This window comes from Ovis aries, chromosome 1, assembly GCF_016772045.2.
Source record: "Ovis aries strain OAR_USU_Benz2616 breed Rambouillet chromosome 1, ARS-UI_Ramb_v3.0, whole genome shotgun sequence".
In the NCBI taxonomy this organism is placed as follows: Eukaryota; Metazoa; Chordata; class Mammalia; order Artiodactyla; family Bovidae; genus Ovis; species Ovis aries.
In genome coordinates, this window is record NC_056054.1 from 109,717,038 (window position 1) to 109,789,126 (window position 72,089).

At 40.1% G+C, this 72,089-nt stretch overlaps 5 protein-coding genes across 5 annotated transcripts; 1 reads left to right on the forward strand and 4 right to left on the reverse strand.

Annotated features, from left to right (window-relative positions):
• Positions 1–482: 482 nt before the first annotated feature.
• Positions 483–1,442, forward strand: LOC101120294 (olfactory receptor 6K6). The gene has a single exon (XM_012184070.4). It carries the CDS (start codon positions 495–497, stop codon positions 1,440–1,442), a length of 948 nt encoding a protein of 315 aa, XP_012039460.3. The 5' UTR covers positions 483–494.
• A 4,278-nt stretch (positions 1,443–5,720) lies between these two features.
• On the reverse strand, positions 5,721–10,769 carry LOC105612644 (olfactory receptor 6N1). The gene has a single exon (XM_060397889.1). The coding sequence runs from the start codon at positions 9,740–9,742 to the stop codon at positions 8,804–8,806; it is 939 nt and encodes a 312-aa protein (XP_060253872.1). The 5' UTR covers positions 9,743–10,769; the 3' UTR covers positions 5,721–8,803.
• A 15,149-nt stretch (positions 10,770–25,918) lies between these two features.
• LOC105612643 (olfactory receptor 6N2) lies at positions 25,919–26,872 on the reverse strand. Its single transcript, XM_015091802.4, has one exon. It carries the CDS (start codon positions 26,870–26,872, stop codon positions 25,919–25,921), a length of 954 nt encoding a protein of 317 aa, XP_014947288.1.
• Positions 26,873–47,716: 20,844 nt separating this feature from the next.
• Positions 47,717–48,661, reverse strand: LOC101121060 (olfactory receptor 6N1-like). Its single transcript, XM_015091714.3, has one exon. The coding sequence runs from the start codon at positions 48,659–48,661 to the stop codon at positions 47,717–47,719; it is 945 nt and encodes a 314-aa protein (XP_014947200.3).
• A 17,875-nt stretch (positions 48,662–66,536) lies between these two features.
• On the reverse strand, positions 66,537–67,481 carry LOC101121310 (olfactory receptor 6N1-like). The gene has a single exon (XM_012107594.1). The coding sequence runs from the start codon at positions 67,479–67,481 to the stop codon at positions 66,537–66,539; it is 945 nt and encodes a 314-aa protein (XP_011962984.1).
• Positions 67,482–72,089: the final 4,608 nt, after the last annotated feature.

Genomic DNA, 72,089 nt, shown 5'->3' on the forward strand with positions numbered 1-72,089 from the left:
AACCAACAGAAAAGAGACAGAGGGATAAAGGTGGCCAATCTAAGATTAGATAGCAGAGCTAGAAAATATGAGTGAGCAACTGAAGACTTACTGAGTGGAGTGTTTTTGATGGTGTTTTATATTTTTTAATTGCTTTTCTAAAAACAGGAATTGAGAATAATCAAAAAGAAAGGTATGTGTTTTAAAGCTAAACACAGAGTGGGACAAAAAACTCAGAAATTAAAAAATTGACTGCACCTCCAGAAAATAATTCAAGAGAATTAAGATTGTGTGCTGCTTTGTGTTTTCTTCATATCATTTGAAGATGTTTACAAAAAGATTCATTTAGGGATTCAAAAGCAAGCATTTCAGATGTTCCTGCATAGAGGTGCAACTGGAGCGATTTCTAACTGGCCTGTTTAGGGCCCCAGCATCAGGTTAAGTAACTAAGTAATTGTCATCCCAATTTTAGGAGTTTTTGGTCTCCTTTCTTCCCTTCCCAGGTGACACAGGTGATGACCGGTGAGAACCAGACAAGGGTGACTGAGTTCCTCTTCTCTATGTTCCCACATTTACATGAAGGTGGCCTCTTGTTCTTTATTCTCTTGCTTCTCATCTATGGATTTATCATAACTGGAAACCTAATGATATTCATTGTCACCCAGCTGGATGTGGCCTTGCACACTCCCATGTATTTCTTCATCCGTGTCCTCTCTTTCCTGGAGATCTGGTATACCACGACCACCATCCCCAAGATGCTCTCCTGCCTAGTCAGTGAGCAGAAGACCATCTCTCTTGCTGGCTGCCTTCTGCAGATGTACTTCTTCCACTCACTTGGCATCACAGAAGGTTGTGTCCTCACAGCAATGGCCATCGACAGGTACATAGCTATCTGCAACCCCCTCCATTACACAACCATTATGACTTCCAAACTCTGTATCCATCTGACAGCTGGATCCTGCCTCTGTGGCTTCCTCCTGGTGCTCCCTGAAATTGCATGGATTGGCACCCTGCCTTTCTGTGGCTCCAATCAGATCCAGCAGATCTTCTGTGACTTCACCCCTGTGCTGAGTTTGGCCTGCACAGATACATCCCTGGTGGTCATTGTGGATGCCATCCACGCAGTGGAGATCCTGGCCTCCTTCCTGGTCATCGCCCTATCCTACCTCCAGATCATTGTGGTGATTCTGCAAATGCCCTCGGCTGAAGGCCGCCACAAAGCTTTCTCTACCTGTGCTGCCCATCTTGCTGTGTTCTTGCTGTTTTTTGGCAGTGTGGCTGTCATGTACTTACGATTCTCAGCCACCTACTCTGTGTTTTGGGACACAGCAATTGCTGTCATTTTTGTTATCCTCGCTCCCTTCCTCAACCCCATTATCTACAGCCTGAGAAATAAGGACATGAAAGATGCAATTGGGAGGCTCTTTGGCTATCAGAAGAGGGCTGGTGGGATTGAGAGATAGATCTAGATCTCTCTAGACTCTAAAAAAAAACTCTTGGAAGTTCAGCTTTGCACTGTCCCTTGTCTTGTTCATGATTATGCTCTTTCTCCATTGTCACAGCTACTTGTTCTAATATTATAAACAAGGATGGAAAACTGCTGCATCCAAGTCACTGGTAGTGGTTGCAGAGCTTATTTACATTGATGTAGTTGTGGTAGCTGAAAGGAGTATACATGGGTTTTCCTGCTTAATGGTGCAGGCAGGCTTCTTCCTCACACTCTATTAGCAAGACTCCTGCCCTTGTCTACTGTGGTCCCAAGTGCTGGTGAGGCCAGAGAGCAGGACTGAAGAAGCATAAAAGACATCATGGACATTGCTGTTAGCTTTTCCCCAATCCTCTTTCCAATGATGAACCCCATGCAGTTCCACATTCCACATCAATAAATAATTTCCTGAAACTACAGAGAAAACATCTTAACTTTTAGCTTATTTAATGCACAAATTTAACTCAGTGGCCATGTTCTGATCTTGTATACCATCTGTATAGAATTTTAGCACAATAGAGTGGCATAGTAATTAATAATAGTCCACTATTTCCTCTAGTAATTTACTATTTTAAATATTTTCACATATATGAATCCTCTTGACTTGAAAAAAAAAGCAATAAGGTCAGATATCACCATATTAAATGTAGGAACAAAGGTTCAAAGAAGTTTAATGATTTGCCTAAAGTCATATAGATCATTAGTGACAGAGCTGGGACTTAACTTCAGGATTCTACTTCATGGTCTGCCCCCAATAAATACATATGTTCATTTAATATATTCTGTGTTGAAGAAAATAAATTATACACATTTCTTTTCCTCAAAGTTTCATGAAACCTTACCAGTCTTTAATGAGTACTAGGAGTCATGGGGTTCTTTCCTTTGTGAATTTCCTAGTCCTCAGGTGATTGTTGAAAGACTATTGAACTATAGGGTTCAAGGACAAAATGTTCTGTCTTTTTCTGCCACTAAGGTATGTCATTTCCTTGTCTTTAAAACTACATGGTTCCTGGAACTGATTGATTATCAGAACATATGACTGAGAAAATCTGAAAAAGAAAACCATTCTTGTGCATTTCTGAGAAGTTTCCAAGAATATTCAATTACTAAGCCTAATCTTCCAAAGGAAATATGATATTCAGTAAATATGATAACTATTAAACAAAAAGTGATGAAACAGTTTGCTCCTCGAGACTTCAAGATTTATTAAAAAAAAAAAAGTTTGAGTAGCAATTCTGTTAGGTACTCTGTTAAGTCCAGAGGATTTAATTAGTGGTTATAATATTAGTGTTTTTGATCTTTGGAGCCCTCAGAGTCTGATAAATAATTATTGTTGCTATTTTAATGAGTGTTGTTATTCATTGAATTCACATTTTTTTAACATAAAATGTAATGGTCCTTATAGACTCTGTATTTCCAGCTTTAGGCTATTTTAATTCATCTAAATCTTCTAAACATTTAGTATTTGTTCTTCAAGCCTCTTTGAATATGTATAATTTTTTCATCCTTTCTTCTCTCTTTCAATCTAGCATATTGATTCTTTTCACAAGGATAACCTTAACTTTTGTCATTGAAGCTCAGAAATTATTGTTTTTACTATTATTTTCCTCCACTTCTCAATATTAACTGCAAGCTTCAAGAAATATTCTTCATATTCAAGTATGATATTCTGGGTACTGACATCAGGACCAATATAGGCCCTTGTTTTGATGTGACTTATTTCCTATCTTTTTGTTTGTCTTGCTGTTTCTTGCTTGCTCCACATCTCCGATTGGACTAAGGATCCACAGGGATAAGGTTTCCTCATCCTCTGAATGTTATACCATTCAGCATAGCATCTGTTGACTATTCAAGGTTTGCTGTTGGCTGAATGACTGACTGCTTGAGAAGCTGGGCTGACTAACAAAGGTGGATCAATACCTGTGAGAACAAATGAAGGAGAGAGAAAAGTTGATCTTGGTAAAAACCAAGTATCCATATCAGCCTCAGTTCAGTTCAGTCGCTCAGTCGTGTCCAACTCTTTGTGACCCCATGAATTGCCACACGCCACGCCTCCCTGTCCATCACCAACTCCCGGAGTTCACTCAGACGCATGTCCATCAAGTCAGTGATGCCATCCAGCCATCTCATCCTCTGTCGTCCCCTTCTCCTCCTGCTCCCAATCCCTCCCAGCATCAGAGTCTTTTCCAATGAGTCAACTCTTCACATGAGGTGGCCAAAGCACTGGAGTTTCAGCTTTAGCATCATTCCTTCCAAAGAACACCCAGGGCTGATCTCCTTGAGAATGGACTGGTTGGATCTCCTTGCAGTCCAAGGGACTCAAGAGTCTTCTCCAACACCACAGTTCAAAAGCATCAATCCTTCGGCACTCAGCCTTCCTCACAGTCCAACTCTCACATCCATACATGACTACTGGGAAAACCATAGCCTTGACTAGATGGACCCTAGTCGGCAAAGAAATGTCTCTGCTTTTGAATATAGTATCTAGGTTGGTCATAACTTTTCTTCCAAGGAGTAAGCGTCTTTTAATTTCATGGCTGCAGTCACCATCTGCAGTGATTTTGGAGCCCCCAAAAATAACGTCTGACACTATTTCCACTTTTTCCCCATCTATTTCCCATGAAGTGATGGGACCGGATGCTATGATCTTCATTTTCTGAATGTTGAGCTTTAAGCCAACTTTTTCACTCTCCTCTTTCACTTTCACCAAAAGACTTTTTAGTTTCTCTTCGCTTTCTGCCATAAGGGTGGTGTCATCTGCATATCTGAGGTTATTGATCCTTCTCCCAGCAATCTTGATTCCAGCTTGTGCTTCTTCCAGTCCAGCATTTCTCATGATGTACTCTGCATAGAAGTTAAATAAGCAGGGTGACAATATACAGCCTTGATGTACTCTTTTTCTTATTTGGAACCAGTCTGTTGTTCCATGTCCAGTTCTAACTGTTGCTTCCTGACCTGCATACAGATTTCTCAAGAGGCAGGTCAGGTGGTCTGGTATTCCCATCTGTCTCAGAATTTTCCACAGTTTATTGTGATGCACACAGTCAAAAGCTTTGGCATAGTCAATAATGCAGAAATCCCAGTAGCAGATGCTGAGTACCCAAAGTTCATAACATGAGTTACCCAAGGCCAAGCACTGAAATTGTTGTATGAACTTTTGGCACAAACTAAAGGACACCTTGCCATTGTACACATAGATTACAGAGTCCTGGCTAAGATGTGATCATGTCTCCCCATGTTGGAAATTTACTGTCTTTCAGAAGACATAATTCTTTACATTTTGGAACTGATAAATGATCAGAGCTATAGCCAAACCCTTTAGCAAAATGGTCAGTACCATCAGAGCATGGAATTAAACACTACTTCTCTAAAACTGTGATTGGAGAACCTTATTCTCTGCATTTACATTTCATTGCTCCAGGGAACAAAGCACCAGGTTGGCATAAAGCTGGTTGGTTGTGCAAAACCCTGGTTTAAATCAGTTTAGCCAGTGATGTTCCTGAATTCAATACTTATTTTTCCTTTAAAAATAAACTTTTTATTATTCATTTTGCTACACTGCATCCCATCCCATATATCTTATATCTTTGGACTAATCAACTTCCATGTAGGGTAAAGTAAAAAAGATCCAAGAGATGACATTTACTGTTGATAATATTATCTCCTTTCAATAATCTCTTCCCAATCCATCCCTCCCATCCACTTAAAATCACTATGTTCAGAGAAATTAATCAGTAAAATATCTATATTTTGAAATAGAATTTGTTTATAAGACTTTGTTTTCATATGCAGAGTCCCTGATTCTGACTTGCTCTATAGTTTTGGCAGGTGTTTTATCTAAGTCTAAATTTCCAATTCTGTAAAATAGAAATAATTATTGCAATTATTGCTCTCATAAATATGTCCAATTGTGATTTATCCTTCAGTTTTCATGTTTAATGTAGCTTATTTGAGTAGAGATTGCATGTGTGCATGCTAAGTCACTTTAGTCATGTCCAACTCTTTGAGACCCTGTGGACTGTAGCCTGACAGGCTCCTCTGTAGATGGGATTCTCCAGGCAGGTGTACTGGAGAGGGTTGCTATGCCCTCTTCCAGGGGATCTTCCAAACACAGGAATCAAACCCATGTCTCTTATATCTTCTGTATTGACAGACAGTTTCTTTACCAGTAGCATCACTTGGGAAGAGAGTGGCAATTACTAATTGTGGCAATTACTAATTGCCACAACTTAAATAAATTAATTGTAACTAATTGTAAATTGAGCACAAATTTAATGTCTAGAATCTTCAACTCTTTGAAAACAATTCTAAGAACAAGAACTTAGAGAAAAACAGAGTAACATCTACTTTGTACATCATCATTTTATGTAAAGTTTAACACAGCATTTGATATACACTAATAGCTAAATAAATATGTGCTGAATTAACAGATGGAAGATTGCATAAATACAGACACTTTTGCTCTTTATTTTGTCGATCCATGTAATTCTACACAGAATTAAATATTTTCTTACAATCAACATTTGATAATCTACCAACAGTAGATAGCCAATATATAAATAATCCCTAACTCCAAATAATAATTAAAGACTTGAATTTCTCAGATGCTAAACCATAGGATTATTTTTCATATATTAAGGGAAGTAATTAGCTTGAAATGAAATAAAGTAGTCCAATATAAAAAGTCATCCTGTTTCCTGCCACAGAGTCCTTCATTTTCACACTTTTTACTGGGAACAGATATTAAGACCACTGAGATAAACACATCTCACAAATTCTCCTTTTGGCTAGTTTAACCCTATTTTCCTTTTAAGAAAAATATCTGGGAAATATTTTTGCTTAATTATGTTTTCCTGGATATTGTTCTAACAGAGTAATGATGAGAAGTCTGGGCAGAGTTAAAGACATAAAATAAATGTAACTTTTTTTTTATCGGTTTATACCAGACATTTTGTACTGTGGTTTACAGACCTTATCAGCAATCCTCAAAACAACCTTCAAAAATAACAAAAGATGAAATTGACTCATCTATTAAGAAAGTTTGAGTTATAGAAGTTGTGTGTTTAATAACTGATTAAATGAACTAGAATTTAAACCTAGACATATGTGATGTTGAAAGAAAGCTTTTCTCTACTACATCAGTGTTTTTCATTTTAATACATAGATGTTCAATAAACATGAAATGATTGTAAATGATACATCAAATACCTTTTTTTCCCTAAGCTGCATTTTCATTTCAGTTCAGTTGCTCAGTCGGGTCCGACTCTTTGTGACTCCATGAATTGCAGTATGCCAGGCCTCCCTGTCCATCACCAGCTACCGGAGTTCACTCAGACTCGCATCCATAGAGTCAGTGATGCCATCCAGCCATCTCATCCTCTGTCGACCCCTTCTCCTCCTGCTCCCAATCCATCCCAGCATCAGAGTCTTTTCCAGTGAGTCAACTCTTCACATGAGGTGGCCAAAGTACTGGAGTTTCAGCTTTAGCATCATTCCTTCCAAAAGAACACCCAGGGCTGATCTCCTTCAGAAAGGACTGGTTGGACCTCCTTGCAGTCCAAGGGACTCTCAAGAGTCTTCTCCAACACCACAGTTCAAAGCATCAATTCTTTGGCACTCAGCCTTGTTCACAGTACAACTCTCACATCCATACATGACTACTGGAAAAACCATGGCCTTGACTAGATGGACATTTGTTGACAAAGTAATGTCTCTGCTTTTGAATATGCTATCTAGGTTGGTCAAAAACTTTTCTTCCAAGGAGTAAGCATCTTTTTATTTCATGGCTGCAATCACCATCTGCAGTGATTTTGGAGCCCAAAAAAATGAAGTCTGACACTGTTTCCACTGTTTTCCCCATCTATTTGCCATGAAGTGATGGCACCGGATACCATGATCTCCGTTTTCTGAATGTTGAGCTTTAAGGCAACATTTTCACTCTCCTCTTTCACTTTCATCAAGAGGCTCTTTAGTTCTTCTTCACTTTCTGCCATAAGGGTGATGTCATCTGCATATCTGAGGTTATTGATATTTCTCCTAGCAATCTTGATTCCAGCTTGTGTTTCTTCCAGCCCAGCATTTCTCATGATGTACTCTGCATATAAGTTAAATAAACAGGGTGACAACATACAACCTTGACGTACCCCTTTTCCTATTTGAAACCAGTCTGTTGTTCCATGTCCAGTTACAACTGTTGCTTCCTGACCTGCATACAGATTTCTCAAGAGGCAGGTCAGGTGGTCTGGTATTCCCATCTGTCTCAGAATTTTTCACAGTTTATTGTGATGCATACAGTCAAAGGTTTTGGCATAGTCAATAAAGCAGAAATAGATATTTTTCTGGAACTCTCTTGCTTTTTCCATGATCCAGCTGATGTTGGCAATTTGATCTCTGGTTCCTCTGCCTTTTCTAAAACCAGCTTGAACACGAGGAAGTTCATGGTTCACGTATTGCTGAAACCTGGCTTGGAAAATTTTCAGCATTACTTTACTAGCATGTGCGATGAGGGCAATTGTGCAGTAGTTTGAGCATTCTTTTGCATTGCCTTTCTTTGGGATTGGAAAGAACACTGACCTTTTCCAGTCCTGTGGCCGCTGCTGAGTTTTCCAAATTTGCTGGCATATTGAGGTCAGCACTTTCACAGCATCATCTTTCAGGATTTGAAAGAGCTCAACTGGAATTCCATCACCTCCACTAGCTTTGTTCGTAGTGATGTTTTCTAAGGCCCACTTGACTTCACATTCCAGGATGTCTGGCTCTAGATGAGTGATCACACCATCATGATTATCTGGGTTGTGAAGATCTTTATTGTACAGTTCTTCTGTGTATTCTTGCCCCTTCTTCTTAATATCTTCTGCTTCTGTTAGGTCCATTCCACTTCTGTCCTTTATTGAGCCCATCTTTGCATGAAATGTTCCCTTGGTATCTCTAATTTTCTTGAAGAGATCTCTAGTCTTTCCCATTCTGTATTTACAAATTTTATTTTTTATCATCTGATGAAATGTATTTACATTAAGTCGAGTAAATCTGAAAGACTTATATATAAGGAAGACATAGATTTGACCAACATCCAAAGTATGGTGTGCAAACATCCAGGATTTGAAAATCACAGCACTGAATCATATTTCTAGAGAGGATTGCCAGTCTCTGATCCCAAGTCATATGTGGTTGCAGCAGACATTATAAGAGCTGTACTATTACTGAAAACTAGGCAGCATTTGCCCCAGTTCAGTAGCCCATGTAGAAAATCCTTGAACAGTTTGTATTTCATCTATGACTACTGAGGACCCCCAAGGTCACCATATCCTCAGCTTCACACTTGGCCTGCTTCCTCCAGCTTCACTTCAGTATCCCCATCTTCTTTAACTGCCTTCTCACAGCCTCCTTGATCTCCTTGTTGCGCAAGCTATAGATAAAGGGGTTGAGGAAGGGTGTGAGCACCGAGTAGACCACAGCCAGGGCCCTGTCATAGTCCAGGGAGTAGCTCTTCTTCAGCCGCACATACATGAAGAGGATGCTCCCATAGAAGATGAGGACCACAGTGAGGTGGGAGGCACATGTGGAGAAGGCCTTCCTCTTGCCTGCAACTGAAGGAATGCTGAGCACTGTGCAGATGATCTGCACATAGGAGCTGAGGATTAACAGAAAGGTGGCCAGGATCTTGCAAGAATTGACAACAAAGTCCACTAGGACATTGATTGATGTGTCAGTACAAGCCAAGCTCAGAACAGGGGGGAAATCACAAAAGATGTGCTGAATATGATTGGGACCACAAAAAGGGAGGTGAGAGACCAAGGAAATTTCAGCCACTGGCCCAGCCAATCCTCCCAACCAACAACCAACAGCAATCTTGACACAGAGTGCTGGGGTCATGCGAGTAGGGTAGTGCAGGGGCTGACAGATGGCTAAGTATCTGTCATAAGCCATAGCTGTGAGAAGATAGCATTCAGTAGCTCCAAGAGAGTGGAAGAAGTAGATTTGCAGAAGGCATCCAGAGAAAGAAATGGTCTTCTTTTCACTGAGCAAGTTCGACAGCATCTTGGGGATGGTGGCAGCTGTGTAGCCAAGCTCCAGTAAGGAGAGGATGCTGACAAAGAGGTACATGGGTGTGTGGAGCCGGGAGTCCAGGAAGACCACCAAGAATATCAGCAGGTTTCCGAGGATGGTAGTGAGGTAGATTAGGAATAGCAAGAGGAAGAGAAAAGCCTGAACACCCTGAAGAAGGGGAAAGCCCAAGATGATGAACTCTGTTACCTGGCTCCAATTCCCGGGCTTCATCGCTCTCCATTCGTATCCCTGGAATGCAAAGTATGGAGGGATGAGAAACAATGTTGAGCCAAAGAATATCTAAGAAGAAGGAAATGCTCAAAGTCCATTTGTCCTTCCCCTGCACCTCCAGAATAAGTGATCTTAGTACATGCTGTACGAAGCCAGAATTTCTATCCCTCCCCCGAACAGTTGTCAACAGACTCCTTCAGAGTATCCGCTCTTATAACCAGACTTAAATTGTCTTCTCTAATTATACAACCCATTTTTGGCCACTGTAATCCATTCTATATCCAATTTATCTTTCTTAATAGAATCTATGCTGCTACTGCTGCTGCTGCTAAGTCGCTTCAGTCGTGTCCAACTCTGTGCAACCCCATAGACAGAAACCAGCCAGGCTCCCCTGTCCCTGGGATTCTCCAGGCAAGAATCCTGGAGTGGGTTGCCATTTCCTTCTCCAATGCTTAAAAGTGAAAAGTCAAAGTGAAGTCGCTCAGTCATGTCCAACTCCTAGTGACCTCATGGACTGCAGCCAATCAGGCTCCTCCATCCATGGGATTTTCCAGGCTAGAGTACTGGAGTGGGATGCCATTGCCTTCTCCAATAGAATCTATAGGGGTTTTAAAATTTTAAATATTCCTCAACCAGATTCATATCATAATTTATATACATTTCCTTGTGTGAGGTATAAATCATCATTTATACTAATAAAATATTGGTAGTTCACTCCTCTAAGATTACATCATTTGAACCATATATTTTTATTTCCAATTTTAATTCATTTTCTTCTTCAGTTTTCTAGACACCAAAGAATCAATGCTTTCACCCCCAGCTCCATTGCATTTTCTTATAGAAACACAGGTCTAACAGCTTCTTTCCAGCAGGTAGATCAGAGTTTCACCTCTTTTGGACATTGGTGAGAATCCTAGCAAAGGAAAAGGGAGGGGGGGGGATTAAATTAAAAAAGAGCCACCAAAAACCAGAAGGCAAATCTATCTCTGCATTTATACTCCATACTGTGGCCACTTTATCAACTCTTCGTACCACTTTCCCCCTCCACCAACTTCAAATGCATTTTTCTGATTTGTTGCTTCACAGATGGTAAATATTTGTATTTCACTGTGTTGAGGTCAATGTAGCAAAAGTTAACTGAACGTTTTTGTGTGTGTAAGCATTATATTAATACCTAGAACAGGGGCTAAATCAATAAAGAAAATATGTCATCTGAAGTTGATAAACTAATATTCTAATAGAGAAAATGGAGAGCCAACTAATTACTTTATAACTGTTTACTAGAACATTCTGTCATCGTTGAAATATGCTACTATTCTTACTTGTTAAGGAATAAAAAAAAAAACAAACAAAACAAAACAGAAAAACGCAAAAAGTGAATCTCTTGATTCAATTACCCCACAGCCACTGCTCCATTTCCTTCTCTGTCTCTGTAATAAACTTCCCATATATAAGCTGCCTATATTTACTGCCTCTAATTCCTCTCTTACTATTCTATTGGTGTATACTTGATTAACAAGGCTGTTAGAGTCAGGTGTACAACAAAGTGATTCAGTTTACATACACATGTATCCGTTCATTTTCAAATTCTCTTCCGATATAGACTGTTACATAATATTAAATAGAGTTCCCTGTGCTCCGCAGTGGGTCCTTGTTTGTTATCCATTCTAAAAACAGTATTGTGTACATGTCAATCCCTAACTATCCCTCTCGGGCTTCCTCACTGAATTTAAGTCTGTGAGTCTGTTTCTGTTTTGTAAATAAGTATATTTGTATCACTTTTTTTTTAAATCTTCCACATATAAGTGATAAGGTACAATATTTCCCTTTCTCCGTCTGACTTACTTCACTCTTAAACTCATTCTAATTAAACCTTCACCACATCCTCTCCAGCAAAGCCTCCATCCTACAGTCACTAATTAGCTAAGATTTTATAAATCCAGTTGTCATCTCTTATTCCTTTGGTTACTTGGACTCTCAGCCATTCTTCATGGAGGTGATCTATCCTGCCTCTTGACACACTCTCATCACTTGGTCCTCAGGATGCTATACTTTAGGTTTCTTTCTACCTTAGTGGAAGTTTTCTCTTTGCCCTACCTTTTTAATGCCATAGTTTGCAGGGGTCAGCATTTATTTTTCTTTTCTCATTTCTTTGTAAACTCACTGCTTTGTTAATATCATCCAGTGCTAAAGCTTAAAACCCCATATATGTGTTGATTTCTAAATGAATATCCAACCAACATTTCTCTCCCTTTTATTTCTCTCCCTTATTCAATTGCCTGTGCACATCTCCTATTAATCACTTAGTAGCCATCTCCAAATGAATTTCTGTGAGCACTGCCCATAGTCTTCCCCATCTCAAATGACGACAATTACAGTCTCTCAGCTAATGGGCCAAAATTCTCGCAGTCATCATTGTTTCCACCTTTCTCTCATACAACCAGGATCTATTTTTCACTTGAATTAAGCCACTGTCATCATGCACCTCTGTTACTGTAATTGTCTCCTAACAGATATTCTTATTTGCATTTGTTCATCAACACCCTCATGCTGATGCAGCAACCTGAATTATCCTTTTAAGTTATTAAATCAGGTCTTTCTTTTCCTTTCTTCTGTGGCTTGATATTTTACAGTCTTTGCTGTAGATGTTTCCTCTTCCTAAACTGTTTTTTTTCACCAAATATCCACTTGGATAACTTTTTCATTTATTGCAAGTTTTTGGCCAAATCTAACTCTCTCAGTCAGCTCTACCTGAACCACCCTAAATAAAACTGCAGTTTCCCTCCTTCCTTACATCCATGTCCTATACTGAAATCACCTTCCTCTACTTTACTTTTAAATTGTTTCCAGTGGTACTTATCATCTTTAACATATGGCAGAAAGTGAAGAGGAGCTAAAAAGCCTCTTGATGAAAGTGAAAGAGAAGAGCAAAAAAGTTGGCCTAAAGCTCAACATCCAGAAAATGAAGATCATGGCATCCGGTCCCATCACTTCATGGGAAATAGATAGGGAAACAGTGGAAACAGTGTCAGACTATTTTTTTGGGGGGGCTCCAGAATCACTGCAGATGGTGACTACAGCCATGAAATTAAAAGACGCTTACTCCTTGGAAGAAAAGTTATGACCATACTAGAGAGCATATTCAAAAGCAGAGACATTGCTTTGCCGACTAAGGTCCGTCTAGTCAAGGCTATGGTTTTCCAGTGGTCATATATGGATGTGAGAGTTGGACTGTGAAGAAAGCTGAGAGCTGAATAATTAATGCTTTAGAACTGTGGTGTTGGAGAAGACTCTTGAGAGTCCCTTGGACTGCAAGGAGATCCAATCAGTCCATTCTGAAGGAGATCAACCCTGGGATTTCTTTGGAAGGAATGATGCTGAAGCTGAAACTCCAATACTTTGGCCACCTCATGAGAAGAGTTGACTCATTGGAAACGACTCTGATGCTGGGAGGAATTGGGGACGAGATGGCTGGATGGCATCACGGACTCGATGGGCATGAGTCTGAGTGAACTCTGGGAGATGGTGATGGACAGAGTCGGACACGACTGAGCGACTGAACTGAACTGAACTGAACTTAGTTATTATCCCAATTATTTATTGTTTCTCTCCTTTTCAAGAATATAAACTCTGTGAGATCAAGGGATTTTGTTGTTTAGTTCACTGATATACTTCAAGTGTTCAGAGTTGTGTCTCAAACATGATGATAACTCAGTAAATACTTGTTAAATGAAAAAGCAAATTTATAAAGATAAATGCATATTTGCATATACAGTAAGAGTTGGAAGAGTAGTAAATGACCTATGGCCTGGAAATGGAGTTCAGGAAAACCTCATAGAAGGCACAATTTCATTTGAAATGAAAAACTGTCAGAATTCTCTAGATGGAAAAATTAAGTATTCTAGGCACAAAGGAATACTTGTATAAAGGCAAAGTATTATGAAAGGTCTCCTCTTTCTGCCCTCCAAGGTTCTTATCACATCTTCCCTCTCTAGACCCCTCTTATCCCATCCAAGCTAATATTATTTACTCTGCTTTGTTCTTAGGGTTTTCTTCTAAATTCAAGTAGCATGGCCAACTTTTATATCAAAACCTTTTTCATTCCAAGAATTAATGTGAATGTTTCTCCACTAAGATACCAGTGGGCTACTTCTAGGCAGAACTCTTCAATGGGTGACTCTGATTCAGCAGAATCATTTTACTCTCAAGAGATTTCCTCCTTGTTTAGCTTTTTTTTGTTTTTGTTTTTTTTTTAACTTTGAATTCATGTCTGTCCACTGCCCAATTCTGCCTTCTTACTGTTTCAAATCTTGGATGTAGGCATATCACCTCTAAAAAATTATTCCCACATTTTTACCCAACTCAGATCCTTTCTTTCCTAGATGTTTTACATTCAATCTCTTTAAATTTAAATATAAAACACCATTCCTGGAACTGCTTCTCTCCATATCTGGCCTCGCAATTCCACTCACAGATACGTTGTGTAGAGACCTTAACTAAACTTTCAGATATTCATGACTGCAGCCTCAAGACTGAATGTTAGAAGCCAATATCTTGCCCTTTCCTTTCTCAGAAGGTAAAGTTTCCACTTGACTCCAAAGACTCACAGTATTCTCAAACTGCTTTTCTTCATTTCTTAATGATGACCTGCTGTCATTAGCTCCTTGGATACTCTGCCTGGGAAATCAAAGTCACCATGTCCAGGTTAAGCATATTTCCCACTGAAAGCCAGCACCTCTGTACTCATTCAATTTCTCAGTTCACAATTACAGAGATTTTGACCAATTCCCTCATACCCAAGCAATATGGCAAAAAAAAAAAAAAAAAAAACCTGATGTTTTTCCCCTTGCATAGTTGTTTTATTTCATTTTCTTTTATAATTTTTAAATGTTGCTATAATTCAGTTTCTGCACCAAGAGATTTTGACTCAGTGTTGAAAAAAGCATTAGAAAATATCACTCCCTCTGCTGCTACTGCTGCTAAGTCGCTTCAGTCATGTCCGACTCTGTGTGACCCCATAGATGGCAACCCACCAGGCTCCCCTATCCTGGGATTCTCCAGGCAAGAACACTGGAGTGGGTTGCCATTTCCTTCTCCAATGCATGAAAGTGAAAAGTGAAAATGAAGTTGCTCAGTCGTGTCTAACTCTCAGTGACCCCATGGTCTGCAGCCTCCCAGGCTCCTCTGTCCATGGGATTTTCCAGGCAAGAGTACTGGAGTGGGTTGCCATTGCCTTCTCTGATCACTCCTTCTAGTGACCTCCATAATTTTGGATTTCATTGTATGACTATGAATATTTTAAGTGTGTCAAAGATTCCATCAACTGATAAAAATGAAAGATCTTTTAATATCTATAAAAAGAAGGAAAGCTGAAATAAAGAATTAAAAAAAACATTCTGAACCAAACTTTATACTGTCTGTATAGTTTTCATTTTTATTCAAAGCAGTGAAAACTCAGATCTTCTCAGCTATGTAGGAACCCATCCTCTTGGCATCCCCCCACAAATGGGCACTAAACTTCTGCGTAGACTGATAGTGCCAGAAGGTCCTTGCACCATATGGCAGTTCTTTCCCATTGTTGTTTATGGTTCATAAACATAAAGCTGCTTCTTTCCCTGGAGGAAGGAAATGGCAACCCACGCCAATATGCCCTGTGAAATCTGAGTCACAAAGAATCAGACACAACTGAGTAACTAACACTCCTATAGACCTGAAATCTGAGTTTGCCACTATCTTAGTTTTTGGAGGCAGACACTTTAACCTCTGAGCCACGAAAAAAAAAAAAAAAAAAAACCTGCTCTAGGGCAGATTCATAAATTTAAACATAATTTTCATGTCATAAGGATCTCACTGTTTACCAAATTGGTTCCTGTCTTCAGCCTTGATTCTTTTGTTGGCCATGTACCCTTACTAGAATATACTTTATCCAAAGTTAGCCTATAGACACCTAAACCATTTTCTGGCTCAAGTTTCCTCACATTTTCCCTTGACCATCCAAGGTAAACACTGGCCTTTCCTGCTTCTAAATTCCCAGTAACACTTCCTCACTTCTCCTCCAATTATATTCTGAAATGTACTGCAATTACTTTTCATGCATACATTTTATCATCCCAAAGCAACTCTCTGTAAAGTAAAAGAAATCTCATATTATGCCCCATCTTCCAGATACTTAGCACAATGCCTGATACATTGCAACCATGGTGGCTAATGGAAAAATTATGATAATTTCTATGACTTACAGAGCTCCTTAACTTACCAATTACTCATCCCCTCCCACTGGTTTCCTGATACTGTTGTCAGAGCTCTTATAAAATCTACCGCATGTATTGTTTTTGTTTTTCAGTCACTAAGCTGTGTCTGACTCTGTGAACTATAGCCCACCAGACTCCTCTGTCTATTGGGTTCTCCCAGCAAGAATATTAGAGTGGGTTGCTACTCTCTTCTCCAGGGGATCTTCCTGATCCAGGAATTAAACCTAGGTATCCTGTATTGGCAGGTAGATTCTTTACCACTGAGTCATCTGGGAAGCCCATACCACATGTATAAATTAGTATTTATCTTACTTCAGTCCTTTGTAATCATATTTTATTACCCTTATTCCAAAAATAGCTTTTACTACAAATCCCTTGCATTCTATTTTCAAGTCCCTACAATTGCATTATCCATAACCCCAAATTATTTAAGCATAGGACCAAAGAGCTGGAAGTTAGGATATTGTTCTATCTCCCTTTTGCAAAAGAGGAAACTAGAATACAGAAAGGAGAGATGACTTTCTCAAAGTCAGATTAATTACAGCATAGCCATATATCCCTCCCTATTGCACCTTCCTTTCACTCCACGCCCCATTCTCTTCACTTTGTCATACAGCAGACATACACGATATTGTAAAGCAACTATAATCCAATAAAATATAAAAAATAATCATAACAGCATTAATGGATATACAGAGTTAAGATAAAGTACATAAAAATGGAAAAAATTAAAAGATAAAACATAGCTAATTTACTGATTCTGAGCCCAAAGTCTTTAACATTTGGAAAGGAGAATATCTGTGTGTGTGTGTGTGTGTGTGTGTGAGTGTGTGTGTGTGTGTGCATTAATAATTTTTATGTTCTGAATCATGTGTCCTCTGAACTCTAATTATTCTCCTCCTCTTCCTATTTCATGATGCTCTAAGTTCTTCCCAGTGCACAGATTAGAATACAAAATGGTAGAAATGCCTGACTGACAACGTTCTTACCCAGAGCCTGATGGTGGGAGGGTTCTTGGCTATGGCAGCCCAGTCACTGCTGAGTCTGGAACTGGAAAAGAAAAACTCTCAGCTCACTTCTTACCTCGTACTTAGAGCATTACAGTCACAGTCCCCTGGATCCTGAAAGAGTAGGAGTTTAGCACTTCGATAGAACCTCTGGGAGTAAGTCAAACCATGAACGATTCCCCTCCCATGACCAATATCATTGATAGAGTTCTTAGAGAGATAGAAGCCCCTGGGTCTCTGAGCAAACCTTCTGGGGTTGCTAAAATGCTCTCTCAGGAAGGTAAACTGTCAAAGAAGTTCATTACCCAATGATCCTTCATCAGCTAGTAGTTAACTACAATTGTAATAACCACCAGTCCAAGTTGAGAAAGAATATCTCTAAGGGCAAACATTTTTTTTTTTTCTTCTGTAAAAAACAGTAACTGGTGTGGGAGATCTAGGTTCAAATGGATTCCTGTATCATATAGCCTAGGAGAAAGCATATAACTTCTAATTATAACAGGATCTTTCTAAAATTTGACTGGCGTTTTAGGGCCCTAAGAGAATAAGAACACAGCCAGGATGAGAACATAAATGATGCCAAGGCAACCTCCTACTCCTGCCTGTTGCTCGTATCTATAGCAGTTTCATTTCAACTGCATACAGCAGCTTCCTCTTTACTCTGCTGTTATCTTGCTCTACAAAGAGCCCTGCCTCAGGATCTTGCATTCCAGTCCCAGCTGTTCTTCTAGCCATTTATGTGACATTGGCCACCTACCTGAGTATTTGATGTCCGATATTTCATGTGAAGAAGATATACATTCTTCATATGAAGCAAGAATGACCGAATGTGATAATGAATGTAAAATGTATTTATCAGTAATAACATATTCCATGAAAGGACTTAATTTTTTCATTTTCCCAGTCCCATTCATGCCTTCAAGTTTGTTCATCCAAACTTTTACTTCTCTTCTTACTAACCTATTCCTTGAGGACTTTACTCTTTTCAAACTGAGTTATGAAAGTTATTTTATGCTTATGTAAATATATTTTAAACAATAATTTAATTTTTGAGTTAAGTGTTATTTTATCCCTTGATTGTTATGGATAGATTTTTAACTAATAATTATATGCAATGAATGACTATAGATGGCATATTCAAAAGCAGAGAATATCCTTTGCCAACAAAGATCCATCTAGTCAAGGCTATGGTTTTTCCAGTAGTCATGTATGGATGTGAGAGTTGGACTGTGAAGAAAGCTGAGAGCTGAAGAATTGATGCTTTTGAACTGTAGTGTTGGAGAAGACTCTTGAGAGTCCCTTGGACTGCAAGGAGATCCAACCAGTCCATTCTGAAGGAAATCAGTCCTGGGTGTTCTTTGGAAGGAATGATGCTAAAGCTGAAACTCCAGTACTTTGGCCATCTCATGCGAAGAGTTGACTCACTGGAAAAGACTCTGATGCTGGGAGGGATTGGGGGCAGGAGAAGAAGGGGACGACAGAGGATGAGATGGCTGGATGTCATCACTGACTCAATGGACATGAGCTTGAGTGAACTCCAGGAGTTGGTGATGGACAGGGAGGCCTGGCATGCTGCAGTTCATGGGGTCACAGAGTCGGACTTGACTGAGCGACTGAACTGACTGAATGACTATAGATTTATATAAAAGTTTTGGCTATCCCCATCCCCAACTCACACAGATTAAAAGACTTGGACAAACAATAACAGTTTCCAACACCTCAGTGCTTCATCCCAAAAGTGATTCTAGCCACCCACCTTAACGAAGTTGCTGCCTGAGACAGACCAAGGCTGCCAAAAGAATCTACTGCTTACTCTAGCCAACTAGCGGACCCACTGACTCGATGGACGCGAGTCTGAGTGAGCTCCGGGAGTTGGTGATGGGCAGGGAGGCCTGGCGTGCTGTGATTCATGGGGTTGCAGAGTCAGACACTGAGCGACTGAACTGAACTGAACTGAGTAGGCCCTTGATTACCTTTTCTTAGAGCACTTACTGAAAAGGGTTTCCAATTGTGACTGCTTCCCTTTTCCTCTTGAGATGTGTATGAATCTCTTTCAACTCAGAAGTGTCTTTCTCAAAATACCTAAGAGCCATTCCTTTAAAGTGTAGTCATCAGGAAAGGCAAGGCCTCTGTCTCCCAGTCTTTTTAACAGAGTAGATTCCTAATTTAGTTTATTGCCAACTACCAGACACAGCTGGCCTTATTGCACTTATACTTACCAACCCTATTTAATTTTTTTATATAAATTTATTTATTTTAATTGGAGGGTAATTACTTTGCAATATTGTATTGGTTTTGCCATACATCGATATGAATCTGCCACGGGTGTACACGTGTTCCCCATCCTGAACCCCCTCCCACCTCTCTCCCTACATCATCCCTCTGAGTCATCCCAGTGCACCAGCCCTGAGGATCCTGTATCATGCTTTGAACCTGGACTTTACCTCCCTGATTCTATTGAGCCCATTCTCAATTCTGTCTCTACTCCCCCATTCTTCTTTTAAACAACTGTCACCTCTGTACAAACTGAGAGTTGAACTGGAGTTCAGTTCACACTGTACCTCCTACTTTTTTGCAATAGTATGCTACTAATTAAAATTTCTCCTTACTACTATAACTAGTGCCTAGCTTTGTTTATTTTTGATACCCATCACCTTGAAAAAAGGCTCTTATTTGTAGCATTTGGGTTTCTCTGGCAGCTCACCTGGTGAAAAATCTGCCTGTGATGTGGGAGACCTGGGTTTGATCCCTAGGTTGAGAAGATTCCCTGGAGAAGGGAACAGCTACCCACTCCAGTTTTCTTGCCTGGAAGATTCCATGGACCATATAGCCCATGGGGTGGCAAAGAGTCGGACTCGACTGAGCAACTTTTGCTTTCCTTGTAGCATTTATTGATTTGCATAGTGCATATACTCCAGCACCATGACTGATTTCAAGCTACCTGCTCAAAAAATCCCTGACAATTTAATATTCACCTCTCAGGAATGAACTGAGGATGTTTAATTGTTCAGTCACTCTGTCTTGTCAGACTCTTTTAGATCCTGTGGACTGTAACCCACCAGGATCCTGTCCTCGGCGTTTTCCAGGCAAGAACACTGTAATGGGTTGCCATTTCCTCTTACAGGGGGTCTTCCTGATCTAGGGATCAAACCTGCATCCTCTGCGTTGGCAGGTGAATTCTTTACCACCAAGCCATCCAGGAAGCTCCCAGGAATGAAAAAGCTACAGCAAATGAAGACAGTAGAGATGAATCTCATAAATATATGTAGAGTGAAAAAATCAGACACAAAAGATGTATACTGTAAGAAACAACTTCTGCAAATGCCAAAACAGGCAAAATCAGTCTACAGTGTTAGATGTCATGTTATAGATTATAGTCGTGGGAGGGAAAGGGGTATGTTTAATATAAAAGAGCATGGGGAGTGTTGGCGATATTTCCAATATTCTGTTCTGAATGCTCATTATATAAAAAGTTTCCATCAAGACTTCTCTGGTGGTTCAGGGGCTAATATTCTGGACTCCCAATGCAGAGGGCCCAGTTTTGATCCCTGCTTGGGGAATTAGATCCCAGATGTCTCAACTGGTGGCTCAGAGGTAAAGCATCTGCCTCTAATGCAGGAGACTTGGGTTTGATCCCTGGGTCGGAAAGATCCTCTGGAGAAGGAAACGGCAACCCACTCCAGTATTCTTGCCTGGAGAATCCCATGGACAGAGAAGCCTAGTGGGCTACAGTCCATGGGGTTGCAAAGAGTCGGACATGACTGAGCAACTTAACTTTTACTTTGTCTGAACTAAAGATTTGGAATGCCACGACTAAAGATTCAGTGTGCCAAAAGGAAGATCCTATGTGCTGCAATTAAGACCCAGCACAGCCAGATAAATGTTTTTTTCCAGTAATCATGCACAGATGTGAGAGTTGGACCATAAAGAAGGCTGAGTGCTGAAGAATTAATGCTTTCAACGTGTAGTCCTAGAGATGATTCTTGAGAATCCCTTGGACTACAAGGAGATCAACCATTCAATCCTAAAGGAAATCAACCCTGACTATTCATTGGAAGGACTGATGCTGAAGTTGAAGTTCCAATACTTTGGCCACATGACGTGAAGAGCCAACTCATTGGAAAAGACCCTGATGTTGGGAAAGATAGAGGGCAAGAGGAGACAAGGTGACAGGATGAGATGGTTGGATGGTATCATTGACTCCATGAACATGAGTTTGAGCAAACTTCGGGAGATAGCGGAGGACAGAGAAGCCAGGCATCCTGCAGCTATGGGGTCACAAAGAGTTGGACATGACTTAGCAACTGAACAACAACAACAACACAGCCAAACACAAAAAATAAATAAATATTTTTCTTAAGAAATAGTTCAATCTCTATGAACTTCCATTTTTGTTGCATATTTATATCTTATATAGTTCTCTGAATGTTTAAGTGTCATATTTCAGTAATGATTTTCACTGATAGTCTACCATCTAGCTTGTATATTTTGCATTCCTTTGGCTAGTTGCAGGCTCCACAAAACAAAAGGGTTGTGGGGTCAAGAACTGAAGCCGACATATAGTATGTAATTTACTCAGAGTGTAGTCAATTTTTTACCAAATCAAATAGGGAGTAAAACAAACTAGGAATCAGGCCCAAATAAAGCTTAGTCTTTTCTTCTGTAATTTCTGAATCCTTTTGCTTTGTGTTTCCCACAGACATTTACATTAAATGCATTGCAACCTGGAAGATTTGCAAGAAAGAGATGAAAGATAGTACATTTCATTAATAAGTAGGAAGGCAGTGGGGTAGTGATTGGAATTAGGAAGAAATCACTAAAGATAAAAATATGTCAGTGACAAGAGTGGGTAAGACTCGTTGTTATTGTTGAGTCTCCCAGTCATGCCCACTCTTTTCAACCTCACGAACTGCAGAACGCCCGGCCTCCCTGCCTCTCACCATTTCCTGAAGTTTGCACAAGTTCATGTCTGTTGCATTGGTGATGCCATCCAACCATCTCATTCTCTAACTCCCTTTTCTCCTTCTGTCTTCTGTCTTTCCCAGCATCAGGGACTTTTCCAGTGAGTCAGCTGTTCACATCAGATGACCAAAATACTGGAGCTTCAGCTTCAGCATCAGTTCTTCCAGTGAGTATTCATGATTGATTTCCCTCAAGATTGACTGGTTTGACCTCCTTGCTGACCAATGTACTCTCAGCCATCTTCTCCGGCATTACAGTGTGAAGGCATCAATTATTTGGCAATCTGCCTTCTTTATGGTCCAGCTCTCACAACCGTACGTGACCACTGGGAAGAACATAGCCTTGACTATACAGACCCTTGTTAGCAGAGTAATGCCTTTGCTTTTCAACACACTGTCTAGGTTTGTCATGGCTTTCCTGCCAAGAAGCAATCATCTTCTGGTTTCATGGCTGCAGTCACCATCCACAGTGATTATAGAGTCTAAGAAGAAGAAATCGGTTATTACTTTCATCTTTTCCCCTTCTATTTGCCATGAAGTTACAGGGACGAACGGCAAGTCTTCAGTTCAGTTCAGTTCAGTTGCTCAGTCATGTCTGACTTTTTGTAACCATATAGACTGCAGCACACCAATCCTCTCTGTCCATCGCAAACTCCCGGAGTTTACTCAAACTCATGTCCATTGAGTCACTGATGCCATCCAAGCATCTCATCCTCTGTCATCCCCTTCTCCTCCTGCCTTCAATCTTTCCCAGCATCAGGGTCTTTTCTAATGAGTCAGCTCTTTGCATCAGGTGGCCAAAGTATTGGAGCTTCAGCTTCAGCATCAGTCCTTCCAATGAATCTTCATGACTGATTTCCTTTAGGAGTGACTGGTTGGATCTCCTTGCAGTCCAAGGGACCCTCAAGAGTCTTCTCCAATGCCACAATTCTAAAGCATCAATTCTTCAGTGCTGGGCTGGATGAAGCACAAGCTGGAATCAAGATTGCTGGGAGAAATATCAATAACCTCAGATATGCAGATGATACCATCCTTATGGCAGAAAGTGAAGATGAACTAAGGAGCTTCTTGATGAAAGTGAAAGAGGAGAGTGAGTAAAGTTGGCTTAAAGCCCAACATTCAGAAAACTAAGATCATGGCATCCGGTCCCCTCACTTTATGGTAAATAGATGGAGAAACAGTAGAGACAGTGGCTGACTTTATTTTGGGGGGCTCCAAAATCACTGCAGATGGTGGCTGCAGCCATTAAATTAAAAGACACTTACTCCTTGGAAGAAACATTATGACCAACATAGACAGCATATTAAAAAGCAGAGACATTACTTTGCCAAAAAAGGTCTGTCTAGTCAAGGCTACGGTTTTTTTAGTAGTCATGTATGGAAGTGAAATTTGGACTATAAAGAAAGCTGAGCACCATGATCTTACTTTTTTTTTTTTTTAATGTTTAGTTTTAAGCCAGCTTTTTCACTGTCCTCCTTCACCCTCATCAAGAAGCTCTTTAGTTCCTTTTAGCTTTCTGCTGTTAGAGTGATATCATCCACATATCTGAGGTTGTTGGTGTTTCTCCCACCTATTTTGATTCCAGCTTGTAATTTTCAGCCCAGCATTTCTCATGGTGTGTTCAGTGTATAGGTTAAATAAACTTGGTGACAGCGGACAGCCTTGTCATACTCCTTTCTCAATTCTGAATCAACCATTTGTTCCATACAGCGTTCTAACTGTTACTACTTGACCCACATACAGGTTTCTTAGGAGACAGGTTAGATGGCCTGCTATTCCCATCTCTTTAAGAGCTTTTCACAGTTTGTTAAAGACTCATTACACTTTCCATTTATTACATTTTTATTAAATACTCACAATATTTAGACACTTGTTAGATTTTGGATATAGTTATATATCAAGTAACAAAACTGACATGATTTTAGACCAAATATATTTTATAGTCTTATAGGAAAAAAAACGAAAATTTTATCTTATCCAACTTATCTTGTGTATATGTATATACCCAAATGTGAATACACATATAAATTTTGATACATATTTTGAAGGAAAACAAACTACTTCAAAAGGAAAATAAGTAGCATAAATAGGATGGCTTTTCAGAAGTTCTTTAAAAGATAACATCATTTGAAAGTGACATTTGAAAAGAAACTCATGCAAAGAGGAATGAGACCATTGAAGTGCTAGAGGGGTTGAGGGGGTTGAGGAGAACAGTGTCAATTTCCTGAAACCGTACAGATTTTAATTTGTTTGAAGAATTTAGAGTGATAATTTGACTGTATAAGAGTGAACTGATGGAGGAAAGGTGGGAGTCAATGTTGGAGAGAATGGTATGGGAGAATACTGTTGAATCTTGTAAAGTGTGACAAGGCTTTGGATTTTATGTTAACCGTAATTGTAGTATTTTATGGTTTTATTGAATGGCATACCCAATTTAACTTTAAAATATGTCAATTTGGTTTTGTTATGGAAAATATATTAGAATGGAACAAGAGTAGGATCAAGGAGAGTGGGGAGAATATTATGGAATTAATTCAGTAGAGAGATATTGGAAATTTATATCAGGAGAAACACTAAAGAGAAAAAGGAAGGGAAAACAAAACAAAAGAAAAGATTTGAGGATATATTTTGAAGGATTGACACATGATAATAATGAAGGACTAGAAGAAAATTGGAAATAAACTTTGAAATGTTCTTGCCCAAGCACAGAGAAACAAAAGCATTAAGCTTTCAGGATGGGAAAATTGAAAATTTACCTGTGAGCTTTAATAAATATTCAAAGATTGGAAAATTATAATCTTATAATTAAAGAACTCTCTTTTTAACAAGTTAAGTTTTAAAATATTTTAATACACCCAGGTAGGATTGTTAAGAGGTATTTGGATATAAAAGTCTAAAGCTCAGAAAAGAGTTCTGGTTTGGAGATATAAATTCAAGACTTGTTGACATCAGTAGAGATGGAATTTAAATTCTTAGGAATAACTCTGAGAATCTAAGAAGACAGGGCTACATGACAAGACCACTGATAAAGACCAATTAGAGAGTTAAGAAAATCAAGAGACATTGATAACATGGAATCTGAGAGACAAACTTTTCTTAAGAGGAACTGATTACCTGCATAAGGAGCTCGATAAGAGGAAAGGCAAGATGTACCTAATGGGTTTGGCAGTGTGGAGGTCAGTAATGACTGTGGCAAAATATTGGCTGAAAGGTCTGAACCAAAACCAGATTGAAATGGGTTGAAAAGTGAATAGGATGTGAAGAACAAAAGATAGATTGTGCCATTCATTATATTGAGAAATGTGACTGGAAAAGAACAGAGAAATAGACCCCTAGCTGGCTGGACATATATGACCAAGGAAATAGGTGCTGTGCTGTGCTTAGTCCCTCAGTTGTCCAATTCTTTGCAACCCCTTGAATTATGGCCTGCCTGGCACCTCTGTCCATGGGGATTCACCAGACAAGAATACTGGAGTAGATAGCCCGTTCCCTTCTCCAGAGGATCTTCCCAACCCAGGCATTGAACCCAGTTCTCCCACATTGCAGGAGGATTCTTTACCATCTAAGCCACCAGGAGAGCTCAAGAATACTGGAGTGGGTAGCCTATCCCTTCTCCAGGGGATCTTCCCAATCCAGGAATCGAATGAGGGTCTCCTGCATTGCAGGCAGATTCTCTACCAGCTGAGCTACTAGGGAAGCCTGAAGGAAATGTGTAGGCTTGTTTTTAAGAATGGAGATACTAAAGTATTCTTAAATGCAGAAAGCACTGTTCAAGTAAATAGTAAAAGCATAAAGATGTAAGAAATAAAGAAAACATAAAGAAGTAAAGCCTTTGAGAATGTAAGAGGAAATGGGATTCATTGCATATGTGATGATAGGAAGATTATTACAGGCTAGGACAAAGATAAATAGAATTTTTTGAGAACAACATTGTGGAGGAAAGACCTTGGTAGAATGTCAGTGCTGGGTGGGACTAGCTCTCTCTCCCTTCCGGAAGATGGTTCTCTTAATGGCCTTAATGAGTTCCTTGTTGCGAAGACTGTAGATAATTGGGTTGACTAGTGGTGTTAGTACAGAGTAGACTACAGCAAGCGTCCGATCAAGGGTCAATGAATAGCTCTCCTTCAGCCGCACATACATGAAGATGATGCTCCCAAAGAAGATGAGGACCACAATAAGATGGGAAGCACATGTAGAGAAGGCCTTCTTTCTTCCTGCGATCGTTTTTATCTGCAGCACAGTCCCAATGATTCTTCCATAAGATACCATAATAAAGAGGAAGGTGATAAGGATGATGAAGGCATTGATGGCAAAGTCCACCAGGACATTAGTGGATGTGTCCTTGCAGGCCAGGCTCAGAAGAGGTGGAAAGTCACAGAAGATGTGTTGAATTTCATTGTAGCCACAAAAAGGGAGCTTGGAGACCAGGATGACTTCAGATATGGGACATAGAAAGCCACAGGTCCAACAACCAGCAGCCATCTTGGCACAGAGCATGGGGGTCATAACTGCAGGATAGTGGAGGGGCCGGCAAATGGCCAGGTATCGGTCATAGGCCATTGCTGTAAGAAGGTAGCATTCAGAGGCCCCTAGGGAGTGGAAGAAGTAGGTCTGAAGGAGGCATCCTGAAAAAGAAATGGTCTTCTTATCACTGAGAAGATTAGCTAGCATCTTGGGGATAGTGGTGGCTGTATACCACAGCTCCAAGAAGGAAAGAATACTGACAAAGTGGTACATGGGTGTGTGTAGGGCTGCATCCAGTCGTATGACTAGGAAGATGAGCATGTTGCCGCAGATAGTGAACAGGTATGCCAACAGCAGCAGGACAAAAATCCAGCCCCTGATATGTCCCACCCTGGGGAAACCAAGGAGCACAAATTCAGACAGGCTTGAATGGTTGTGTGGCTCCATGAGAGGCTGAGGTGAGGAAGGAAAGAAGAAATTAAATTGAAGTAATGCAAAATTCAACTCAAAATTTTCTCTTTACTGTTTAGTTGTTTTGTTTTTTGTTTTTTGTTTTTTAATTTAAAGGCAGAACTTTTATTACTACTACCACTGCTATTGCTATTTGCAGATGACACCACCCTTATGGCAGAAAGTGAAGAGGAGCTAAAAGGCCTCTTGATGAAAGTTAAAGAAGAGAGTGAAAAAGTTGGCTTAAAGCTCAGCATTCAGAAAACGAAGATCATGGCATCTGGTCCCATCACTTCATGGGAAATAGATGGGGAAACAGTGGAAACAGTGTCAGACTTTATTTTGGGGGGCTTCAAAATCACTGCAGATGGTGACTGCTGTGATGAAATTAAAAGACGCTTACTCCTTGGAAGAAAAGTTATGACCAACCTAGATAGCCTATTCAAAAGCAGAAACATTACTTTGCCGACTAAGGTCCATCTAGTCAAGGCTATGGTTTTCCTGTGGTCATATATGGATGTGAGAGTTGGACTGTGAAGACGGCTGAGCACCGAAGAATTGATGCTTTTGAACTGTGCTGTTGGAGAAGATTCTTGAGAGTCCCTTGGACTGCAAGGAGATCCAACCAGTCCATTCTAAAAGAGATCAACCCTGGAATTTCTTTGGAAGGAATAATGCTAAAGCTGAAACTCCAATACTTTGGCCACCTCATGCGAAAAGTTAACTCATTGGAAAAGACTCTTATGCTGGGAGGGATTGGGGGCAGTAGGAGAAGGGGACGACAGAGGATGAGATGGCTGGATGGCATCACTGACTTGATGGACATGAGTCTGAGTGAACTCCAGGAGATGGTGATGGACAGGGAGGCTTGGCATGCTGCGATTCATGGGGTCGCAAAGAGTTGGACACGACTGAGCGACTGAACTGAACTGAACTTGACTGAACTGAAAAATAACAATAACTAACTTTCATTAGCACTCACTGTGCACTGAGCATTTTACAAGTGCTTTGCATTCAATATTTTACTTAATTTTCACACATCCAATCAGATAAGTACCATTGCTATACATGTTTTACCAATGGTAAAATTTAAGAGAAAATAGTGAGATTATGAAGATTTTCTATTTCATATAGATACCATGGTACAGAAACAGAATTTCACCTTATGCATGCTACCTCCATGTTATTTACCTCTATGCTATGTGACCTTCCCCAAGCATTCTGTTCCCCTAACCTGGTTCATAGTTTTTCCTTCAGTCAGGTCTCCAAAGGTTTGAGACAGGAGGTAGATGCACTCTCCCCATCCCCACCCCCGCAGGGTAAAGTAACTAGACATTCATTCCCTGTGGACTGAAACTCCAAGATGAGACCAGCAGAACAATTAAGAGAGGAGGCTGGCCCCTGCCCAGACCACATATTTCTCATTCTCAAAGTCAGGAGACCTCCCGAACCACACATGAAATCCACCTTGGCTAAGAGATGTGTGTGCACACATGGGACAATCCTGAAATATACTAAATATGAACAGTGAACCAGAAAAATCAAAATGATTGGCCAAAGAAAACCTGGAAAATAAAACTAATTCAAACTGCCACAAGAGTGTGACTCAGGGACTCTCTGAGTCTGCCCTTTTGTCTATCTACACATATTGTATTATTTTCCTCCTAGTAAATACTTTACGTGTTTCACTACTTTTCATCTTTGTGGGAATTCTTTTCTGCAAAGCTGAAGGGCCTTTGTCACTGATCACTGGTCTAATGGCTAGGATATGGTGTTTTCACTGCCATGACCCAGCCTCAACCTCTGGCCAGGAACCTAAGCCCTGCTTCAAGCTGTTGCAGGCCGAGGCCACTCGAGTTCAGGGTGAATTTTGTTGATGAGATTAATGCAGTGACAAGCCTTTTCTAATTGTTCAGCTCACCGCTCTAAAACTTTATGTATCCGGCATAAGGAATACAGAACGAAACAAGCTATAATCCTTGTGTCCAGAAATCTTGCATCCTCCTGGGGAAGAGGACAAAGCAGTCATCTTGATACAGCCTGTGAAGTACAGAACACTACAGAGTGCTAAGGCAGGGGCCCATTTCTCAGACCAGGAAGACTGAGAAAGGCTTCTCAGAGGAGGAAGCCTTTGAATAGAATTTTCCAGGAAGAGTAGGAGTTACCTGAAAGAGGAAAAAAACATTTCAGACAAAAAGCACACACGCAGATGATGAACAGAAAGCAGCCTGATTTAGGGAAACACATGCTTGCCGGTATGATGGGGCAACTGGGAAAGCTCACCGAATGATTTAGGATCTTACCCCAAAAGGTCAGGGGTGCCATTGAAGAATATTAGATCAGTAAATGACATGATCATATGCAGATTTTGAAAACATCACTGATATTTGACTACTTTAACCAAGCTCAGAGATGAAGGTGTGAATTTGCCTGTGGGTATCACTGATGGAAAGATCAGTGGAGTGTTAACACATCTGGTAAGAGAATGAAGGCTAAAAAATAAACATGATAAAGTGGCAGTTAGTATAAATCCTACATTTTCAGAAAAACAGAAATAGGTGAGAAATATATATCTGGCTTAATGATATTTCATAGGAACAAATATCAGACATTCTTATTCTCAAGACCAAAGTGAAGCAGATTCAAAAAGAAAAAGAAAGGAAAAGAAAAGAAACCATCATAACTAAAAACAAACAAACAAAAAAACCCACAAGTAATGTGACTTTAAATGCATAAAAATGATAACCAATGGCAGTCACATCACATTTACAGAGGGCTGTCCAATGGCACCTCACTCCAGTACTCTTGCCTAGAAAATCCGATGGATGGAGGAGCCTGGAAGGCTGCAGTCCTTGAGGGTTGGACAGGACTGAGCGACTTCACTTTCACTTTCCACTTTCATGCACTGGAAAAGGAAATGGCAACCCACTCCAGTGTTCTTGCCTGGAGAATCTCAAGAAAGGGAGAGCCTGGTAGGAGGCCATCTATGGGGTCGCACAGAGTCAGACATGACTGAAACGACTTAGCAGTAGCAGCAGCAGTCCATATTATAGTTCCCAAACTGACAAACTGCAGTCTCTTCCTATTTTTGTAGTCCTAATATTTGTCATAACTTATTAAAGGTATTCAGTAAAAGCTAATTGCTTAATCAAACAAATAAATGTGGAAATTAGTTAAAAATTAGTAGATTCCCCTCCCAATAGTTTCCCTTCAACTCATACCTCATACCTTAAATTTAAACATTGTTCCCAAACCCAAAATACCCTGCAGAGGAAATCAAATTCTGGGCTTGATATTTGTAAATCCTAAAATGATTCAAAGTAATTAGTGTTTAAGACATCCTCTTGAATCTATTCTAATTCTAAAGGTATTATATATTAACCTCTCTAATTGCAAGAGACAAATATGCTAAAACAGAAATCTCTGCCTGATCACAACCTGGCACCTTTGCTCCTCTGCACCATTTGCTTCTGGTTTACCTCTCAGCCCATTTTTTCCATCTGGTAACTTGCTTCTCATCCTTTCCCATGAGGTCAAATGTCAACTCGTTAGTGACACCTTTTCTGAATCCCCCAGAAAATGTGTATTCCTTCTTCAAAGTCCTCAAATGTTTGCAGAGTCCACTTAACATATTGCATTAACTTTATAATGTCTGTATTCCTCATAAACTGTAAGATCTTTGAGAGCAAATGTGATGCCTTATTAGCTATTGTATATCCCCCACCAGTGCCTAGAACAATGAGGATAGAAGTTGTCAGCTCATTGTTTCTTGATCATACTTAAATTTTTTGTAGATAAATTTGTTTTTCTATTGCATTTGAACACATCCTTCTTGTTCTTTTGGTGTCTTAAGTTTAATATGCCTACTAAACTTAGCAGCTCAAGTTTTGTCTTGCCTTCTTTCCCCTAATTCTGTCGAAAACCATTACTCTGACCCACCCAGAATAATTAAATCCAAGAAATATTTGGATCATTTTTTGTGTATAGGTAAGGATTATTGAGGGGCTTCTCTGGTGGCTCAGGTGGCAAAGAACCTGCCTGCCAGTGCAGAAGATTCAAGAGACACAGTTTCAGTCACCTGGAGACTCCCATGGATTCTCTAGGGAAGAATTGTAGGAGGGCTTGGAGTTTGAGTTTTACCTGCTAGAAGACAGACGTGGTTTCTATCCAAGTGCCCTCCTAGGAACCTAGCCTAAGCCTGATTCTCATCTGTATCTGGGGCTGTATCCCCCTTGCCTGTGTCCCTCGTGGCCTGAGACAGTCTATGGGGTTGCTAAGTGGCAGACATGACTGAGTGAGCACGTTATTGATGATATTGATGAATGAGAGTTATTCATGATATTTTATCTTTCTACAAATTAGCTTTGTTTCAACAAAGCTAACTGTATGTGTAGGTTGAGTAAGTTCTTACAAACATTGAATAATTTCAGTAGGACTCTGAAGACCTCTAGATCTTAACACTGGTTCATCATCAAGTGTCTTTAACATCCCCAGTGAGAGAGCTATGTACAGCCCTCTCCACATGAAATGTTTTCAAATACAGCTAGCTGCTCCTGAGATGATACAATATCTCACTAGACCTTCTTAGTTACAGTACCTATGTCATGAATGATTTTCTCAGAAACCTCTACTCTCTGCCATCTTTGCCAGAATGTAGCCAGTCTACAGCAGTATACAGGGAAACTTCTTGTCTCTCAAAATAGCCATTAGCCAATCTCTTGGCTGTAGAGTGAAATTAAGTATCAAAGAGGACAGTGGATAAGGTAACCTGTAAAGTTTCCTCTAAATTAGAAACTCTGATTCTCAGAATTGGACATCTCAAGTCCCCACCATTTAAGTCATCTTTCTGCCAACCCAACTCTCTAACTTCAAAATATTATGTTTTCAAATCCTTTATTAGAGGTCCCCCCTTTCAGATCCTCAGATCACCTACCAGCCACTGAACATCATTTGGTATCTTCCTTTGTCTCTCTCGCTTTGCTCAGGTATATGTGGGAGATAGAGACTGTACCTAGAAGCCTTTTCTCCTCTTTAAGAAATTCCATCCCCATGGGGCAGAGTCCCCAGAGCTAACCTTGACTATCTCAGGCCACGAGGGACACAGGCAAGGGGGACACCTTCAGCCTCAGATGCAGATGAAAATCAGGCTTAGGCGAGGTTCCCGGGAAAGCATTTAGATAGAGGCCACGTCTATCTTTTACCAGGTGGACTCAGAGAAGCCTTTCCCCAAATGCTTGCCATCTTTTCACCAGTTCTTCAACTCCTATTCCTCTCCCCATTGCTAGTGACTTCTCAACAGACTCTTGAACTCTGGCTCTGCAGAAATGACCCCCAACCTTACAATTCTTCCCATAAACATACATTCATATTTCCTTGTCTTGCCTCGCAAGTCCAAAAAGACTTTGTATATCCTCTCATCTTTTCAAATAATGAGTTTTCCTAATTATTTTCCCAATCCAGCCTAACATTGTTCATTCTTTGAGAAAACTTTCTGATAGGAGTGGTTGTTCTGGAAATTTAAAAAAAAAAAAAAAAGCTTAGAGCCTCAGAAACCTAAATTTCAGTCTTGCTCTCATAAAATACCCATTTAATGATCATTTGCTAAGTATGTTGTTCTAAGTAGAATGTATGTATCAACTGATATGATGGTTGCAATTTCTCTATGAGGTTGCTGCTGCTGCTGCTAAGTCGCTTCAGTCGTGACAACTCTGCGCAACCCCATAGATGGCAGCCCATCAGGCACCCCTGTCCTTGGGATTCTCCAGGCAAGAACACTGGAGTGGGTTGCCATTTCCTTCTCCAATGCATGAGAGTGAAAAGTGAAAGTGAAGTCGCTCAGTTGTGTCTGACTCTTAGCGACCCCATGGACTGCAGCCCACCAGGCTCCTCCATCCACGGGATTCTCCAGGCAAGAGTACTGGAGTGGGGTGCCATTGCCTTCTCTGCTATGAGGTTGGTACAACTGTTATTCTCATGTTAAACTCTCTGAAGCACAGAGAGTTTAAAAATATATCCAAGATCACACAGCTAGTACAAATCCTTGTCAGGATTATGAAGCAAAGTGTGCTGACCCCAGAACCTGTGCTCATCACTTCTAAGCTCACTGCCTTCAGTGGTTGATGGAATAACCAAGGGCACATAGTCACCTGGCCACCACTCATTATCTATGTGCCCTGAAGCAGTCATTCATCTCTGTGAATCTATATTGTCTCATGTATAAATCTGTGTTGTGAGGGTTATGTGAAAATTAATAGGAAAAGTAACTATATTGGTTCTAAAATGTGTCTGCACATATTTCTCTTTCACTTAGTAGTTGTAGAGTAGATATTTTTTCATTAAATTCCTCCAAATAACTGTGAAGGCATCTAAATTACTTAACCACTCATAACCTATTTTCTTCACCTTTAAAGTGTGTATATTTAGGTTGCTTTTAGAATTAGAGCACACAGCAATGCCTTCCACACAGTGGACAGGAACACACCTTAGAGTTTAACAAAATTTAACTTCTTGCAATGAGAGAGAGTGCACATCATATGGACTGTGGAGCATTTCAGTAAAGGGTTGTTAGAAAAGAATTTATTTTAGTGGCATGGTTTCATGTTAGGTGATTCAAGGCAAGGTCCAAAGAAGCAGGAATGGATCTGAATTGGATCCTGTCAGTTACTGGAGATAATTCTGTGACTGAGTATCTTAATAACTTTAATTAGAAGGTAAATTAAACTTGCAGTTGATAAGCAGTAGTCAGTGCTAGTGACTCAACAGTCTCACCTCCTGAAAAGAGCAACAGGGCCACCAAGACAAAAATAGAAATCACCTAAATCTATTATGTTTTTTAATCGCACTTCCCTCTACTTGGGACAGTCCTAGAAAAGAATTCTGTTACTGTATCCCTCTACCCTGACCCCTTTCACCAATGTAATACCACCTCATTCTTACAGTAACATCTCTTCCTCAAAGAAGTCTGATCTGATCACACTATATAAATACCCTATCTATATATATGCCCTCTCTTTCAGTGCTTTTTCTGTCCATTGCATCCTAGCCATTCCTTTCACAGAACAAATTTTAATTACTTATTCATATGTTTATTTCTTTATCAATATATGATAAAGCTGGTGAAGAGAAAGGCCAACTGTGCTTAATACGTCATTCAGTGCCAAGTATTTTTTCTTGCACAAAGTAGATATTCAAGAACTATACACTGAATGAATAAATAAGAAAAGGCTTTTCTGATACCCTCTATCACACCCATAAACATACACAATATTTATAACCAAGATAGGCCAGATTCTCCTATTAGATGCTTGCAGAGAACTATGAATTTCTACATTCCTCCCATTTCTAATAATTTATTATCTATTTCCAAATTGAATGTAAGCTTCATGAAGGTAGAGATGTTTTTTGCTCTGTATTTGTCCATTCAATGCTATATTTGGGGTTTTTGGGGAGCCATGCCATTCAGCTTGTGGAATCCCAGTTCTCTGACAAGGGATTGAATGCAGGCCAGGCAGTGAAAGCCAGGAATCCTAATCACTAGGTCACCAGGAAACTCTCATTCAATGCTATATTTTTTATTGCCTAATATAGTGTCTGGATTAGAAAAAATATTTAGTATAATTTTAAAACTGGATATAAAAATTTTCCTGCCAATATTTCTTTGGGAAGTTTTATTATGGTTGTGGTACTTTTTTGTTTGTTTGTTTTGAAAACCAAGCACAAGGCCCTTTCTTAACTACATTAAAGTTTATCTTATGAAATTCAATCAATTTTCTAAGAGCTTTCAGATACTTTTAGATTCTGATTCTGCCAGTTGCCCTTTTGTGTATTCCTTCCAACTTTACCCACAAATCTGACAAGTGTATAATTTAGATTCTCTGATGGTTCACTGGGTAAAGAATCTGCCTGCAATGCAGGAGACACAGGAGACATTGGTTTGATCCCTTGGTCAGAAAGATCACCTGGAGGAGGAGATGGAAACCCACTCCAGTATTCTTGCCTGGAGAATTTCATGGACAGAGGAGCCTGGCGGGCTATAGTCCACGGGATCAGAAAATCAAACGCAATTAAGCACACCAAGTTATTAGTGAAACTTTTGAGTGCCACTGCTGATTGAGTAGAGACTGCTGTGAGAGACCCCAGATCCTTTTTATGAAAGTCATTTTGAAATAAACATTTCTTAGGAAAAGAAGAGATAAGAGTGAAAAAGCTGGCTTGATACTCAGCATTCAAAAAACTAAGATCATGGCATCTAGTCCCATCACTTCACTGCAAATAGATAGGGAAACAATTTAAACAGTGACAGACTTTATTTTCTTGTGCTCCAAAACCACTGCAGATGGTGATTGCAGCCATGAAATTAAAAGACACTTGCTCCTTGGAAGAAAAGTTATGACAAACCTAGACAACATATTAAAAAGCAAAGACATTACTTTGCCAGCAAAGGTCTGTCTAGTCAAAGCTATGGTTTTTCCAATAGTCACGCATGGATGTGAGAGCTAGACCATAAAGAAGGTTGAGCACCAAAGAATTAATGCTTTTGAATTGTGGTGTTGGGGAAGACTCTTGGGAGTCCCTTGGACTGCAAGGAGATCAAACCAGTTAATCCTAAAGGAAATCATCCCTGAATATTCATTGGAAGGGCTGATACTGAATCTGAAGCTCCAATACTTTGGCCACCTGATGAGAAGAACTGACTCTCTGGAAAAGACCCTGATGCTGGGAAAGATTGAAGGCAGGAGGAGAAGGAGATGACAGAGGATGTGTTGAGGTCCTTAATGGACTGGAACCTGGTGCTCCGGAGTCTACTAATAAGAAAGAAAAGGGGAGAGAAAGAGGCTGATATTCCTTGGTTTACACAGAAAGCCAATAAGCCCATGCATGGGGCTTTGCTCTGTTCATGATGGCCTCAGGTGTCCTCTCGAGGGGGTGAAGGCTCAGAGCACCTTCTCAAGAGGGTCTTAGAAGCCTGGACAGGAAATTGAACCCAGAGGGCCTCTGTGCTCCAGGGGATCAGCCTGAAAAAGACAGAGAGAGAGAGAGAGAGGGAGAGAGAGAGAGAAAGCAAGACATGGGGACCAAAGCTCTGATGGAGCTGAGGTGTTTTGTTCAACACCGTGTGTCTTACAAGGCAGCTATTTTCAGCAGAGATAAAATAAAAACTTACGAGTTATCAAGGAAACATGAGGTCATCCATATGAAAGAGAGAGGGTTGTAAATAATCACTTTTACCATCTGGTTCATACAAAGGAAGAGGGTCATAACTAGTTGCTTATCACTGTATGGAAATGCATGCATACTTCAGCCCCTGGGAGTAGCTTGTTGCTTCACTTAATTCCTGAATATTCAGGAATTAATAAGGGACAGAGGATTCATGACAGATCCAAAACAGCACACAGGAAGCCTCCTGTTAAATGCTTCCTGACAGATGAGATGGCTGAATGGCATCACCGATTCAGTGGATGTGAGTTTGAGCAAGCTCCAGGAGATGGTGAAGGACAGGGAAGCCTGGCGTGCTGCACCCCATGGGGTAACAAAGAGAGAGTGACTGAACAGCAGCAGTGACAAGAAAAAGTTTATTTTTTTTTCTAGCTATAAGTGTTGTAGCCACGTTTTCCGGGAAACAAACTCACTCAGAAGGACAGTGCAGATAGTGGAATGCAGTTTATTACACCGGCAGGCCCACAGCAGAGTCTCCTCTTAGCTAAGGACCCCAACCAGTGTTTGTGAAAATCTTTTATACCCCATGTGTACGTGTCTGAACCCACCACTCCAAATTCCTTGAGACTTACATAAACCAAGGAAAATACAATCCCAATAACCCCATCATTCACGTGCTATGTGCTCATGTGCTCAAACAGTCAAACAGTTAGCCAATAATCAATAAACCTGAGGTTACACTCCAATAGATACAGAAAATTTTATGCCCTGTCTGGAGGAAGGGATGATTAGTGTAAGTTTTCTCTTAGGTGATGACTAACCTAGATATGATCTTCAAGGTTCCCCTGTCTGGAGGGGGTCTTATCCTTCTGTTGCTGTTTTCATAAGCACTAAACACAGAGCTCAGAGTCCATTGGAAAGGTGGACAAGCATGATCAGCATGAACAGGCCTAAGATGGAGTACAGGCCCTATGAATTCCTTCTTCATAAGCTGTCCTAACAAAACTCTCATCCAAAGCACATTTTTGCTTTTCTCCCCAGATATATTCAGGCCATATTCATATGACTGGAATCACGTAGGCAGGGAGAAATAGAAGATAAGAAGCCCAGGTAATAACTGAGTAAAGCCAAAAGAAAGTATTGTGTAAAACCTCAAAAAATGGTATCACAGAATCTGAATCAGCAGTGAGATGTCTAACCAACTTGAAAATGGTAAGTGACCACTTATTAATTTGTCCTGAGAATATAATTTGCCCTAAGATTATAATTTACTCAACTCTATGTTTACCAGTCTATACATTATTAGATGATATATAAATACTGGAGCTTCCCAGGTAGTGCTAGTGGTAAAGAATACACCTGCCAATGCAGGAAATGCAAGACACATGGATCGCGAAGATATCTTGAAGAAGGAAATGGCAATCCACTCCAGTACTCTTGCCAGGAGAATCCCATGGACAGAGGAACCTGCCAGACTACAGTCCATGGGGTCACAAAGAGTCAGACCCATGTCAGACGAGAGTCGTGTCTGACTCTTTGTGACTGTTGGCATGGATGGGCGAACTTCTTATTAGAACCAGAGAGGAAGTATTTTATGTTTTTCAAATCCTATGTCTCTGTCACAACCCTTCAGCCCTGTGGCTGCAGCACAAAAGTAGCCATTGACAATATATAAATTAATGGATGAGGCTGTGTTCCACAAAGTTTGTTTTCAAAAACAGTTGATGTATCCGATTTGGTCCATGGACCATAGTTGTATCCAAGGCTATAACTTAGGAATCTTTTTAAATACACACACACACACACACACACACACACACACACACACACACACAACATATGCACTATTTTGAATGACTTTTCTCTGACTTTAGTGTTTTGAGCCTATTTTCACCTGTCATTATGCCTAAAAAACTTACCCAGAAAGTATTGATTCAGCAAAACTGTCTGAAGTGAATGTAGAGCCGATAGATATTCTTCTACAAATATTTTCTTACTTAGACTTAGATGAAACTGACAAATGTAGAATTTTAGAGAGCTATACCTTGTACCTCAGAACTGGAAGGCAGTGCCCTTTATATAATTTATTGATGGCAGAGATAACACCAGGAAACCCTGGTGGGAGCAGCAATCACAGTGGAATGTCATCTAAGTCCCTTTGAGGAAGAAAGAACTGGCATGTCAAGGTGATGAGGGTTTCCACCAGGCATCAAGTCAGTCAGAAGGAAATAAACCATTAGGAGGAAAGGAAGGAAATAAGCTATAAAGAAGGAAATAAGCTATAATTGAAAGGAATCTACAAAATCATCACTTGGACTTCAATGTTTGTTTAGAAACTTTTTTCTAAATATCTTGATTATTGTTAATAGGAAAAGCATAAGAATATGGTTATATAATTCCCCCAGAAACTAGACAATTGTGCATATTAATCAAAATGAGGCAAAGTTGCTCAATAAGATTGATGTTGACTCTGCTTGGGAGTCTACTCTGCTTGGCAGAAACCACATCTGTTTTGATTCTATGAATTTGGGAAAAGAAATTAGACTATATTGCTGTTAATTTCCATTATATGCATAAAACATAAGCCTTCATTTTTTTTGCCATGATGGCTCAGCTGGTAAAGTATCTGCCTGCAATGTGGGAGATCTGAGTTTGATCCCTGAGTTGGTAAGATCCCCTGGAGAAGGAAAAGGTTACCCACTCCAGTATTCTGGCCTAGAGAATTCAATGGACTGTAGTCCATGGGGTTGCAAAGAGTCAGACACAACTGAGCGCCTTTCACTTCATAAAATAGTATCTGGTAGATTTTAGAATGACATAAAACTTGTCCAGTATGAAAGATTAATAGTGGTCATAATTTGTTTTTGTAGTTAGTCATTTCAGATACATTTGAATTCCCTCCACACAATATGAGTCTAACGTTTGTTTCTTCAAGAGGAACCATTATAAAAATTCAGAACAGCTTTCAATTTCTAAAGCAATAATCACATTAACTTTCTTAATTCTGTTTCAGCTTGTAGGAATCCAAAACATCTAATGCTTTTGGCAATTTTTAAGCTGAGCATTATGTGGAACATTTTATAAACTGACAGGTATCCTTATAACCTCCTGTTCTGGGTTTCAATCTCTGAATATTTTTCACCTTCTCATATGGATAATACATTCCCACATGGCCCTTTATAGTTCTGGTTCTAAAAGGCCATTAGATAAAAGCATCAGGTTCAAAAGAATTCTTTAATATAAATCAAAACTTAAATTATATATTTTTTCCTAATATTGTCACCTTCATAGGCCTCTGAGTATAACTAAATTATCTTGTAAATCTGACTCCCTGGATGCCTGGTAGAAATCCCCATCGCACTGATATGCCACTTCTTCTATTTATTCTTCTTGAATGGCATGATCATGTTGTCCTTGGGAAAGATTATCAAATTCCATGGACACTACTTTTGGAATTTTGTTTGAGATTTTGTTTTATTAATAGGTCAATTCAGAGCAAGAAATATTTTTCTAATATTGATATCCCATCTATGAATGTGTTCTATATTATCATTTATATAAAAATTCTATATAATCAGTTTAAATGCAAGTTTATAGGGATTTTCAAAGAAGTCTTGAATATCTCTTAAGTATTTTATATGTATTTTATCTTTATTTAATTATATTTATAATTGTTCATATTATGCAATAATACAGTGTTGCTTTTTTTTCATTTAGAGGTATCTAGCAAGCTCGCCAAACATATTAATGCTAACAATTTATCCATGGTTATCTATAAATGCCTTTTCATACTGTTCATGGGGTTCGCAAGGCAAGAATACTGAAGTGGTTTGCCATTCCCTTCTCCAGTGGACCACATTCTGTCAGACCTCTCCACCATGGCCCGCCAGTCTTGGGTGGCCCCACATGGCATGGCTTAGTTTCATTGAGTTAGACAAGGCTGTGGTCTGTGTGATCAGATTTGCTAGTTTTATGTGATTATGGTTTCAGTGTATCTGCCCTCTGATGCCCTCTCACAACACCTACCGTCTTACTTGGGTTTCTCTCACCTTGGACATGGGGTATCTCTTCATGGCTGCTCCAGCAAAGTGCAGCCGCTGCTCCTTACCTTGGAAGAGGGGTATCTCCTAATGACCACCTCTCCTGACCTTGAACGTGGAGTAGCTCCTCTCGGGCCCTCCTGTGCCCACGCAGCCACCACTCCTTGAACGTGGGGTTGCTCCTCTCGGCGGCCACCCCTGACCTCGGACGTCGGGTAGCTACTTTTGGCCGCCACCTCTGACCTTGGGTGAGGGGTAGCTCCTCTGTGCCATGCTTCTGTGCAGTCCATCACAGCCGGCACACTTCTTTATCACTAGTACCACCAGGGAAGCCTGATGGTTAAGTATGTGCTGAGATGGTACCTATATCTATAAATGTGTAAGTGCTCAATTGGTGTCCTACTCTTTGTAATCCCATGGATTGTAGCCAGACTCCTCTGTCCATGGGGATTCTCCAGGCAAGAATACTGGACTGGGTTGCCATGCCCTCCTTCAGGGGATCTTCCAAAACCAGGTATCAAATCCAGGTTGCCCATATTGCAGGAGGATTCTTTACTAGCTGAGCTACCAGGGAAGCCCATGGTTGCCTATGCTTCAGTGTAAATATCATCTAAAAATAATCCAAGTTTTATCCAGTGCTTGTACTTTTAATTTCTTTTTCTTTTTGCTTATTTGCTATAGTAGCCAGGACTACCTATAAAAGGTAGATTAGAAGTTACATACAGAGTACATCATGAGAAATGCTGGGCTGGAGGAAGCACAAGCTGGAATCAAGATTGCCAGGAGAAATATCAATAACCTCAGATATGCAGATGACACCACCCTTATGGCAGAAAGTGAAGAGGAACTAAAAAGCCTCTTGATGAACGTGAAAGAGGAGACTGAAAAAGTTGGCTTAAAGCTCAACATTCAGAAAACTAAGATCATGGCATCCGGTCCCATCACTTCATGGCAAATAGATGGGGAAACAGTGGAAACAGTGGCTGACTTTATTTTGGGGGGCTCCAAAATCACTGCAGATGGTGATTGCAGTCATGAAATTAAAAGACGCTTACTCCTTGTAAGGAAATTTATGACCAACCTAGACAGTATATTAAAAAGCAGAGAGGTTACTTTGTCAACAAAGGTCTGTCTAGTCAAGTCTATGGTTTTTCCAGTAGTCATGTATGGATATGTGAGTTGGACTATAAAGGAAGCTGAGCGCTGAAGAATCGATGCTTTTGAACTATGTATGGTGTCGGAGAAGATTCTTGAGAGTCCCTTGGACTGCCAGGAGATCCAAGAAGTCCATCCTAAAGGAGATCAGTCCTGGGTGTTCATTGGTAAGACTGATATTGAAGTTGAAACTCCAATACTTTGGCCACCTCTTTGGCAAAGAGCTGACTCATTTGAAAAGACCCTGATGCTGGGAAAGATTGATGGCAGGAGGAGAAGGGAATGACAGAGGATGAAATGGTTGGATGGCATCACCAACTCAATGGACATGGGTTTGATGGAGAGGGAGGCCTGACGTGCTGCGGTTCATGGGGTCACAAAGAGTCAGACGCAACTGAGCAACTGAACTGAACTGAACTGAACTGAGCAGAGAAGTTGTATTACTCATTAATTTTGTTTTGTCCTTGATCTTAAAAGAAATGTTTTCATACATCACTATTAGTTCTGCTGTATGATTTTTAAAAGTGCCCTTTATAATAATAAGGAAGCTATTTTCGTTTGTAATTTTATTATTGTTTCTGAAACCACTAGATCATACCTGAATGATCATATCTAAATCAAATCCCTTATGATTATACAGTGGAAGTGAGAAATAAAATGAAGGGTCTAGATCTGATAGATAGAGTGCCTGATGAACTATGGACGGAGGTTCGTAACATTGTACAAGAGACAGGGGTCAAGATCACCCCCATGGAAAAGAAATGCAAAAAAGCAAAATGGCTGTCTGGGGAGGCCTTTCAAATAGCTGTGAAAAGAAGAGAAGTAAAAAGCAAAGGAGAAAAGGCAAGATATAAGCATCTGAATGCAGAGTTCCAAAGAATAGCAAGACGAGATAAGAAAGCCTTCCTTAGCAATCAATGCAAAGAAATAGAGGAAAACAACAGAATGGGAAAGACTAGAGATCTCTTCAAGAAAATTAGAGATACCAAAGGAACATTTCATGCAAAAACAGGCTCGATAAAGGACAGAAATGGTATGGACCTAAGAGAAGCAGAAGATATTAAGAACAGGTGGGAAGAATACACAGAAGAACTGCACAAAAAAAGATCTTCACTACCCGGATAATCATGATGGTGTGATCACTCACCTAGAGCCAGACATCCTGGAATGTGAAGTCAAGTGGGCCTTAGAAAGCATCACTACGAACAAAGCTAGTGGAGGCAACAGAATTCCAGTTGAGCTATTTCAAATCCTGAAAGATGATGCTGTGAAAGTGCTGCACTCAATATGCCAGCAAATTTGGAAAACTCCGCAGTGGCCACAGGACTGGAAAAGGACAATTTTCATTCCAATCCCAAAGAAAGCCAATGCCAAAGAATGCTCAAACTACCACATAATTGCACTCATCTCACATGCTAGTAAAGTAATGCTCAAAATTCTCCAAGCCAGGCTTCAGCAATATATGAACCGTGAACTTCCAGATGTTCAAGCTGGTTTTAGAAAAGGCAGAGGAACCAGAGATCAAATTGCCAACATCCACTGGATCATGGAAAAAGCAAGAGAGTTCCAGAAAAATATCTATTTCTGCTTTATTGACTATGCCAAAGCCTGTGACTGTGTGGATCATAATAAACTGTGGAAAATTCTGAGAGAGATGGGAATACCAGACCACCTGACCTGCCTCCTGAGAAACCTATATGTAGGTCAGGAAACAACAGTTAGAATTGGACATGGAACAACAGACTGGTTCCAAATAGGAAAAGGAGTACGTCAAGGCTGTATATTGTCACCCTGTTTATTTAACTTATATGCAGAGTACATCATGAGAAACGCTGGACTGGAAGAAACTCAAGCTGGAATCAAGATTGCCAGGAAAAATATCCATAACCTCAGATATGCAGATGATGCCACCCTTATGGCAGAAAATAAAGAGGAACTAAAAAGCCTCTTGATGAAAGTGAAAATGGAAAGTGAAAATATTGGCTTAAAGCTGAACATTCAGAAAACGAAGATCATGGCATCTAGTCCCATTACTTCATGGAAAATAGATGAGGGAACAGTGGAAACAGTGTCAGACTTTATTTTGGGGGGCTCCAAAATCACTGCAGATGGTGACTGCAGCCATGAAATTAAAAGACGCTTACTCCTTGGAAGAAAAGTTATGATCAACCTAGATAGCATATTGAAAAGCGGAGACATTACTTTGCCAACAAAGGTCCGCCTAGTCAAGGCTACGGTTTTTCCAGTGGTCATGAATGGATGTGAGAGTTGGGCTTTGAAGAAAGCTGAGCGCCAAAGAATTGATGCTTTGAACTATGGTGTTGGAGAAGACTCTTGAGAGTCCCTTGGACTGCAAGGAGATCCAACCAGTCCTTTCTGAAGGAGATCAGCCCTGGGATTTCTTTGGAAGGAATGATGCTAAAGCTGAAACTCCAGTACTTTGGCCACCTCATGCGAAAGGTTGACTCCTTGGAAAAGACTCTGATGCTGGAAGGGATTGGGGGCAGGAGGAGAAGGAGACAACAGAGGATGAGATGGTGGATGGCATCACTGACTCAATGGACTTGCGTCTGAGTGAACTCCGGGAGTTGGTGATGGACAGGGAGGCCTGGCATGCTGCAATTCATGGGGTTGCAAAAAGCTGGACGCAACTGAGCGACTAAACTGAACTGAACTGAATCATTTTTATTCTTGATCAAGAGAAAATTATCATGGGTTTTCTTTTTTAAACAGTTAGTATTATCAATTATATTATGCACTTTTCAAATGTTAGATTAATCTTTCATTTCTAAGATTAAACCAAATTCAGTCATCATTACTTTATTATTGCAATGTGCCTTAAGACTTTTTAAATGGTGAATTTTGCATTGATGTTAATGAGTGAGACTGACCTCTGATTCTTTTCTTCATACAGTGGTTTTATTTATTTCAGTATTAGTATCCTCCAAGATTTCTAAAATGTGTTAAGTTGTACTTCCAGTGTATTTGCTTTCTGAATAAGTTCTATAAAAAAAAGAAATTACCTTTCTCTTAAATATTTGGGGGAACTTACCTATTAAGCCATCTTGGCCCAATGTTTTCTTTCTGGTATAGTTTAACTTTTAATTCAATATTACTAAGATTTTCTACTGCTTCTGAAGTTCTGTGTGCTCAGTCACTTTCGTCATGTCTGACTCTTTGCGACCCTATGGATTGTAGCCGGTCAGGCTTCTCTGTCCATGGAATTCTCCCAGGCTAGAATACTGGAGTCGGTTGACATGCCCTTCTCCAGGGAATCTTCCAGACCCAGGGATTACCCACATCTACTGTGTCTCCTGCGTCTCCTGCATTGTGGGCAGATTCTTTACCACTGAGCCCAAGGAAGCCCTTTTGAAGTTGATACTAATAATTTCAATTTTTTGAAAATGAATCTAGCTAATTAAAAATTTAACTGTTTACTGCAAGTTGTTAATGTGCTATGCTGTGCTCAGTTGCTTCAGTTGTGTCTGACTCTGTGAGCTCCATGGACTGTAGCCTGCCAGGATCCTCTGTACATGGGATTCTCTAAGCAAGAATACTGAAGTGGGTTGCCGTGCACTCTTTCAGTGGAACTTCCCAACCCAGGGATAGAACCTACATCTCTTACATCTTCTGCATTGGCAGGTGGCTTCTTTACCACTAACACCATCATCTTATTATCACTTTAAATTTCGTAGTTTAAACCTGTATTTGTATCAAATTTTTATTTTTAATATTTCTTATTTTTACTCCTTTCCACTTTTATTCTTTATTAGTCTTGTCAAGGGCTTACTTTTGTTTTAGAACCAACTCTTTGCTTTATATATCTCCTTTGCTATATACTAATTTTTATTGTTAATTTCTGTTCCATATTTATATTTTCCTCCCTTCTACTTTCTCTGTTTTCTCTTCCTAATATTATTTCTCCAAGTGCCTAAAATTTGGATGCTTACTTTACTAATCAATTTTGCACACTTTTTTTTATAATGTAAACATTTAAAGCTCTGAATTTCTCTCTAAGAAATAATTTATCTTTATCCCATTAGTTTCAAAATTATAATTGTTATTATTGTTCAAGGCTAAATGTTTTCTACTTTCCCTTATAGTATACTCTTAGATTTATAAATTGTTTAGAAGTGTTTTTTAATATCAAGCATAAGGATATTTTAAATTTGTCATTTATTTATTACTAATTTGATTACATCATGATTTAGAAACTAATCAATATAATATTATTTCTCTTAATTGTGCCGAGGCTTATTTTCACTTATTTTTTTAGTTTTATTGACATACAACTGACAAGTAGAAACTGTATATTTTAAGGTATACAGCTTGATGTTTTGCTATAGGTATCCATTGTGAAATGATCACCATAATCAAACTAATTAAAGTATCCATTACTTCACACACTAATGATTTTTCTTTCCTCCTTCCCTCCTTTCCTCCCTTCCTTTCTCTTTTTTAAATAGAACTCTTAAGAACTACCCTGTCCTCTTAGCAAATTTCAAGCATACACTACAGTATCATTGATGGTCACCATGCTGTACATTCAATCTCCAGAACAAAAAATTCACATTTTCGGTGGGCCTTATATTATGGCTTAGCATTTGTTTCATTTGACTTGCACTTAAAGTCCATCTGTATTCTATGTTCCTTCACCGTATCTGCCTGGTAAATATGTACTCAATTTCAAACATTTTACTATGATAGTGGGTGTGTTAGCGTTCCTGACAGTTTCCCCTCCTGATTACCACAAATGCTGAAAGCCACAGCCCTCCTCCATGGCCGAGAGCAGAACAGACAAACCGGGCAGTTGGTTCCCAAGAAGAGGAACAGATGACTGAGCTACACATGCCTAATTCCTCTATCAGTCTCACCAATCAGATTAGATAAATGGCTCTCAGACTTGAATTTGCTTCACATTGCATTGAGTCTTGCAAATAGTTACATCCAAGACTCAAAGTTTCTAAAAGTTATCTGATAAACATTCTCATTAAAATGAAAACTCCAAATCTATGGTTAAGGTTTTACCTGAGAAGATTCCAGGTGATGCGTCGAGCTTCATTTCTCTCACAATTAATCAATAATCCTGTGTTTGGGGAAGCTTAAAAACCTTTACTGCCTGTTCACTGAATTAAAGAACTAAAGGAATTACCTATAATTTCTTATTTTTAGAACTTTATGACTGTAGGGAAAAAATATACCTTTCCAAAACTGACTCTGCTAGCTCATATAAACCATGCGTGAAAAGATTTCCTCTAGTTAGCCTACATTTAAGTGATAAGTCATACACAATCTGATTCCTAGTTTCATACACAATATGAAAAATTCATAGCTGAAAGGAATGATAGGGAAGGTGAAGATTCAGACCCTCTCTTTTAAAAGATGCTATTTATTCTTCTCACTCAGTAAAGTTAACTTTTTTTTTTTTAATTGACTTACTAAATGACTTTGGAAGGACATTCATCCATTTTGCCTCTATGAGAGATTTGATGAGAAAATGAACACACTTGAATGAGAATATTCAAGTATAAATGGTATATTTGTGGAAGAGGTTATGGAACTGGGCGAGAGCATGGAATGGTTCTGGGAAGCTGGGAGCCCATTCCTACTTCTGGAAAAAAGAGAGAAGAGATAGCAAGAAGCCTCTAGCAGAAAGGCTGGCCAGAGAAATCTTTGTTAAATCCCATGTCAATCATGTTCTATAGATATAGGAGAATTATTCTACGGGAAAAAATAGTCCGCATGTCACTCTACATGCATCTTCTCCCAGTAAAATAAGTTAAAATAAATACCAAGTTAACCTTGAGATAGAAATAAAGTATTTCAACATCATTAGGCAAATACAGGAAGTTCTTAAATTGTATACTCAGTCATTTCAAAAAATGCTGCCCAGAAGAATTATTTCTTAAATGAATTTTCTTTTTTGTATTTTCAGTATATTTATGACCATGTTATTCAGATACAAGGAATCTCCAAGCGGGATGCTACAGTTTCATGTCTGATTTGAAGAGAACTTTCAGAAAACTACCAAATCAGTGCCCAGGGATTAGGATCCCAAAATCTGAGACTTGAGGAAAATCTCAAAATAAACTTGACCCATGGGGTTGCAAAAAGTCAAATGCAACCGAGCAAACAACCTCCTTGACTACTTTCTCAATGGCTCTCCAAAAATTTCATCTTGAGAAAAGTCTCACAGTTAGTTTGTTTTCTAAATTCTTAAAAACACATTCATCTCTCTAAGTTTTAAATCTACCCTGTAATTTGCATCGTTATTATTTGATTATTTTTAATTTATGTGATCTTTCACCCTTATTATACAGGTATGGGTTCAGCCCCATATTTCACCACCTTTACAAATTTCCCAATTTTCCCTGATATAATACTCAATACATGTAAATTGATATATGCAGTATATTTGACAAATTAATTAGTTGATTGACTAACCAGCTAAAGCCTACCCTTACTAAATGAAGGGCCTATGGCTTGATCCTCAGGGTCTCTTCATCATAGCCCTAATGCTTTGGGTGACTCTCCTGACAGCCTCTCTCACTTCTTTGTTATGAAAAGTGTAAATAATGGGGTTGAGAAAAGGGGTCAGAAAAGTATACACCAAGGCAATAAGTTTGTCAGTGCCTTCAGGGCGACTCTCAGGTGGCCCCACATAGACAATGAAAGCAGAGGCAAAGAATAGCACCACTACAGTTATATGGGAGGAACAGGTGGAAAAGGCCTTGGCACGGCTTGCAGCTGAGGGCAGCTTCAGTACAGCTCTCAGGATACCCCCATACAGTCCTAAAATGAGCACAAGATTGCAAGCATTGATAATACCAATCACTGCAATGTGGACTTGAGCGTGCCAACCTGTGTCCACACACGCCAACCTCATTAGTGGTGCCAGGTCACAGAAGTAATGAGCCACCTCTTTTAAGCAGAAGGGCAGAGTGGCTGTGAGGCTTGCTGGCACAAGTGCAGCTGAGAAGCCAGCCACCCAAGTGGCCCCTGCTAGCCATAACTGTACCTGTCTGCTCATAAGAGCATGGTAGTGGAGTGGGCGACAGATGGCAAGGTAGCGGTCCAGTGCCATGACACCCAACAGGTAGCACTCAGTCATGCCCAGTGAATGGAAGACATAGAGCTGGAGAAAGCACAAGGTTGGTGAGATGGGTGAACACCCATGGAGCAAGGTGTGCAACAGCGTGGGCACTGTGGTGCTGACATACCAGAGTTCCAAGAAGGAGAGGACACTGATGAAGAAGTACATGGGTGTGGACAGTCTGGAATCTGCCTGAACCAGCACAATGATGAACAAGTTCCCTGCCAAGGTGAGGAGATAGATGCACAGTGTCCCCAGGAAAGCAAGAGGTCGCAGGGCTCCAGTGGTAGTGAAACCTGCAAGGAGGAAACTCTGGGTCCATGTGTGATTGACAAGGTCCATGGTTCCTAAGAGCAAGAAGTAAAGGGAGAAGATTAACTACTTCAGGAGTCTTCTTGAGAAATCTTTCCAGAACCAAAAATGTTGCACATATAACCCTGAAAATAACTTACACATTATCAAACCTTACTTTTTAAAAGATAGCTGAAGCCCAGAAGGCAGAAGTGATTTGCACAATATCTCAGTCTGTTGTTGACAGAACTGGAGTGGAGTCCAGGATTCCTTAATCTCAGATCAGGACTTCTTTGTATAGACTGGGATACCAGAGTCAGGGGGCCCAGGATATTCTCCTGCATATCCGTTCAGGAAATAGAAAAGATGAGAAATTTTCATGCTTGTCTGCTTTTAGTCAAAATGAAAGGTCTCACGATTCTTTAAGACATCCACCTGTACTGTTTCCTCTGTATCCAAACTCAGTTGTTCTTAACTGTGTGAAAAGGTGACAAATGCTATCTAAATGTGACCACTAGCTTCCTTCAGGGAGCCTTTCTGGAATTCAGAAATGTTCTCAATGTGGACCAAATGAGGAAGAAGAGGAAGAAGAAAGAAATGTGAATACTCGAGAATTCCTCAACTATAAGAGCTATCAGGCCAGATAAGGAAACAATGAGTAAACACAGTGCATTTTCAGGAAGGATTCTCAAATAGAATTAATGTACTGGGAAGTCTCTAAATCTGATAAGTTGATAAAGTCCAGACCCTATGATGTTGGTGTAGAGGGGCTGTAGTATAAGATAAAACACATTCTCTTGGAATCGGCCTTCTAAATGTGCTTGGCCACTAAATGGATATTGAGCCTGGTCATTTCTCCTATTTTTTCTTTCTTTTTTAAATTATCAAAGATTATAATTGTACAATTTTGAGAAGTACAGAACAAAATACAATTATTGGAGGACAATTGCTGTATGATACATTTCTCCTCTCTTTACCTCAACTTGCTCTTGTCTAGAATGAAAAAGTTTAAATAGGTGCCTGGACATCCCTTACATCCATGGCTGTTTATGGTTCTCTAAATCTACTGAAAAATGTTTTGGGGATGAGGGTGGAGATAGGAGCTCTACACTAAGATCCCAACAGTTTTCTTCCCACACATATAACAAGCTTCAGCTAGGAAAGGTCAAAGCCCTCTCTCAGTCCTCTTCTTGGGTACCTCTCATCTCTGCTACACTGTTCCTGACCATTACCTGTCTACTTGGGTGGCATTAAGTCTTATAGCTTCTTTTTCAGTGCCCTTTTTACCTCCAAACACTTCCTCATTTATCTCTTGTTTTCCTGGAAATGCTGGCTTCCCAGGGGCTCTTTGCTGTGCTCCCTGGGGTTGCTGGGTTTGACTAGCTCTTAGCAGGGGTCCCCCTGGGGCAGAATGTTAGGCGCAGGAAAGCAATGAAGAGTAGCTCTATTTCTCAAGTGGCTTTTCTCAACTATACAACCCTGACCATAGGGTTCTGGAATCCAGTCTCAAAGACCTTGTGTCCTCTGGACCACTAGAACTTTCTGTAACTTCTATATAGCTTTCTCTAAGAAGAAACAATTCATCTTGTATAAACATGGGCACACGTTAAGAGTCACACTTTGAGCATCTTAAAAGAAGTGAGTTTTTTTTTTTTTTAATTTCTTGCAAGATTTCTCATCCAGCTCTTTTTCTGACTACCACTACCTTCATCACCATATAAACACAGTCAGCGTGGGCACCACCATTACTTCTATGCTGAACATCTCCACTTCCATTGATCCCACCACTATCTCTACCTTCATCAAGTCCTCTACTGTTTATACATTGATTCAACCATTGTTTATTAAATATCTAAAATTCTCTTCTAACTGCACTGTTCAAAGTTTCCTTTACTGATATTCTTACTATTACTTTTATTACCACCATTATCCTCTTGATGGTTATTCATTTTGCTATGATCCATTTTATCTATAGCCACATCTTCAACATTGGAGATACAACCTCAGGTGAGCACTACCTGTGGTGCATGTACTTGGGTGGATGTGGAATCCAAAAAAACAATAGAATAAAAACACTACTGAAAATAATGCATTTGAATCATTCATACATCCAAATTTACTTTTTTTTTCACAATCAAATTTAAGGACAATTCACTTCCTAATTTAAGATAGAGAGGTAACCATAAAAGATGAACTAGTACATCAACAGTAAAATGAAGGCAAACACTGAATTTTCTGAGATCCAGAAACTTCTGTGGGAGCTGGAGATTTTTGAGACAAAGAAAAAGAAAATATTTGTTTCTAAGATTACTAATGTACCTGCAGGATTCACAGAGTCTCTTTGAGGGGAAAAAAAAAAAAAACCCTCAAGTATTTGGAAATCAGAGGGCTTTCTTCAATCTTAACAAGCACTGAGTCTACATCCCACTTCACCTGAAATACCTGACCTTCCTCCAGGATGGATAATTGCCACTGCCCTTTCACCAAATTACTGCAACCTCCCCAGTCCTAAACACCAAAGGCTCTTTGTTTCCATTCTTATTTCATTGAGGTGTAGAAATTAGCCATTTATCTAGAATCCTCAAACACATGATTATGCTATACTTAGAGTAGCCACTATATTACTTATTTTTAGTTCCTTATATATTCAGATCACAATGATATTCCTGTATTCTCTCTTTATAAGGCCTTTATAAGGTCCTCAAACAGACTTCCTTATTCATTTGTAGTGTCCAGATGCATATCTAAATGCCTTGGCAGTGACTGACTATATTAGAAGACTATCAAAGTGAAAGAGGAGAGTGAAAAAGTTGGCTTAAAGCTCAACATTCAGAAAACTAAGATCATGGTATCCAGTCCCATCACTTCATGGAAAATAGATCAGGAAAACAGTGGAAACAGTGGCTGACTTTATTTTGGGGGGCTCCAAAATCACTGCAGATGGTGATTGCAGCCATGAAATTAAAAGACGCTTACTCCTTGGAAGAAAAGTTATGACCAACCTAGACAGCATATTAAAGAGCAGAGACATTGTTTTGTCAATAAGGGTCTATCTAGTCAAGGCTATGGTTTTTCCAGTGGTCATGTATGGAGGTGAGAGTTGGACTATAAAGAAACCTGAGCACAGAAGAATTGATGGTTTTGAACTGTGGTGTTGGAGAAGACTCTTAAGAGTCTCTTGGACTGCAAGGAGATCCAACCAGTCCATCCTAAAGGAGATCATTCCTGGATGTTCATTGGAAGGACTGATGTTGAAGCTGAAGCTCCAGTAGTTTGGCCACCTGATGCAAAGAGCTGCCTCATTTGAAAAGACCCTGATGCTGGGAAAGATTGAGGGCAGGAGGAGAAGGGGATGACAGAGGATGAGATGGTAGGATGGCATCACCGACTTGATGGATATGAGTTTGGGTAAACTCTGGGAGTTGGTGATAAACAGGGAGGCCTGGTGTGTTGTGGTTCATGGTGTCGCAATGAGTCAGACATGACTGAATGCCTGAACTGCACTGAATGTGATATAAATATTGGAGCATAGGAATCATAGAGACTATCTATGGTCAGTAGTACAGAAATGAGAGATATATGCTAAAGAATTAGAAGTTTTCAAATATTAGCCTTTCCTAACCAAGAAAGTTGTTTCTTCTTCTTTTGCATCATTGCTTCTCAGTAGAGAGTGCTTACCTAACATTTGGGATCCCTGGTGGCACTAATGGTAAAGAACCCTACCAGCCATTGCAGGAGAGACATGGGTTTGATCCCTGGATCACAAAGATCCCCTGGAGGAGGGCATGGCAACCCACCCTAGTTTACTTCATGCCTGAAGAATCCCATGGACAGAGGAGCCTGGTGGCCTATGGTCCATAGGGTTGCAAAAAGTTGGACACAACATGCATGCACACACCTAACAATTATTCTGTATCAGAAATGGAACAAGAGGGACTTTCCTGGTGGTCCAGTAGTTAAGACTCTGCACTTCCAATGCAGGGGGTGTGGGTTTCATCCCTGGTCAGAAAACTAAAATCCACACATGCTGTGTGGACAAAATAAATAAATAAATAAAATAAGAAATGGAACAAGAGAAGAAATGATACCTCACACCTCCACCAACTAATTTATAATTGGGGGGGGGGGGAGAGATGATATTTAAAATTATATAAACAAGATTTAAGTAAAAAAAATTGAAAAAAGTAAGCTTTAGTGTGTTAGAAAATTCACAGTATCATTGATAATATTTGAAAAAATATATAATTATTAGAAGTTAAAATGAATAGATAATTTTTAAAGCAATGTTATTATAAGTGATTTTAAAATTCATCTAAACATTTTATATGCTATATTTCTATGCAACGCATTTTAAAAAGCATGATTTAGACGTTAGAAACATATCAAGTATAGCTAAAATAATGGGAGAAATATGGGGAGTCACAGTCACTCATTTATTTATTTAATACATCTTTCAAACACTTTTTATGAGCTGGCCTTATGCTAAGAACTTGGAAAATGAGATGCATAAAACACAATCCTTTCCCTTTAAGCACTTACTGCAGAGTTTTCCTGGTGGCTCAGATGATAGAGAAACCACCTGCAATGCAAGACACCCATGATCAAGCCCTGAGTTGGGAAGATATCCTGGAGAAGGAAATGGAGAATCTCATGGACAAAGGAGCCTGGCTGGCTACATTTCATGGGGTTGCAAAAAGTCAGACACAACTGAGCAACTAACACTTTCACTTTTTCTTTTCACTTGGGAGTGCATGAGTGCTAAGTCACTTCAGTTGTGTCCGACTCTTTGTGATCCTATGGACCATAGTCCACCAGGCTCCTCTGACCATGGGATTCTCCAAGCAGGAATACTGAAGTGAGTTGTCATGCCCTCCTCCAGGGGATCTTCCTGACCCAACGATTTAACCCACATCTCTTAAGTCTCCTGCAATGTCAGGCTAATTCTTCACCACAAGTGCCATCAGAGACAGACCCTCAAATTGGTCACTTACTAATATATAAAAAAATAGGTTTTCAAATACAAGGGGGAAAAAAATCAACCTCATACACAAAGAGATAAACTTGAAACATAAAACTAAAAAAAAAAATACTGTTTCTCAAATATTATATTACAAATGTCCAAAAGTTTGAATATGTACTTTATAAAAGGTGCTATGTGAAAACATGCTTTCATCCACTGCTGATTGGGAAAACTAAATGACATAATCCCTTTAGAGCAAAATTTAAGAATATTTACTCAAATAATATGTGCATCTGCACTATGACCCAAGAATCTAGTGCACCAAGCTCCTCCGTCCATGTTGAGCTTGAAGCCAACTTTTTCACTCTCCTCTTTCACTTTCATCAAGAGGCTCTTTAGTTCTTCACTTTCTGCCATAAGGGTGGTGTCATCTGCATATCTGAGGCTATTGATATTTCTCCCAGCAATCTTGATTCCAGCTTATGCTTCCTCCAGCCCAGCAATTCTCATGAGTACTCTGCATAGAAGTTAAATAAACAGGGTGACAATATACAGCCTTGGCGTCCTCCTTTTCCTATTTGAAATCAGTCTGTTGTTCCTTGTCCAGTTCTAACTGTTGCTTCCTGACCTGCATATAGGTTTCTCAAAAGGCAAGTCAGGTGGTCTGGTATTCCCATCCCTTTCAGAATTTTCGTCAGTTTATTGTGATCCACACAGTCATAGGCTTTGGCATAATCAATAAAGCAGAAATAGATATATTTCTGGAACTCTCTTGCTTTTTTCATGATCCAGCGGATATTGGCAATTTGATCTCTGGTTTCTCTGCCTTTTCTAAAACCAGCTTGAACATTTGGAAGTTCACAGTTCATGTATTGATGAAGCCTGGCTTGGAGAATTTTGACCATTGCTTTACTAGCTTGTGAGATGAGTGCAATTGTGTGGCAGTTTGAGCATTTTTTTGGCATTGCCTTTTTTGGGGATTGGAATGAAAACTGACCTTTTCCAGTCCTGTGGCCACTGTGGAGTTTTCCAAATTTGCTGACATATTGAGTGCAGCACTTCCACAGCAACATCTTTTAGGATTTGAAATGGCTCAACTGGAATTCTGTTGCCTCCACTAGCTTTGTTCATAGTAATGCCTCCTAAGGCCCATTTGACTTAACATTCCATGATGTCTGGCTCTCAGTAAGTGTGAGTGATCACACCGTCATGATTATCTGGGTCATGAAGATCTTTTTTGTATAGTTCTTCTGTGTATACAAAGAACCTTGCCACGTGTTCTTAATATCTTCTGCTTCTGTTAGGTCCATACCATTTCTGTCCTTTATTGAGCCCATCTTTGCATGAAATGTTTCCTTGGTATCTTTAGTTTTCTTGAAGAGATCTCCAATCTTTCCCATTCTATTGTTTTCTCTATTTCTTTGTGTTGATTGCTGAGGAAACCTTTCTTATCTCTCCTTGCTATTCTTTGGAACTCTACATTCAAATGGGTATATCTTTCCTTTTCTCCTTTGCTTTTCACTTTTCTTTTCATAGCTATTTGTAAGACCTCCTGAGACAGCCATTTTGCTTTTTTACATTTCTTTTTCTTGGGATGGTCTTGATCCCTGTCTCCTGTACAGTTTCATGAACCTCCATCCCTAGTTCATCAGGCACTCTATCTATCAGATCTAGGCCCTTAAACCTATTTCTCACTTCCACTGTATGATCATAAGGGATTTGACTTAGGTCATTCCGGAATGGTCTAGTGGTTTTCCTCCACTTTCTTCAATTTAAGCCTGAATTTGACAATAAGGGGTTCATGATCTGAGCCCCTGTCAGATTCTGGTCTTGTTTTTGCTGACTGTATAGAGCTTCTCCATCTTTGGCTGCAAAGAATATAATCATTCTGATTTTGGTCTTGACCATCTGGTGATGTCCATGTGTAGAGTTTTCTCTTGTGTTGTTGGAAGAGGGTGTTTGCTATGACCAGTGTGTTCTCTTGGCAAAACTCTGTTAGCCTTTTCCCTGCGTCATTCTGTAGTCCAAGGCCAAATTTACCTGTTACTCCAGGTGTTTCTTGACTTCCTACTTTTGCATTCCTGTCAGTCCCCTATAATGAAAAGGGCATCTTTTTTGGATCTTAGCATATATAAAAAGCGATGACACTTGCAGAGAACAGTTTGTTGTTGTTGCTCAGTCCCTCTGTTGTGTTCAACTCTTTGCAACTCCATGATTGGCAGCACACCAGGCTTCTCTGTCCTTCACTATTTCCCTGAGTTTAGTCAAACTCATACCCATTGAGTCAGTGATACCATCCAACCATCTCATCCTGTCATCCCCTTCTCTTTTTGCCCTCAATCTTTCCCAGCATCAGGGTCTTTTCCAATGAGTCAACTCTTCCCATCAGGTAACAAAAATATTGGAACTTCAGCTTCAGCATCAGTCCTTCCAATGAATATTTAGGGTAAATCTCCTTTAGGATCAACTGGTTTTGTTAGGGGAAGCACACTGACTGAAACCGCCCACCCTTGCCAGGCACCATAGTAACCATTTGCATGAATTGTTTTATGACAGGAGGTTCTGGTAAGGAACAAAGAACTAATAAGCCACCACCAACCGAAAGAGTTCAGGGCAGGTCAAAAGGAGACACCACATATCCGACCACCTCCCAGAATCCTTCTGTCCCACATCCATCTTGGCTGAACAAGGTGTGTACCACCAGGAAGGACTCTGAGTCAGAATGATTGGCTAAGGACGACCAGGAAACTAATCCCATCACCATAAAACCCAAGACTGTGAGCCATGTGACAGAGCTGTCCTCCTGGGGTCCCTTCCCCTACTGCTCTCCAGCCGGGTGTCCTTTCCCAATAAAATCTCTTACTTTGTCAGCACATGTGTCTCCTCAGACAATTCATTTCCAAGTGTTAGACAAGAGCCCAGTTTTGGGCCCTGGAAGAGGTCCCCCTTCCTGCAACAGTTTGGTTTCCTTGCTGTTCAAGGAACACTTAGGTGAATAGAAAGGCTGTTTTCCATAGAGGCAACTAGGCCAGGGACTCTAGTTCCCCCAGGCCCTACATGAACATTTGAAAGTCATATGTGAAGGGCAGGGAGTCAGTCACTCAACACCCCATTATTTATACCAGTTGGGAAACTGCCCTAAGGATTATTTAAACTTTATACTCTAAAGAGAAAGATCTGAGGAGGTTACAAGAGCAGAAATATTATAAACTGAAGGCTAAGGGAGTTTGAAGCTATGAAAAATCTAAGAAAGAGACTATCTCCTGCTAGACTTGTAAAGTTACTCAGTCATGTCTCACTCTTTGCATCCCCATGGACTGTAATCTGCCAAGGTCTTCTGTTCGTTAAATTTTCCAGGCAAGACTACTACAGTGGGTGGCCATTCCCTTCCACATGGTTTCTTCTTGACCCAGGGATCAAACTTGGGTATCCTGCATTCCAGGCAGATTCTTTACAATCTGAGCCACCAGGGAGTCCCAGAGTTGTAAAAGGAGCATTTAAATTTCTATCACACTTATTTAACACTTGAGAGTTCATTCATTAAAGAATGAATACCAAGCACTGTGCTAGAAATCAATGGTGCTGCATTGAGTTGTTAATAACTGATGTCTCTGAAACAGGGTTATAAACCCCTAGGCTCACCACACAATATAGATCCACTGTTAATTAACATGACATTGCTAGGGAAAGCAGTTTCCAGCCATTTTTGGTGCTGCCCCCACAGGGAGTGCCCACAACAATTCCCACATAAAGAGCTTCTAAATAAAACAAGGTATGAGAGGAGAGAAAGAATCAGAATTCAAAAGAAGTAGACTTAGTAGCTCAGTAGAATGGAGTACTGCATTTTGTATTTGGGGGAAGAGCATAGACTTCATGAAAGCCAGGACTCCTGAGGCTATAGAAAGTTGACTTGGACACTTCAAAAGAAAAAGCTTCACTTGGGGAATTATCAATTCTAATGATTCTACACATAATGAAAACGTGAGATATGTGTGAAACTAAGTATTCTCAAGGAATGAAATTCCCACTGCAGAAATGTAAGTGGAAAATCTTTGAAGTAGTAATAATTAACATTTATATGGTATTTAAGATTCTACTATGTCCTCACTTTACAGATCAGGAAATTGAGACACAGGGAAAGTTGCATGCATTGCCTAAGGTCACAAAGCAATTAAGTGGTAGAATTAATGTTCCAACTCAGGAAGGCAGGCATCAAAGTTGACATTCTAACTACTACATTGCTCTGCCTCTGGGATAATAAAGCTAACATGTATTGAACACTTAGCATGTGTTATTTTATTTAAACTTTAGGACTCTTTGTTACAGAATGTTTTAAGGAAGAAAAAATTAAGATCAGAGAAAATTTACTTTCTTTTCTGTACAGGGTTGAGGCAAGACAGATGGGCCTCAGGCTGTACAGCTGAAGTTTGTTCCCTATGGACAGTGGACAGGAGAAGTTAAGCCCTGCTATGACAAGAGATAGAAGGCCACATATTCCTTATTCTCGAAGTCAAGGAGATCTTCCTTACTACACACAAGCAGAAAATCTCCTTTGAGGTCAAAAAGGGAGAGAGGAACAACTCCATAGGAGGTGATGTCAATCTACCCATAGACATCTTTGATAGAATCTATCTTAGCTAAGACATGCACATGCACACATGGAAGGATCTGTTATGCCCACGTCGCGATATCTCCCAATGACCACCAGGGAGCCGATATCCAATGCAAAAGCAAGAGAGTTTTATTACCAAGCTCGAGCTGGGGCTCCCACCAATACCGACACAGCAGCTATAGGGAGGAGCCCTGAGCTCTGGGTTACATTGTTTATATAGGGTATTATTGCGCGAAAGTTCAAAAAACGGGAGTCTCCAGGTCTGATTGGTCACCTTCTGGTGAAGGGTTAGGTGTTGAATTCTGATTGGCTCTCCTTTCCCGGGCTTGATTTTAATTTCCCTGGGCTGGCCAAGGGTTCTGATTGGTTCACAGGTGGTGGGGTGAGGTCAGGGGATTTCCAAAGGCTCTTTTCCTGGAACCTTACAAAATGGAGTAGCTTAGGTCCTTCATTCCCCCCTTCTCTAGGATCCAGGACAGACCCAATCATGGGTCTGGGGTCAGCTCTATATTGTCTCCTGCTAAGGGGACCATTGGTAGGGCTGCATATTGGGATCTGTGAACCATGAGCTGCACTGCGTTGATGCGGCTTTTAATGAAGGCCACTAGTTAGTTTAGTAAGCACAGCCTGAGGGTGTGTAGCAGTAACAAGATAATCAGGGGCCCCACCAAGGAGGATATGAGAGTTGTGAACCAGGATTCAAACCAATTTTGGGACGTTTTTCTTTCTTTTTTTTTTTTTTTTTTTTGGACTCAGCCCTTTTTTTTATCTTGGCCAGGGACTCCTTGACTACCTCTGCATGATTCACATAAAAACAACATTCTTCCCCTAACGCAGCTCAAAGGCCCTCTGAGAGACTTCATACTCAAGATACTTTTTGGGAATTGGGGTGGAGGTCTCTTTCTTTTGTAACTTCTTCCTGCTGTGCATGGGTGTAGGCCTGCCTAATAGAGCAGAAGTCTCTCTCCACCTGTTCTAAGTTGGGGTTTTCCACATCTGAAACCAGCTTCTACCCTTGTAGTAACAGCAATTTAGTTGGCCCCTCTCAGAGATGAAATAGACGAGGGCCAAACAGGAGACCTAACAGGATGGTCGTCTCTGGTCCCCGGAAACAGAAGGCAACATTTAGGTGAGGGTTGCAGGCTTTGTGACCCCTTCTGATGGGTTGGTGGTGAGGCAACAGAGCTGTGCTCCAGGAATCTTGTGTTCAGTCTGAAGTTACCATCTTCCACCTGGGTGGGGGCTCAAAGACATCGTTATGCATATTTCTTTTGAGTAGAAACCAGGACTCTGTCTGGAGGCTGTACCAACCTTTGATTGTTTCTGTTTTTGTATCCCCTCCCTTTCCTGATTAGCAATTGTTTGAATCCATGCTTTGGAATTTAGGGAAGGCCAAGGAGGCTGAACAAAGTCTATATCTTACAGATAAGAAATGGAGAACACAGAACAGATCTGTACTCCAGAGCCCCACAGAGTCCCGCTCAGTTTTAATTTTAGGGAACTAGGCAACTATGACTGTGTAACTTCTTGTCAAAATGGGGCATAGGACTGCCCCAGCTTGGAGTATAGACACTGAATTGGAAGTATTTCTGAGTTCCAAGTTTTAGATCTGAGTCTAGTATAATTAGAATCCTAACCTCATTTCTTTTTAGAAGAATAGGTCTGAAACCCAGTCTGGACCTGGCACTTCAGGGAGACTTGTAGCCATGTAGCCAGTTGCCTAGTTTTATAAAAAGTAAGGTTAGTAGCTTCCAGCAGACATTGTTTTGAAAATGGTGGCATCCAAGCCTGACACGACTCAGAAAACTCAAGTGTTTAGGTCTAATCTGAAAGTACACCCATAGCATCACCTAGTTATTTCCCAGGATATCTGAACCATAGCTACTCTATTTTGACTTTTAATTGTAAACTTTTCCTTAATAGCCAAAGCAGAGTTCACCGTTAATGACGTCAGCGTTTCTGTAGGTATGAGAAGATGCAAGAATTGGGACTCATAAAATCTTTTCCTGAAAAGATCTAACTATCTGAAGGCCTGTTCTGCCAGTTTTTCTCAGAGCAGAGTGACTTATTCCTGATTTTCACCCTGAACTCCTTTCAGGGGGGTTGAAAGTCAGCAGTTGCAGCGGCCATGATTTAATCTTTGTAGATGCAGATGGCGAGTGTCATTCTTCAGTTGGCAGAGCCCCTTTTGCTCATAAACTTGACCATGATTATGAGGGGGGCACTTCATGACCATTTTATCCCATGGTGCTGAGAGTGTCCATTCTCAGGTAAACAGGCCACTCAATGTGCTGTTATTGGACTAGGCCATTAAAACAGTATCTAAAATTCTCTGGACCACCTGTCTTACTAGCTTTTTGGTTCAGGAAAATATTCCCTCTTGTTACTTCTTGCCATATCTAGAGTTACACTGTTAGCATCATCAATCTCATATGGGACTATATATTATTCTATTAGAGGCTTCACACACATACAGTGTAAGAAACAGCAATTTTGTAAAACAGGTGAAATACAAATAACATAGCCAGCAGTATTAGTAAAGTCACAAGTAAGACTTATGTTAAGAACTTCCATTAGATGTAGCCCAGTATATCTTCAGGTTATCCGACTTAGTCTGCCCTGTAGAATCTTTATCTTCCAGGGAAATTATATATTGGCACCATCTATAAGAAACATAGCCCAGTTTTCTAGTGTCACTAGACTGATTATGTTTAGTATGATTTAATTTTTTAAGTAAATTTTTTCAGGGCCAACCAGTTAGAGTCTGGTAATAGAGAAATTTACCAAGGTAACCCAGAACTAGACACAGGTTATTGGCCACGAACCCAACAATTGGATTGATTTTTAAAACTAGCATAGGATGAGGCCTATGATAGAAAAGCATTTGACTTATATGCAAAGGTCTAAGAAGTCAAGAAAACATAAATGATCATACGAATCAGGTCCAGCATCTTGGGGAAGCTGTCTACCTCTGATGTCGTCGTCTTCTCATCCTGGTGTAGTGTAGTTTCTCCTGATAAAAAAAATCCTTCCATCCATGTTGGGGACAGTCCCTTAAATTATGTCTTTTTCTAGTCCTGGTTGCAGGTCATGAGGCATCTGATCTTCATCCAAAGACAGATTACTGAGATAAGCTTCAGAAACAAACTTAGGGTGTTCTTCAAGAATTCAATTAAATTTTACATTAACATCACATAAAAGCAAAGAACTATCTAAGAGATGAGTCTTACTAGATGCAGACCTCCATTAACAAACTGGTATTTAACATTTTGAAATATCTTTTTCTCCTTAAAGTTACCCTTATTTTTATTAAACATAACCAAATTAAGGCTAATTTGTTTGCAAAATAGGTCTGTTCTCACTGATTTTTGTCTGATGATTTTTATAACCATAATTGATTATAGGCTTTTTATTTTGCTGAAACATTTATAGAGTCTCAGACTGAACTTTTAAAATAAAACAGGGCTGGGAAACTCACACCAAAGGCTTATCACAGATTTTGCCTAACAAATCTAGGTGAATTCTTCCCTTTTTAAGGTCTCAAAAATTTCTTGAGATTTTTGTATCCGTGAGATAACCTTCCTAACTCATTTAATAAACTTACTGGCAACCTAAGAACTTCCAATTTTGGGAGGAGTCAGATAGAAAATATAATTGTTTTGTTTATAATGTTTAATTTTACCAAAGTATTGTCATAATTAGTTTGAGAGGAAGATTTCCCCTATTCCATGAAAACATAAGATTCAACCCCATAATTTTTCAGACAGAAACCATAAAAGTTATAAGCATATTCACTGGTTCATTCAGTCCTTTTGCTAACTTCTGTGAAGTCATCATGTTTTCCATTAGAATACCAGGACATATCAGAATGTTAAAAACTCCATATAATTTTTAGGATATCTGTATTAGTAATTTTACCATACATTATAACCTGAGTGGATTTATTACTCATCTGATAATTTTTTCCATGTAATTTAACCAACCAAATAAGCACAGTTTAATATCTCTCTTTGGGATGTTCCAGGGGCCCTCTGAAACATCCCAACGTTAGCTAGAGATCAAAAGAACTTCAAGAGTTCTATTTAGGAAGTTTTATCAAAGAGATCAATTAAAAGGGTTTAGAACATTTGGTCAGATTTTAAGTTACACCAATCTGGAGAGACTATTTTAGATGGATATTTTTAAAGAATAATTATTCTTAATAGAGTTTATATGAAAGCTCATATCTCATTTACATTTTTAGAAGTTTTTTTTTTTAAATTGAGGTAATTTTCTTGTTGACAAACTTGTAACAGATATAATGTTTAACTCATATTAAACCTAGGTACAATGAAAATATTTTACTTAACGTTAAGTACTCTAAGACATGTCTATATTAAATAGGTCAACAAACCATTAATATCAGGTGTTTAACACTGAATATTTCCCAGTTCACATAAACCTGGAATTTATTGTTTAATTTAGAATTACTTGATTTGTAAGCGCTTACCTTTTTTTAAGCCAAATAAATAGAGCTCATATACAAAAATATTACCAAGACATATTTAGACAGACACAGTGTAATATCTAGCTTCAAGTCTTTTTTTTTTTTTTTTTTCCTTTTCCTCAGTGTCAGGAGTTAGAGATGGTCTAGATAAGTGTTCCTGAGAGCTCTGGTCTCAAGGCACAGGGAAAGAAAATCAAGTTTTAACAAAATGGCGGCAGGTCTAAACCACATGGTTGCCAGACAAAGCAAAATTTCCTTTTCCAGGGGATCTTCTCGACCCAGGGATCAAACCCAGGTCCTTCATATTGCAGGCAGCCGCTTTAACCTCGGTTCCACCAGAGAAGCCCTTAAATATGAAAATACAGTCCCTCAGAAAACCTCCTATAGAGACACAACTTCAGATCTAAGTACTAACATCAAAGATTTCAAGGAAGGAAAGGAAGCCAGGTTGAAAAAGAAGGGAGAGGAGGCAGGAGAGGGCGGTGAAAGGGGTGGCCTTACAGACGTCTCCTGCCACTTACAGATCCCCAGGCGTTACGGGACTTTTCCCTGGGCCTCCAGAGAAGGGAGGACCGGAACTCGGCCCTACCAGACATCAGAACCAGAATTCGAGTTCTCTGCCAAGAGGAGGTGATCAGTCTCCAATCCTCAGCTCAGGCTGAGGGCCCTTCGACCAGATTCCTGCATCCAGGACCGGGGGACTAGAAAAACAGGGAAGGATAGGAAGGGTTAAGGAGAGGAGACAGAGAGGGAAGGGAGAGAGATTAATAAAGTGTCTCGTTCCTTACCGGTCGGGGCACTCTGGCCAGTTGTCCATGTCAGGAGGAGACCAGGGACAAAAGGGTCCCAGTTGCGGCCACTAGGTCTGGTCCATTGGCAGGCAAGCTGGCCCCTGAGTACCCCGAGTGGTCAGGATGTAAGTCTCGGCGAAGAAGAGTCCCCGCCAGAGTCGCCATTTGTTGCAGGAAGAGGGACCCCTTCCAGGGCCCGAAACTGGGCTCTTGTCTAACACTCGGAAATGAATTGTCCTAGGAGACACATGTGTGACAAAGGGAACTTGGTCAAGGTGTCCGATCCGCGGTCAGAACATGATATCTTGGACTCGGTGTACAGTTCCCAAATCAGCAGTGCCTTCTGAGGGCCAGCCTACATGGAAGGTTGGCCATTCTGTGCTGCAAAAAGTGATTAATTTATTTCTTTTAATTTTTACACTGAGGTCATGAGTGCGCATCTTGACCTCCTTAAAATTATCAGTAACCAAGGATAGAGGTGTGGGGCTAGAATGGCATTGCCCCATCATCCCTGGATCAGTCAGATGTTGGTAAATTAACACAGACAATACGAACAGCCATACAAACAGACAGAGAGACAGGAGAAATACACCTCCGGGAGTCTGGAGGTAAAACTGAACGACGACAGCCTCCGGCTGTTCAGCAGGAGCTACCCGCTATCGTCTACCGAGAACAGGGGCACTCTGTCCCCCCACGCCGGGGTTGGGGACGTCTCCCAACGACCCCCACTGGTGACTCTCCAGCGCATCTGCCTGAGTCCTATACTGGTCTCAGATACCAGGCCCTACCAGGAGTGAAAAGAAAGACAGAAAAAAGCTTACCGGCTGCAGATGACTCTCCGGATCGGTCTTCCCGTGGAGCCGGTGGGAGATCCCGGACGAACCCCCAAATGTTATGCCCATGTCGCGAAATCTCCCAATGACCACCAGGGAGTCGATATCCAATGCAAAAGCAAGAGAGTTTTTATTACCAAGCTCGAGCTGGGGCTCCCACCAATACCGACGCAGCAGCTATAGGGAGGAGCCCTGAGCTCTGGGTTACATCGCTTATATAGGGTATTAGCACACGAAAAATTCAAAAAACAGGAGTCTCCAGGTCTGATTGGTCACCTTCTGGTGAAGGGTTAGGTGTTGAGTTCTGATTGGCTCTCTTTTCCTGGGCTTGATTCGAATTTCCTGGGCTGGCCAAGGGTTCTGATTGGTTCACAGGTGGTGGGGTGAGGTCAGGGGATTTCCAAAGGCTCTTTTACAAAATGAAGTAGCTTAGGTCCTTCAGATCCTGACATAAACCAAATATAAACTCAGAACCAGGCAAAGCAAGATGATTGGCCAGAGGAAACCTGAAAGACATACCCCACGTGAAGTGGTTTAAACTACTAAAAGAGTGAGCCTCTCTGAGCCCGCCCGTGCATCTATCCACACATATGTTTTTTCTTCCTAATAAACAGTTTGTTTCACAACTTTTCATGTCTATGTGAAATTCATTTCTACACAGCTGATGGGCCAGGGTTTTGTCACTGGCCACACACTTGTCCCTGGTGGCCTGGTGGCTAGAATTCAGCACTGTCACGGCCATAGGCCTCAATCTCTGGCAGGAGACTGAAATCCTGCTTCAACCTCTGGAGCTGGAGGCCACCTGAGATCAGGATGACACAGTCAAAAACAGTAAAACTTGGATTTGAACCATTACTTTCCTCTCTCTATTCCAGATTTTCAGATCTTACCATCTGAGTCTGGTCCAGATCCTGCTTTCTTTAAGATGTGTTGCAATCACAGAATCAAAACTTGCTAAGCAGGAAGGAATGTAAGCAGTCATTAACTCCTTACTGACATCTGGCAAAGAGTGCAACTGAGGAAGTCTTGCTAAGTTCACCCAGCCCACTGAAGTGCATCTGGGGTTAAAACCATGTCTCTTGACAGCAAGTGTGGCAATCTTTCTAGTGTCATCATGTAGATGAGATGATTCTTTCTTCTTCAAAAGATCTTAAGACAATTAAATTAAAAATACATTTGAAAGCAGCTGTCACTATTCTGGCATAGGACAAACATACCAAAAATAATTGATTTTATTTTTTTAGCAGTTACATAAGAATGAAAACTAGAGGGAGTATTTAAATCCCACACAGTGACCCAGTCTCTACCAAGATCCTGGTTCTGTCTTTCTCAAAACCCTGACATCTTTAGGCAGGGGCTAGATCTACAGTTCACATATTGCTAAAGTACAGAAATTAAACCTGAGCAATAATTTTCAAACTTTGCTAGGCAGAAAAATTGGTAAGGGAGCTGGGGAAAAAGAAGGGAGAGAATGAGGTCATAGCTACAGGTCCCCATCTCTATTTTCTATTTCAATATGCTTTCTACATTGTACAGGTGTGCTTGCAAAGCTTTTTGTTTGTCTCTTTGTTGTTTGGTTTTTATTTTATTTATTTATGGAATATGGCTCCAGATCACGCTAAGGCATATTCCACAGTATTAGAAGGGAATTCAGAGTGCACTCTCATCTCCAACACTTTTGTCCCTCCCCATTAGACAGTAAATTATTATCTAAAGTTTCTAGCCTCCTACCTAATAGGGTCATTGTCTTCTCCAGTGAGCTACCTTTGATCACATGATCTCCCCAGATCACTGGGTTATTGATAAGTTTTCTGCCTATGGCTCATGGCTTCACATCTGAAACTTACACGGGTTATAATTTTTGGCCAGCCTTGTTTTCCACTTTTTCGATCTTATTCTGAGGACCTTATCTCCATAAAAGTGCCACCTCTCAGCTTTAGTTTGCTTTCTTTCTCTCAGTATCTTACTCTTTCCCTCAGCCATAAGTTCAAAAACATTTGCATGTTCTCTGGTTTGTTTTTCTTCCTTTGTGGCATATCTCTCCAATTTGTATGGAATGGAACCAAAGACATACCTTCTTTCTCTATATATGTTTTAACTCTGATTAATCCAGGCTTATGTCTTCTTCCATGAGTGATTTTATTTCCCAGGCATTTACTTTAACTCTGGGAAGATGATTGACTAACCAACTGGGTGATTAATTCCTACAGTTACCAAGAAACCTCAAAATGATAATAGAGATTGTCAAGCTTCCTGCAAAATGGTCCGTATCCTGACCCTGACCCTTTTCATAGCCTCCTTCACCTCCTTGTTTCGAAGGGTATAGATGATAGGATTGAGAAAGGGAGTAAGAAGGGCATACACTAAAGCAATATGCTTGTCTGTGCCCTCAAGGTGACTCCCAGGTGAGCCCGCATAAACTGTGAAGGCAGAAGCATAAAAAAGCACCACTACAGTTATGTGGGAGGAACAGGTGGAAAAGGCCTTGGCACGGCTTGCAGCTGATGGCAGCTTCAGCACAGCTCTCAGGATACCACCATACAATCCTAAAATGAGCACAAGATTGCACCCTGTGACCACACCAATAACTGCCCCATAGACCCCATTATGCCACCTTGTATCCACACACGCCAACCTCATTAGTGGTGCCAGGTCACAGAAGTAATGAGCCACCTCTTTTAAGCAGAAGGGCAGAGTGGCTGTGAGGCTTGCTGGCACAAGTGCAGCTGAGAAGCCAGCCACCCAAGTGGCCCCTGCTAGCCATAACTGTACCTGTCTGCTCATAAGAGCACGGTAGTGCAGTGGGTGACAGATGGCAAGGTAGTGGTCCAGTGCCATGACACCCAACAGGTAGCACTCAGTCATGCCCAGTGAATGGAAGACATAGAGCTGGAGAAAGCACAAGGTTGGTGAGATGGGTGAACACCCATGGAGCAAGGTGTGCAACAGCGTGGGCACTGTGGTGCTGACATACCAGAGTTCCAAGAAGGAGAGGACACTGATGAAGAAGTACATGGGTGTGGACAGTCTGGAATCTGCCTGAACCAGCACAATGATGAACAAGTTCCCTGCCAGAGTGAGGAGATAGATGCACAGTGTTCCCAGGAAAGCAAGAGGTCGCAGGGCTCCAGTGGTAGTGAAACCTGCAAGGAGGAAACTCTGGGTCCATGTGTGATTGACATGATCCATGATTTCTAGGAGCAAGGAGTAAAAACAAAGGATTAATAAACATCAAGACTTTTCTTCTATTCAGAAATTTTCCCTAGTGTCAAGAGTACTGAATTTGAGCACCTTAAAGGAACTTGATATTATCTAAACAATACTCCTCACTTTGCAATAGAAGAGTTGGAGCCCTAAAGGCACACATGGTGGGACCCAACAGAAACTATTGTTTCCAGAACTGGAACTAGAACTCAAGGCTCCTTATGCCAGTTCTACTCTTTTCTACTCTCTTCTCCACTGTGGAATTTTCCACAGTTTATTGTGATCCAGACAGTCAAAGGCTTTGGCATAGTCAATAAAGCAGAAATAGATGTTTTTCTGGAACTCTTGCTTTTTCGATGATCCACACGATGTTGACAGATCCATAGTGCTTGATAATAACTCACTTTGAAAGATGATCCACAAAGAAGAAATGTGCCAGGAATTTTCAAAGAGGAAAACCATGAAGACAGAACACCCAGCAACAAGTCTTATTATATTTAAAAAAGAAAAGGCCTTCCTCTAAGTCAGGGATTCTGCTTTGAGAACTTACTCTGTTGCTAACAGGCAGTATACTTCAGGCTAAGCAACTTCTTTTTCTCTAGCATAAAAAAGTTTGAACTGATGTTTTCTAAAACTTACAACACAGATAATTTACAGTTCCCCAAAACCACTGAAAATGTTTCTGGGCTGTGGGAAACATCAGCACCATGGTTCCTAGCATTTTTTCTCATCCTCTAATCCTCTTCCTCAGCTCCACTCATCTCTGTACATTATCCCAAATTACTATCTGTCTGGATGAAATTAGAATTTGTAGCATCTTCCTCATCATTCTTTTACCCCAAGACACTTCTGTACTTATATCTCATGTCCCTGGAAATGCTGGCTTCCCAGGGGATATATAATGTGTGCTCATTGGTGTTGTTGGGTATGATGAGCTCTCAATAGAGGTTCCTGTGGCAGAAGGTTTTTGGGTACAAAAAAGTGACCCAGAGTAGCACTATTTCTCAAATGACTTTTCTAAACCTTGCAACCCTGACTGTTGAGCTCTGGGATCAAGTCTCAGGGAGACTGCCTTTTCTAGGCCACTTTGAAAACTTTGCAAAAATTCCATATAGCTTTCTATGGAAAGAGACAACCCATCTTGCATAATTTTATGCATACATACAGAATAGCACACTGAGTGCCCCTGAAGTGAGTTTCATCTTCTGAAAAAATTGCGTTGCAAGGAGTTTTCTCAGTTTCATTTCCATGCAACTCCAATAATAAGAGCTAGGTGATCTAAGAAGAGTAAATCATCATTACTCACTGCTAACCTTACCGCAAGTTTACTTTGTAGCTCAATTGGTAAAGAATCTGCCTGCAACGCAGGAGACCTGGGTTTGATCCCTGTGTCGGGAAGATTCCCTGGAGAAGGAAATGGCAACCCACTCCAGTATTCTTGCCTGGAAAATCCCATGGACAAAGAAGTCTGGCAGGATACAGTCCATGGGATCATAAGAGTTGGACACAACTTAGTGGCTAAACCACCAACTTTACCACCACCTTCCCTTTAGGCTCAGTGATAAAGAATCTGCCTGTGGTGCAGGAGATGCAGGTTCAGTCTCTGGGTCAGGAAAATCCCTGGAGTAGGAAGTCAATCTATCCATTGATTCCATTACTATTGAATATTTACAATGTACCAAACACCATTCTAAACCACAAAAGCCACCGGCATTGCTGTCATTTATTCCACTACCACCATTATAATTATATGGAACATCTACGTACTGTTTTTCCCAATAGTCATGTATAGATGTGAGAGTTGGACTATAAAGAAAGCTGAGCACCAAAGAATTAATGTTTTTGAACTGTGGCATTGGAGAAGACTCTTGAGAGTCCCTTGGACTGCAAGGAGATCCAACCAGTCAATCCTAAAGGAAATTTGTCATGAATATTCATTGGAAGGACTGATGCTGAAGCTGAAGCTCCAATACTTTGGCCACCTGATGCAAAGAGCTGACTCATTAGAAAAGACCCTAATGCTGGGAAACATTAAAGGTAGGAGGAGAAGGGAACAACAGAGGATGAGGTGATTGAATGGCATCACTGACTCAATGGACTCCGGGAGTTGGTGATGTACAGGGAAGCCTGGTGTGCTGCAGTCCATGGGGTCGCCAAGAGTTGAACATGACTGAATGACTGAACTGAACTGAACATAATGGTTATTCAGTTTTCCATAGTCCTGTCATTTTTTATTACCGTCAGCATTATCTTCATAAGAGCCCTAAAGTCAGTTCATTCAAATTCTGACCTAGATTGGGCATTATACATAAGCATGGACTGTTTGGATATAAAAATCATATAAGTAACAGATTGGAAGAATTAGTCCACTGGGGAATAGTAGATTTGCATCATAGGTCAGTGTAAATGTGGTTTCACATTTAGGAATCAGAGGCAGAAGACAAGATAACAGCAAAATTAAATTGGCTATCAGAATGTTAACCAGGAAAGGTTTGCAGATAGACCACATAAACTTGAGAGAATTCATTCAACTCCTCGAATCAGCCAGGAAAATCTTCCTGTGAGACCTTGAGTTGTTTTAATGACATTAAAGTGTGATATTTGATTTTGAGTGTTTTGCTTTAGAAAATAATGTAACCTCAAGATTGGAAGAATTAATCTTTGAGAATTTTTTTTTTTTTCTGATGCTTGAGCATGTAGAGGATCTCATCCAGTCTTTTCTAGCCTTCTGAAGAGATTCAACTTCAAGTGAAGCAACTGACATTTCTCCAGGATAAATGGTTCAGTTCAGTTCAGTTCAGTCACTCAGTCATGTCCGACTCTTTGCGACCCCATGAATCACAGTACGCCAGGTCTCCCTGTCCATCACCAACTCCAAGAGTTCACTCAAACTCACGTGCATTGAGTCAGTGATGTCATCCAGCCATCTCATCCTTGGTCGTCCCCTTCTGCTCCTGCCCCCAATCCCTCCCAGCATCAAAGTCTTCTCCAATGAGTCAACTCTTCGCATGAGGTGGCCAGAGTACTGGAGTTTCAGCTTTAGCATCATTCCTTCCAAAGAAATCCCCTGGTTGATCTCCTTCAGAATGGACTGATTGGATCTCCTTGCAGTCCAAGGGACTCCCAAGAGTCTTCTCCAACACCACAGTTCTAAAGCATCAATTCTTCGGCTCTCAGCCTTCTTCACAGTCCAACTCTCACATCCATACATGACCACAGGAAAAACCATAGCCTTGACTAGATGGACATTAGTTGGCAAAGTAATGTCTCTGCTTTTGAATATGCTATCTAGGTTGCTCATAACTTTTCTTCCAAGGAGTAAGTGTCTTTTAATTTCATGGCTGCAATCACCATCTACAGTGATTTTGGAGCCCAAAACAATTAAGTCTGACACTGTTTCCACTGTTTCTCCATATATTTCCCATGGAGTGATGGGACCGGATGCCATGATCTTCGTTTTCTGAATGTTGAGCTTTAAGCCACCACTACCATTTGATGAAATTGCTACATCCTTCACACTCCCAAATACAAAAACACTTCTAATTTGTAGCTTCATTTATGGATCTATAAGACAGATTCTGGGACAGACTTTCCCCATGCTTTGGAGTACTCAGTTGTATACCATCATGGCTTGCACTAAAACAGTATATAAGGCTGTCTGTTTGCCTTCAGAAAACAATCACTATTATACAAATACTTGCTTATAAGAAGTTCAAATACAAATCCAAATCAATAAAAAATAATATGCAAAATATTTAGCACTGTAGATAAATGAGTGAAATATATCTTAAAGGTAGCACAAAGAGGGAAAATAGAAGTTGGAGCATTCCAAATTTAGGAAATTGTTTATTTTCCTCTCATTTCATCCCCCACCAGCAAAACATGCTCTCTTAATAATACATATCCTGTATTAGAAATGGAGCAAAAGAAAAGAGCAAGGTGTGATACCCCCATCAAGAGATCTGTGATTTAGCAGATGAGACAATGAAGAATATCTGTTAGAGTGTTAGGTGAAAAAAACAGTATTTCAAGTTTCAACAGCATACAATGATTATTAATATTTGAAAAAACCTGTTACAAGAAATTATTAGAAAGGAATAGATAAAAAATTGTTTTAAAAATAATTTTATAAGTAATTCAAATTTTATTTATCTATATATTCTATATTATGCATACATTTACATGAAATATTGTTTTACAAGAAAAAAATGTGATCCAAAGGTTAGAAAAAAGTGTTAACAAAAAGAAACAATAGTGTATGGAGAGGGTAAATCAGTGATTCTGTTATTCATGAAATATGTTTAGTAAATGCTTCTTATTTCCCATACCTCTTACTGGGCAAAGTTATGAAATGAATAATACATAATCCCTTTCCTCATGATGCTTAATTTGGAGTGTGGGCAATCTATCCCCAAATAGGCATTTATAAAAGAATAGGGACACTTAAATACATGAAAAGATATACATCTTAACTCATAATGACAAATGCAACATTAAACTACATTGAGATACTTTTATCACCTTCAGACTGACAAAAATCCAGATGTTTTAAGCACACTTTATTGGGTCAATTGCAGGGAAATAGACATTTTC

Excerpts from the sequence above, each read along its gene's own strand:
- LOC101120294 (XM_012184070.4), top strand. The coding sequence starts at position 495 with ATGACCGGTGAGAACCAGACAAGGGTGACTGAGTTCCTCTTCTCTATG.
- LOC105612644 (XM_060397889.1), bottom strand. The coding sequence starts at position 9,742 with ATGAAGCCCGGGAATTGGAGCCAGGTAACAGAGTTCATCATCTTGGGC.
- LOC105612643 (XM_015091802.4), bottom strand. The coding sequence starts at position 26,872 with ATGGAGCCACACAACCATTCAAGCCTGTCTGAATTTGTGCTCCTTGGT.
- LOC101121060 (XM_015091714.3), bottom strand. The coding sequence starts at position 48,661 with ATGGACCTTGTCAATCACACATGGACCCAGAGTTTCCTCCTTGCAGGT.
- LOC101121310 (XM_012107594.1), bottom strand. The coding sequence starts at position 67,481 with ATGGATCATGTCAATCACACATGGACCCAGAGTTTCCTCCTTGCAGGT.